Source organism: Notolepis coatsorum (assembly GCF_963971535.1).
Source record: "Notolepis coatsorum genome assembly, chromosome: 20".
NCBI classification, from domain to species: domain Eukaryota; kingdom Metazoa; phylum Chordata; class Actinopteri; order Aulopiformes; family Paralepididae; genus Notolepis; species Notolepis coatsorum.
Window position 1 is genome coordinate 27,387,046 of NC_140184.1, and position 62,298 is coordinate 27,449,343.

Genomic DNA, 62,298 nt, shown 5'->3' on the forward strand with positions numbered 1-62,298 from the left:
AAATGTATAGATGTAGCAGTACTGTCTATCTGTATGTCATGTATGTCATATTATGTCCTGATGAATTGAAAATGGGGGACCCTGATGTAAACAAGAAGAAAGTCTCTCTCTGGGCCCCGTTCCTCGTACCTGGATAACTGAGTTAGCCGGATAACTTTCGGGTAATTCTGACTTAAGCCGGACTTTCCGATTCCCCGTACGTGGATTTTCCAACAGATCCAAAAGTTTGAGCCTGGTCGAAAGCAGAGTTTAAGTTCAAGTTAGCCTGAACCATCGCCACGCCCCCGCAAAAAAGTGACAGCCCGTTTCCTGAAATTATTCCCACAGTCTACGATCTGCATTATACCATTCTGAATTACGTTTTTGTGCTCCATTTTTCCAGAGGGGGCTTTTGAAATGTAAAATAGACCCAAAATGCTGATACTAAATTCACTTTGTCCTAAATAATGCACGTTATATATACCGTGGCGCTCGCTCGGTGCGATGTACACATTATGACGTGGTTATTTTAATTGTAACTGGGATTAAGATGTCTGATGAGATGCGCTGTTTGACGGATTTGAGAAATTGAATGAGCCGTTGACGTCACATTAATGAATGAGGATAAAGAAATAAAACTTCATTCAAAATAAAGAATATTCTAAACACGGGTCTCTCGTTCATTAATGTATAAACAATGAATTTATCCCATCTGGTCCAGTGGCGCAGCGGTAGTGCTCAAGCCTGCCAACCCAGCGACCGGTGTTCAAAACCCCGTGTTTCCAATATAATTTTTTTGAATATAATATTAATGATTATACGCCAAAGTAGCCTGGTTTTAAGTTAAAATATTATAAATCTACATGCATTGAGGATGTCATTCTTTATATAGCTCTCAACGTGCACCAAATTGAATTATTCCTATATTGCAAAAAGAAGGAAAAGACTAGGGTCTCGAACCCCGGTCGTCTGCGTGAAAGTCAAAAGAACAACCCGTTAGACTACATTGGAGATAAGTTAAAGATCGACTATACATCAATCAATGGGTAAGAGAGCCGTATCGTAATTCTGTATAACAGTTTAACTAATTATTTTCGCTAGCAAGATCTCATTTGATTATTCAATCCAGCAGGCAAGTTTAAAGAAATATAATCTGATTGATTGAGGTAATGAGGGACTTAGAATTAGCCTATAGATAACGCATTTAACTTGTCGGCGAGGCGATTGAGCCGTATTGCAATCTGTCAATAAAGTCTTAAATCAATTAATCAATCAATGCCGTTAGAGAATCAGGATCTCTGCCATCGATACGTGCTGGCTTTTCACCTAAAGCGGCCACGCGCACTTAGCCTGAGTCTCAAGTCTGAATCGAGTTAACGAGACTGAATCCACCTTCGAGGAACAGGAAAATCCCGGCTTCGAACATCGGGTTAACTGAATCTGGATAATGACATCTTGATCGACTTAGTTGAACCAGGTACGAGAAACAGGGCCCAGGTCTGCATCCCCTTAACAATTGTGTGTATTGAGCTGTACTGTATTGTACCCATTCTGCAATCTGTTAATAAAGTTTTTCAATCAATCAATCAATCAATCAATCAATCACAGCATATTAGTGTATCAGGATTTAGGATGGTCACCTGTGGAGTACCCCAGGGATCTGTAATAGGACCAAACTTTTTTTTTTTTTTTTTTATCAATTTTTTTTATTATTATTTACATGAAACAAGACAACACAATAACCACAATAACAATACACAGAACTTCACAGAAAATAACAGAAACAATAATAATACAGAAATAACAAATTATAAAGACAAAAAAGAAAAAGAAAACAGAGTTCAACCTTTTAAATTCCAAGGGGTACTATCTAATAAATGGCCTTTCCCAGTATTCAGCACCGTTTCCCGGCCTAAGGTCCTGAGGTAGAAAAACGCCGCTTTTGATTACACGACTAGAAAACAAAACAATGAACCTTCTTGAAAAACAAAAACCTACAGGTGTTCCATAGACTCACAGGAACCGTGTAAAAGTGTCCAAATAGTGAAGAAATAGCTAAATAGCTCCCCCCCAATAAAATCCCAAGTTAAAGTCAAGTGGACAACACAAAAGACAAGACAGACAAGACATTTCCTCCTCCCCCTTCCACGAGACCGCCGGACTCCCCCGAACAAGCACCCCAACCCCGCTCAGCCGCACACGGCGGTCCTGACCTTCTCAGCTGCTGCGAACCACAGGTCAATCCCAGCCTGCCCCACCCCAATCACCCGTGCTGTGGATATCTCAAGATAAATCACATCCAACAGTGTTAGGGACCAGTTAATCACTGTGAGCTTCTCAGGCTCCTTCCATCTCAATGCTATTAGCTTCTTCGCTGCTGTGACGCCCGCTAGAACAACCCTTTTTAGTTGTACGGACGCGGGTAGTGTTGTTATATCGTTCAGGAGTAGCGTAACAGCTGTGAATGGGATAGTTAAGCCACACAGATCTGAAAGTTTGTCCGTTATTGACCTCCAGAAGCGGGCCACTGGTGGGCAATCCCAATACATTTGCATATAAGTGCCAGTGGCCCTTTGAGAGCATAAAGTGCACCGAGAGTCGGTTACCAGTCCCATAGCAAATAGCTTCCTAGGTGTAAGATAGGTCCTATGAATATAATTAAAATTTATTTGCTGGTGATTGGGGTTGCGGGAAGACAATGCCACATTTGCCCAAACATCATCCCAGTCAAACTCGGGGTCCAACTCCGGGATATCCCCACGCCAGATTGTATCCAATGATACATTTTTATACATGGATTGAATTAAGAGCGTATAAAAGTCTGAGACAAACCCTCTGGAGGTCGTCCTGTCCACTATGAGCCTGAGAAAGGGGTGTGGCTGCAAAGCTTGAGCCCACGGCACGCCATGCCCCCTCAGCGCTGACCTTAGTTGAAGGTAAAGAAAGAAAGACTCGCCGGGAAGATCATAAAATTCTTTTAAGTCCTGAAATGCACGAAGGCCGTTCTTATCATAAATATCCTCCAGAGTATGAACTCCCCTCCTTTGCCATTGAGGAATACTAACCGGCTTGCGCCCAACAAGTAGTTGCTGGTTATTAAAAATTGGAGAGTCCAGGTGCCATGGGCATTTAACCGCACACGGTCGAGGACCAAACCTTTTTATACTTTATATTAATGATATGTGCAATGTTGCTGTTAAAGTTTGTTATTTTTGCAGGCGATACAAATGTATATTGCTCAGGAAGTAATTTAAAGGATCTTTTGTTTAATATTGAAAGAGAGCTTGAAATGGTTTGATGTTAATACATTTTCTCTCAATATTAAGAAAACAAAATGTATGGTTTTTGGTAATCGAAAAAGAAATAGAGGGGGATATCGAGTTAAAAATATGTGATGTAAAAATAGAAAGAGTTTCTGAGATAAAATGTCTAGGGGTAGTATATTGACCAGAAATTAACATGGAAACAACATGTTAACTATATTCAAGGGAAAATATCTAAGTCAGTAGCAATATCGTATAAGGATATATTATACTGCAAAGCCTTGTACATCATTTACTGCTCACTTATACTTCCTTACATATCTTACTGTGTGGAAGTATGGGGGTCAATTTAAAAAGACTGTAAATCCAATAGTCTTACTGCAAAAGCGGGCCATTCGGAACCTTTTTAAGGCTGGTTACTATGACCACACAAATCCATTGTTTATAAAGTCTCATGTTATGAAATTTAATGATTTGGTTTATTATAAAATTATGCAAATAATGTACAGAGCTAAAGCAAAGTTACTCCCGGACGGGGTGCAAAGGTTTTTTCAATACATGAAAGAAAATATGATTTGAGAGATATTTGTAAATTTACTGTTCAAAAAGCTAAGAAAGAGATTAAAAGTTCAAGTTCAAGTTCAAGTTCTTTAATAGTTGTCATACAGAAGTACAGAATACTTTCATACAAAATGCTTCTTACTGTTACGCTCCAGAGACTGTGCTAGACAAGATAGTATCAAATAACATAATAACATAATATAGCATGAATTTAGAAGAAGAAAATGAGGTCACAGTTGTTCGGTATAGACATATGTACAATGTTCTGAGTTACCATATAATATACAATACACAACTATGCAGTGTACTAATGTACAGTACTATCTAGTGCAAAGCAGAAATGGGATGAGGTACAATTTTAGGTACAATTTACAGTAAGGTGTACGAGTTGTAGTGCAATCCTTCATCCATAAATATAAAGTGTGGGGAGTGGGTGCTACAGTGTGTTTGTTTAAAGTGGGTGTGTGCTATAAAGTGTGTGTAGTGGGTGCTACAGTGTGTTTGTTTAAAGTGAGTGTGTGCGTGTGGATGTGTGTGCTATGTGTGTTTGGTGGTTGTTGTTGTGTAGTGTTCATTCATTGTTCGTTTAGCAGCCTGATGGCCTGGGGATAGAAGCTACTTCTGAGTCTTTCTGTGCTCGCCTTGAGACTCCTGTATCGCTTGCCTGACGGCAGCAGTTCAAAGAGGCAGTTGTTCGGGTGGCTCGAGTCCTTAATAATTCTCTTAGCCTTCCCCTTGCAACGCTTGTAGTAAATGTTCTGGAGGGTGGGGAGCCCCCCTCCAATTGTGCGTTCGGCTGAACGTGTCACTCTTTGTAGTCTGCTTTGGTCTTTTGCAGTGCTATTCCCAAACCAGGAGGTGATGTTGCCGGTCAAGATGCTCTCTATTGTACATGAGTAGAAGTTCTTAAGGATCTTCTGGCTGACTTGGAACTTCCTTAGGCGCCTGAGGAAGTAGAGGCGTTGTCGTGCCTTCTTCACCACACTGTTAATGTGTATGGTCCATTTCAAGTCCTCGGATATGTGGGCTCCGAGGTACTTGAAGCTGTTGACTCTCTCAACCGGTGCCCCGTCGATGCTGAGGGGGCTGTAGTCCTTGACCCCCGACCTCCTGAAGTCCACAATCATCTCCTTTGTTTTGCTGACGTTCAGGGAGAGGCTGTTTTCCTGGCACCATCCCGCCAGGACCTTGACCTCTTCCAGGTAGGCCCTCTCGTCGTTGGCAGAGATCAGGCCCACCACCACTGTGTCGTCAGCAAATTTGACGATTGTATTGCTACTCCGCTGAGCCACACAGTCGTGTGTGTACAGGGAGTAGAGGAGGGGACTCAGAACACAGCCCTGGGGGGCCCCTATGTTGAGGGTGATGGATGAGGAGGTGCAGTTGCCTGCTCTCACCACCTGGGGTCTGCCAGTCAGGAAGTCCAAGACCCACTGGCAGAGGTCATAGCCCAAGCCCAGGTCCCTGAGCTTGGCTATGAGTATGGAGGGGACTATGGTATTGAATGCCGAGCTGTAGTCGATGAATAGCATTCTCAGATAGTTCCCCTGCCTCTTGTCCAGGTGTGATGCTGCTGTGTGCAGCACATGGGATATGGCGTCCTCCGTGGACCTGTTGGGGCGGTATGCAAATTGCAGGGGGTCCATGTTGATGGGGAGGGAGGAGCAGATGTAGCCCTTTACTAGCTTCTCAAAGCACTTCATGGCTATGGAGGTGAGAGCTACAGGGCGGTAGTCGTTGAGGCAAGCAGGCTTGGATTTTTTGGGTACAGGGATAATAGTGGACTTCTTCAGGCAGGTGGGGATGACAGCCTGTTCTAAGGACAGGTTAAATATGTCAGTGAATACTGGGGCCAGTTGGTCGGCACAGACTTTTAGGACGCGGCCGGGGATGCCGTCCGGACCTGCTGCCTTCCTGATATTCACTTTTTTAAAGGTCCGCCTCACCTCATGCTCTGTTACCCTGAACACTGCGCCTCCATCAGCAGCCGACCCCCCCCCCCCCCATTGCCGAGGCTTGTGAGCTGGTGTTGTTATTACCAGCATCAAACCTCGCATAGAAGGTATTGAGGTCGTTTGCTAAGGAGATGTCACTGTTCAGTTTGAGGGAGGCGCCTTTGTAGTCTGTCATCGTTTTGAGCCCCTGCCACATAGCTCTAGAGTCAGCTTGTTCAAACTGGAGTTCAATTTTATCCCTGTAGCGCCGTTTGGCCTCTGACACTGTCCTCCTTACGTTGTGTTGCGCCACCTTGTGGTCGTTCATGTTGCCTGCCACTAGGCCGTCATTGTATGCTTTGGTGCGCTCTCTCAGAGCTTCACGGACGGATTTGTCTACCCAGGGTTTTTGATTTGGGTAAACTTTCATTTTGGTAGTGGGGATTGTTTCTTTCACCCTAGTACAGACATAGTCCAGCACTGTCTCCGTGTAGGCATTAATGTTATCTGTGTCGCGGAATACAATCCAGTCTGTGTTGTGAAACACTGACCGGATCGTATCCTCTGACGTCACATCCCATTTCTGCACCTCTCGCGAGACTACGGGAGTACTTTTAATTCTTTGTCTGTACTTTGGTGTAAGGAAAATGGATGCGTGATCTGACTTGCCAAAGCCACTATCAGAATGAGCCTTGTAGCCACCTTTAAATTGCGTGTAACAGTGGTGGTGTATTTTGATTATTGGGGTTAACTTGTGGAACAATGCTGATATACAGTTAAGAATGAGTAATTCGCTTTTGGTTTTTAAGAAAATGGTTTGTAAAGCAAATTTTTGAAAACTACAAAGGTGAATAATAGTTTTTTTCTTTTTTCTTTTAGAATACTGTTTGAGTCTTCATTTTGTTAAGAATATAGGACAGGCATGTATAAGCATTATGCTTCAGTCTGTACCTTTTCAGTCACTGTAAAAATCAAATATTGTTAAATGATTGTGCACAGGGGCGGTTCTAGCATCAGACCTTTAGGGGGGCTCAGCCCCTAGAGCAGTAGCATAATTTCACTAAATGCCATGATCAGGCAAGCAGGGATGCATTCTTTTTTTTTTCTTTTTTTTTTTTTAGCTTTTTTTCCCGGCCCTTTTTTGAGGGCACTCCATCCACCCCCCCCCCCCCCCCCCCCTCTTCGGGGGACAACTTTATTATTTATTATACGTTTTAATTATTTACAGTACAAAATTAAATAAAAAGTGTAGTAAAATAAGAAAAATATTAAAAAATATATATTTCATTGCCCTATCGGAGGGGGGGAACTCAGACTAGATATTGACAAACAAATTACAACTAAGGACAATGAAGGACAACAACGAATACACATGACAAGGGAAAGAGGGGGGGGGGGCAGAGAGGGGAGTAAGTAAAGTAGAGGGGGATTGAGAGAAGGGTGGGTTATGGAGTGGATGGCTCACAGGTCAATCTCCTATGATTGGGAGCCTAGATTATCCACAAGCAATTTCCAGATGTTATTAAATTGTGAGACTTCGATGTGATCCACGGTTGAGATTGTTTCCTGTGATATGTAATTTGAGAGAAGGCCTAACCATTGGCCAGTATTCACCTTTTTTCTTGTCTTCCAGTTTAAGAGGATAATTTTCTTGGCAACAGCTAGAGAAACGAGTAGGGGTTTGGTGTTCTGGACTAATAAATTGATATCAGTAGTATCCCCAAGTAGGCAGAGGGAGGGGGAGAGAGGAATGCTGCAGCTCATGACCCGGGATAGTGTATTGATGACGGAATTCCAGAAGTCTAGAAGCAGGGATGCGTTCTTCATGGGACGGGGTTGCACTCTGTGCCAGTGATGCCGGTAACGCGTTACTAAGTAACGCGTTATTGTAATCTGATTACTTTCCCCCGAAAATAGTAATCTAACGCGTTAATCTTTAAAAGCCAGTAATCTGATTGCAGTTACTTGTCCAAGTGGCTGTGCATTACTATTTCGTTACTATCTCATCATAAATTCATAATGCAGGCGGAATGCAGTATTTTATTTCGTTTTCGACAGTCAAAAATACATTTTGAGCTGTTTTTCTTTTGGGAGTGACGTAGTATGGCAGTGAAAGGGTTACACAAGAATGTGTCCCGCGGGCCGCGGCGTGACTGGACACTCTGTCTGTGAGTGACTCTGCCTTGGTCCAATCACATTCCCCATCCACAGTCTGCGAATCAGAGGCAGAGTAGGGCGGGTCTTCACAGCACGTCATGTGACATATGGGCCAATCGTGTGACAGCAGGGCTCCGTCGTCGGAGAATTCCAGTGTGAGTTTCTGTTCAGACTTCCATCCCAAAACGCTCGTCAGTCACTACTTCACGTTCATATGCGGAGGAAACAAAATACTGTCTACCGCTAAAAACAGCACATCCAATTGCATTGAAAGCATCTGGAATCACAACACTAGCCGACGCTTCGACTAGGTACAGGAGAAATCGGAGGCCAGCCAAACAGCAAAAGAGAGAGATAGTTTCTTTCCCTTTTGATTAATGTATATTTGATGGTGGCAGAGCAAAAGCTCTTATTTGCCAGATTTACAGTTAATTTACATGTTAAAGAGAGACGAATTGAAAATGGGGGACCCTGATGTAAACAAGACGAAAGTCTTTCTCTGGTCTGCATTCCCTTAACAATTGTATGTATTGAGCCGTACTGTACTGTACCCATTCTGCAATCTGTTAATAAAGTTTTCATTCATTCATTCATTCAGACTGATTGTATGTTTATAGAGAGACATTTATAAAAACAATTTAATAGTTACAGTTGATATAATTGAATAGTTCAGCCTGCATTTGTTAGATGTGAATGGATACACTGGTTTTGTAAAACCACTGGCTGGCTGCTCTAATGCTGTGAGCATCATAGACTGTTGCTTTACCATACTTGATGGTACAGAAGCTGAAGCACTAGTTTAACAATTTACGTTATGTGCAGAGAAACAAGTTAAAAACAATTTATGCACTTTCAATAAAGCGTTTAAAAAAAACGGTTGGGGGAACGACGACGACTTCGTAACCTAGTTACTTTCAAAGTAACTAAGTTACTCTGATAATCAAGTAATCAGTAAAGTAACTTGGATTACTTTTTAAAGGAGTAATCAATAATCAGTAATCGGATTACTTTTACAAGTAATCTGTGGCATCACTGCTCTGTGCACCCAAAGATTTGAGCAGAAGCGCGTGCACGCTATAAGCACCCACCTGGGCTACTTTGCATATCAATAGCGCCGGTCGTCAGGTGTGTTAAATACGTTCTCAGATACATTCACACAGAACTTGTGAATGAAATGTGTTACATTCCATTCGTAGAGGCAATTAGGCATTGTCTTTAGTCTGTGCTTAAGCGAGGGAACATTTATGCGCATGCGGGGGAGCGCGCGCACGCGCCGGGAGCGCGCGTGCACGTGGCGTCATTAGCGTGCGTGCAATCAGAGTTGATATGAGGAACGCACCTCTGCAGGCAAGGGAGGGTGCGGGGGCGGGGGGGGGGGGGTGGTAAAGGGGCCCCCCGCACAAATCAGTTGTGCAATAGTACATTTTGGTGAGTTGTACAAATCAGTTGTGCAATAGTAAATTTTGGTGAGTTGTTTCTATATAATTTACATTTAGGTAACATTAATGAACAACTATTAAGGAGACAACTACAGTATGTAAGTAGTAAACCTATTATTATAATTTTTTATTCCAGTCGATCATAATGATCATGATCATATTACGGAGCACTCACTGCGTTCGAGAGAGAGGGAGAAAGAGAGACTCACATTTTTGTATATCCCCATATGGGAAAAAGACATTTCCAGTGAGTGAAGGTTTGTTCAAATCATGAGGGAACAAAATACTATTTTGAGGCCACAAAATATAATTTTGAGGCCTCAAATAGATAAATTTTAGGGAACAAAATACTTGAGGTAACTATTTTGAGGCCACAAAATATTTTTCTATTTTGAAGCCACAAAATATAATTTTGAGGCCCAAAATTGTTTAATTTAAGGTAACTAAATACATTTTGAGGTAACAAAAAACTATTTTGAGGCCACGACATATTTTTTTCATTTTGCGTGGCAACAATAAGTCTTTGTAGCAAGCAGATTAGCTGGGCTAGCTAGCTAACATTAGCTGAACTGACATTAGCTTGATAGCTAACTAGCGAATAGCATCAGCTAGCTAACATTAGCTAATGTTCTTTGACACTATTATTACACCCAGGCATGCGTTGCTGATTGGCTGACTGGCTGCACGGTGTTTTAATGATGCCACGTGCACGCACGCTCCCGCGCATGCGCATTCATTTTCCCTCGCATTTGCACAGACTAAAGACAATGCCTAATTGCCTCTACGAATGGAATGTAACACATTTCATTCACAAGTTGTGTGTGAATGTATCTTTGAACACAATTGACGACCTGAGCTATTGTTATGCAAGGTAGCCAGGTGGGTACTTGATGCGAGTTGGCGCATCAGTCGAGTGCAGCGCATTCCTCAGGTTTGGTGTGAACGATGGTCTGACTCAGGCAGAGCACCGTTCACACCAAACCTGTGAATGTGCTTTCCATGAATTGTTATGCTTATGCAAGGTAGCCAGGTACACGTGGCGAGTCGAGTGCAGCGCGTTCTTGCGCGTGCACGTGCTTCTGCTCACAAAAGCTTGGTTGCCCGGCGTGCAACCCCGTCCCATGAGCAACGCACCTCTAATTACACCAACACCATGGAACTAATGACCAATTTGACAACGTTCTCTGTCAGAATAGTCAGTAATTTTATATAGTGCTAGCTAACGTTTCAACATACTAGTCTTGTTGCCCATCAGCACTGGCAAATGCACTATTACTAAACTAGTTACAGTAGGTAGCTAGCTACATCTGCTTCCATGTCTTGTGTTGAATGTCGGACTGGGACTTGACATTACCAACATTGGTGAAATTATAATATATATATATATTTTTATAGTTGACCAATGAGGTCAACAGGCTACTACCGGCAATCCATGTCTGTAATAATGATAATAATAATAAAACAAGAATAAAACATTAAAAAATGTAATTACCGGTAAAAAAAAAAAAAAAAAAAAAAAAATCTTAGGGGGGCTAATATTACAGCCCCCCCTAAAAAGGGTCTAGAACCGCCACTGATTGTGCATATTGTATTGTGTGAGATGACTGAATAAACGACTACTACTACTACTACTACTACTACTACTACTACTACTACTACTACTACTACTACTACTACTACTACTACTACTACTACTACTACTACTACTACTACTACTAATACTACTATATCATGGTTCACAGTGGCAGTTATGTTACACAATGGTAATCACCTGTCAGTACTCCCCTGTTGCATCAACACCATGCTGGTAACATCAGAGGGAGTGTTCCCAGTATGCTGTCTCACATGACATACTGCTATAAAAAGAATCTCTACTGTTTCCCTAACATTAGTAGCTCTAACATGGTTTACATTTACATTGTAAATAAGTGACATAGATAGTAGTATAGACATAGTAGCATAGTAAATAGTAGTATAGACATAATAGCATAGTAGATAGTAGTATAGATAGTACGTAGCGTAGTACATAGTAGTAATATACATAATAGCAAAGTAGATAGTAGTATAAACATAGTAGCATAGTAAATAGTAGTATAGACATAGTAACATAGTAGATACTGTAGTAGTATAGACATAGTAGCATAGTAAATAGTAGTATAGACATAGTAACATAGTAAATAGTAGTATAGACATAGTAACATAGGGCGGCTACGTGGCGCAGTGGGCAAGGCGCTCGCAACGAATGCTGGAGACTAGGCTCGAACAGGATGCCTCCTGTTCGAGCCCCGCTCTCCACATTGCTTTCAGTTTAGCTGGTCGTCCACAGTAATACACATTGGCCGTATTACGGGGAGGGAAACTGAAGGGTGGGGATTGGGCGTTGTGGACAGCGACTCCTACAGGTCGGTTGGTGCGCCTGCGCAGTAGAATCAAGAAGCGACGGGGACGGGGCCCCTCCAAAGCCCAGACCCCCGACGCTGAAAGATCGAGCCGCGCAGGTGAAAAGATGCGACGGCTGTTACCTCGAGTATCGGAGGGGACTCGTGCTATGTATGACTTAGTCCACATTGCAGCCGGCTTGTGGGAGGCAAGAAAAAACGTTCGAAGACAGGGGAGGGTTGAATTGGACGATATGAAAATTGGGATGGGAGAAAAATAGAAAATGGGAGAAAAAGTGGATAAAAAAAAGGACATAGTAACATAGTACATAGTAGTATAGACATAGTAGCATAGATTCATTTTATATAGTACCTCTCATTTAGTAGTATATAGTAAAGTAAAAGTAAAGTATATAGTATACTGTGTGTCTTTAGTGTTTTTAGTGAGAATTATGTGCTATAAGGGTATTTATAAAAAATATATATAATAATAATAATAATAATAATAATAATAATAATAATAATAATAATAATAATAATAATAATAATAATAATAATAATAATAATAATAATAATAATAATAATAATAATAATAATAATAATAATAATAATAATAATAATAATAATAATAATAATAATAATAATAATAATAATAATAATAATAATAATAATAATAATAATAATAATAATAATAATAATAATAATAAAAAGCTTGTGGAAGACCAGTTACATTTACATTGACCTCAGACAAAGAAGAAAAAAACATAACCGGTTCATGATATCAACATGACAATGGTTTGAGTATTAATTATTATTATCTAATCAGTAAGATAGTAAGGTAGGGAAGAGGGAGGTGGGAGAGTTGAGATCAGATAAATCAAGACAGAGTGAATGAAAGAGAGCATGGGCAGCGAGAGAGTGGCTCGGGGCGAAGGGAAGGGAGGATGGGGCGATGGAGAGAGGATGAGAGATGAGCTTTACTTTGCTTGGCGCTGGCTGAGCGGTTAGATAACTGTAGGTCAGAGGCAGCAGTGCCTTATGTGTCTGGAGTCACAGCAGGCTCTGAAATACCACAGGTCAGAGAGACACAGAACGTTCCCAGTACCACCCCTGACCTCAGAGCCACCTCTTCACTCTGTTCCACACCTCCCCTTCTCTTCTCCTCTCCTCTTCTGTCACTGCTCCTCTGTTCCACACCTCCCCTTCTCTTCTCCTCTCCTCTTCTGTCACTGCTCCTCTGTTCCACACCTCCCCTTCTCTTCTCCTCTCCTCTTCTGTCGCTGCTCCTCTGTTCCACACCTCCCCTTCTCTTCTCCTCTTCTGTCACTGTTCCTCTGTTCCACACCTCCCCTTCTCTTCTCTCCTCTTCTGTCGCTGCTCCTCTGTTCCACACCTCCCCTTCTCTTCTCCTCTCCTCTTCTGTCGCTGCTCCTCTGTTCCACACCACACCTCCCCTTCTCTTCTCCTCTCCTCTTCTGTCGCTGCTCCTCTGTTCCACACCTCCCCTTCTCTTCTCCTCTTCTGTCACTGTTCCTCTGTTCCACACCTCCCCTTCTCTTCTCTCCTCTTCTGTCGCTGCTCCTCTGTTCCACACCTCCCCTTCTCTTCTCCTCTCCTCTTCTGTCGCTGCTCCTCTGTTCCACACCACACCTCCCCTTCTCTTCTCCTCTCCTCTTCTGTCGCTGCTCCTCTGTTCCACACCTCCCCTTCTCTTCTCCTCTCCTCTTCTGTCACTGCTCCTCTGTTCCACACCTCCCCTTCTCTTCTCTTCTCCTCTCCTCTTCTGTCGCTGCTCCTGTTCCACACCTCCCCTTCTCTTCTCCTCTTCTGTCACTGTTCCTCTGTTCCACACCTCCCCTTCTCTTCTCTCCCCTTCTGTCGCTGCTCCTCTGTTCCACACCTCCCATTCTCTTCTCCTCTTCTGTCGCTGCTCCTCTGTTCCACACCTCCCCTTCTCTTCTCCTCTCCTGTCACTGCTCCTCTGTTCCACACCTCCCCTTCTCTTCTCCTGTCGCTGCTCCTCTGTTCCACACCTCCCCTTCTCCTCTCCTGTCACTGTTCCTCTGTTCCACACCTCCCCTTCTCTTCTCCTCTTCTGTCGCTGCTCCTCTGTTCCACACCTCCCCTTCTCCTCTCCTGGCACTGTTCCTCTGTTCCACACCTCCCCTCCCCTTCTCCTGTCACTGTTCCTCTGTTCCACACCTCCCCTTCTCTTCTCCTCTTCTGTCGCTGCTCCTCTGTTCCACACCTCCCCTTCTCCTCTCCTGGCACTGTTCCTCTGTTCCACACCTCCCCTTCTCTTCTCCTCTTCTGTCGCTGCTCCTCTGTTCCACACCTCCCCTTCTCTTCTTCTGTCGCTGCTCCTCTGTTCCACACCTCCCCTTCTCCTCTCCTGTCACTGTTCCTCTGTTCCACACCTCCCCTTCTCTTCTCCTGTCGCTGTTCCTCTGTTCCACACCTCCCCATCCCCTTCTCCTGTCGCTGTTCCTCTGTTCCACACCTCCCCTTCTCTTCTCCTGTCGCTGTTCCTCTGTTCCACACCTCCCCTTCTCTTCTCCTGTCGCTGTTCCTCTGTTCCACACCTCCCCTTCGCCTCTCCTGTCACTGTTCCTCTGTTCCACACCTCCCCTCCCCTTCTCCTGTCGCTGCTATCATCTGCTGAACCTTCCCCTCCACTTTCAAACTGTTCAACCGTCTGCTTACTGTCTCCTCTCTTCTTTCCCTCCCTACTGCCTTCCCATATGGAAAAGAGGTAAACAAATCTTACAAGATTGTTGTAAATCCACATTCTTACAAGGTATTCTGAGAAATGGCCATATATGGCTGGGAAAACATATACAGTATATATATGTAACAGTACTACTATAACATATAGATGGCAGGCCGAGAGTGTGTCTAAAGTGAACTTGATTGATCCATGTTGGGAGACTACACAATTCTTTGTGTGTGATATCTAGTTATTATGTTGAGTCAAAATACGTTTGTTGGCCAGCCGTCTGGTGGTCATCGGTGTTCGTAATCTTACATTTAAATTAAATGTTTGCTCATGCATATCTTTGGACACCTCTAGCTGATCAACCAATCAGGATACAGAAACGGGAATCGGGACCCCAACATTGTCAACAAGTTAACGATAGGTTATGACTATAACCAAGTTCTGTTAGTTAGGGGCGATGCTTGGCATCACACTGCACTATCTCACGTACGTGCACGCGCACTGAATAAACCACAAATATACCTCTAATACCAATATTAGTCTGACCACACCCCTCATCAGCTTACCTTCATAAGCAGGTGTGTGGTCACCTGCTCTCCTCCTTCCCAAGCTTTCACCACAAGGTGAGGACAAGGGCTGCAGCGGCCGTCTGATGCCAAGCATCGCCCCTAACTAACAGAACTTGGTTATAGTCATAACCTATCGTTCTGTATCGTTAGTGGCTTAGCTTGGCATCACACTGCACAAGGGAGGCCAAGCGGAGCCACTGGCTGACAAATACACCCCGCTGACAGCCCCCCCACAACCATCAGAACAGGGAGGGCCGAGCCCCCCCGACCCCCCCTAATGGCGGGTAGCCCCCCTATTAGGGACGTCACGGGAAGGCGACGGACCCGACCGTGCGAAGAGGCACTCAAGCACTCAACGCACAGGGTGAGCAGCCGTGGCTTGACCCCACGACTACACACACGCACAACCCGCATGCCACCCGGGAACGAACGGAGAAAAACCACCTCGTTACTGCCCCCAGAATCACGGGGTCAAGGGCCAACCCAACCCCGTGGCAAGGCCGTAGCAGCGGAGCGCGAAGGAAGGCCCAGACCCACCAAGGACTGGGCTCCCTGAAATGGGGGCCCGGAGAAGTCCATGATGCCAGCATCAAGACCCCACCAGGGGGGCACCTAGTGACCCCGCCCCTCACATCGCCAGCGTATTCGGACAAAGGCCCCTCAGCCGAGCGGGCCCTGTCCCCCCCAACAGCACGCCGCCTGGAACACAAGCCCTGCAACAGGCAGACAGCATGGTCATAACATACAAGAGTTAACCAACGGAAACAGGCAGTGCACCGGGGAAGACCAGGCAACAGGTCGTCAACCCAAGCCTGGAAAAAACTGCGGACGAGGCAGGCGCCAGAAAGGACAGCTGAAACAGCCGCCCCGGCGGAAGGGGCGTATGCTGGCGTTGTCGCATAACCAAGCTTTCAACAGCACGTCAGAAGCGGGATCCGTAGACCACACGGCCCCTGACAGCTGCCCACAGAAAAGCCCATACGATCGGCAGACGTCATGAACGTGCAGGGGCACCCTCAACCGGAGAACCGGGAGTTGACACTGCAGCAACACACCAGAGAACCAACCACCCAGGCATTACCCCATGTAATGGTTGGTCCTATAACCCCTCAGGAAAAAACCCCGAAACGCACCTGCGGCACCGCCGCAGCCCGCGTTCCGGTTCCCAACAGGGCTATCCCGGGCCTACAGGTCAACGGGCATCACCCCGGACCGGGCCCGGCGATACGGGGAGCACAGGATCCCAAAGGAGGTTAACCCCACCCAACAGGCTCCTCAGCGCCAAAACGCAAGAGAAGAGCGTAATATGGAAGACCAGCCCCCAGCACCCCGCACTCGGTATTCCCAGGAGGTCACCCAACCAAGTACCAACCAAGACCAACCCGCACAGCAGCCGAGATCCGACGAGATCGGATGCGTACAGGTCGGCACGGCCATAAGCCACTATGACAGTGCAGAATACATCAAACAAGGGGTCCCATAACGCACAACCCTGTGACACCCGGATCGACCTAGCATTTTTCCCCCCTGAAAAAACCCTAAGTCCCTCAGGGTACCAGAACAGCAGATCTGCATCCCCAGCGGACAACGGGTGCACTGATCTGGACCAGCGCGACCAGAACCAGTCCCGTGCCCTAATCACGCCGACCTGCCAACCCCAGGAGAAGGGGCAGATATGCGCGTCTGATCCCAACATAAAAAGAAGGCGCCACCCAGACGTGTCGGTATGAACCGCGTCCGGCGGCCCACCCCTAGGGCGTGAGACCCTTCCCATATGCCCAGACCCATTCCGTCATCATCCCCTGACATGAACGGGAACCCATCGACAACACACAGGATGTCGGAAGAGGAAAAACCCCCATCCCAATTGCTCCATAAAAACGCTGTTTTACCAAAGCAAACGAGGCGCGCCAGTCAGCAACGGCCAAAGCACATCCTGAGCTAGCACTATGTGTGCGTTTGGACATACCCACATCAACAATAGGCCGTTTAGACCACCATATTGAATCCCCAAGACGCCCAGGGAAACGACAAGAGGGGCGAGATGCAATCAACTCCATGAATGAATGAATGAAAAAATATACCCAACAGACTGCAGTACAGGAATACATACAAAAAGATAAGGGGAGGCAGACCTGAGAAGACGTTTAGTCTTGTTCCATCAGGGACCCTCATTTCATATCCATCAAGACACATTCAACTCTTTATAAAATAAAGAAAAGGCATCACATGTATGACCTAACTGCACAGCTGGGAGTAAAAAACCCTGTTTTTCACATGATTTTAATCCAGTCACTCTTTTTAATCAGAGTGTAAGACCAGATTCCCCCAGAAACACCTTCCCACATGAGACCACGGTCAAGAAAAAGATATGTAAACTGTGAGACACGTGACCAACAGACTCAAGTTTGACACAAAAACGAGCGCAGCAGGTTAAGTCCTGCGCTCTAACCTCGACATCTTTACGACACCAGCTCATGGAAGGCGTCGCCATAGCAACAACGCTATAACGGGCGGGGAAAACCCACCGGATCCTGTCATAACAGGAGTCGGTAGAATACCCCTCCCCCCCCCCCCCTCCCCCGTCAAGCACTGGCTTGGCCCTGACTGGCTCAGCAGAAAAAGTCAACAAACCCTCTAAACCAATCAAGTGGGGAAAAAGGAGGGGTTTATCCGATACCCCCTCCCGAAAAACACACCTTCTATCCCTACACACAGAAAACAACCGTAGCCATTTTGAAAACCTCTGGTAGAACAAAATATAGCATAAGCTAATACAATGTTAGCTACCCACAAAGTGTAAAAGGGTTTACAACAAAACACAAGTCGCCTGTGCGTGAATCCCATACCCGCAGCCTATGCTACACATAGGAAGACGTTGAACGAGAGTAATGGCTAGGCCATGAAAAGTGTGTACGAGCATTACTGCAACTAACAACACAGCGTTGTGAACACATATACTTAGTTAAAGCAATGGAATACCACCAGTTCTAATTGCATGTGGAGCATCAAGCTAATAGAACCTATTACCGAGTGTAAGTTGCAGACCTTGCTTAAAAACTCGTAACACAACACAACTCATTCCCCCAACGTAACAGGGTAGATTCATAAAACACAACCCCACCACATGATTTGTATTGAAGAAACACACAGTTTGTTCGGCCAAACACAGTCCCCCTTATGTCAGGGAACTTTTTATTAATAAATAATACGTGTTCAAAGCACAAAATCATAGAGGGGCCGGGGAGGGTGTAGAGGAGGGGACACAGAGGGGGAAAAGTCACTCTCAACGGCGCCTGCCACCTCGCGCCGCTCGAGTCTTGCCACCCCGGGGAGCCCCGGAGGGACGATAGGTAACAGTCTGCTGGACACGACGATCCCTACCGTCTCCTCCGGTCTGGGATGGGCCGGCGGTGGCCGAAGCGCCGCTTCTTCCCCTGGCCCTCTTGGCAGGGCCAGCGGCGGCGGCGGAGGCAGTGGTAGCGGCGACGGAGACAGCTCGACGTCGCGGAATCCTTCTGCCTCCACCGGCAAGGACGGGAGGCGGAAAATGGGGTTGGAGAATGGACCTCTCCTCTGCCATTTCTCTGCATGTTGAGGTCATCAATAGCAGGGCCTTCCCGAACAGGCCAGCGTCGGAGAGGGCGGCCGTCAGAAGAGGGGTTCTCTTCCGTTCCGGCACACGGGCCTGCTCCAGCCAAAGATGACGCTGGCCCAGGGTGGCCAGGGCGCGCACTTTCCCCATGGCTATGGCTAGCACCTGGGAGAGGTGCAGCACAGCTCCCGCAGCCTGGGTGATCTGATCGCACCTCACCTCGTTCAGATCTGCGCCGCCCGTCATTATCCCCGATACAAATCTAGCCAGGTGGGCGATGTTAGAGGCCGCAGCCAGCGACTGTGTACCGGCGATGAATGACTGGTCACCCCAATAAGCCAATCGCCTAGCCGACCTCCCCTGGAGGACCGGCTTGCATAGGGGCTCCCACACCATATCCGGACAGAGGAGCGCGGCCATCGGATTGTCAAGCCGAGGTACGCCCTCCCCCATACCTTTGACCAACCCCGACACCCGCGTAACTGGTACGTAGGCGGGAGTTAGTCCCATGATGTTGGAGACCGCCTGACCCCGACGAACATAGGCCCCCATCGATGGGAAAAATGGGTAGACAACGTCCACCCCTCTCACCGGGGGACGCTGCCAGGGATGGCCTATGAGGTCATCAGGGACAGGTGCAGGCAATGGCTGCGGCAGCGGCACACCGTTTGCAGCGGCGGCTACCGCCATGAGCTCGGGGAACAAGGCCCGCAGTTCCCCCTGCGGACCCTCCTCCACCGACCCCGCATCCCTCGCATACAGCAGGCTGCGACTGGTCAAGGAGCCACAATCCGATGCGGCTGACAGTAGGGCATCCTGTCGATGAGGCCAAGGTGGTTCCCCGACATCCTCGAACAAGGCGCCCCGTGGAGCCATTTCTCCCCCCTCCGGGGTCTCCGGAGGAGGGATACTCCCCTCCACGGGACCATCATACAAGAACCCATCCGCCTCCTCCATGAAGTCTTCAGTTTCCATCAGAAATCCAGAGTCGGACGCGGCCTCGCTGGTCTCCAGCAATTCCCCAAACCCAGGCCGTTCGCGTCTGCACGCCACCATGTTACGACGTGAGCGAGCAGACGCAAAAAGTTTTCGTCGCAAATCCTCTGGCTCTAAGACAATCCCCCGTTCATCAACGGGCGATTCCCCAGAAACAGAGGAACCAGAGTCGAGATCAGGCCATCGCCGGAGCGACGGCACCGAACCCTCGGCTCGTCGGTGAGGAAAACTATCCACCGGCAGTCTCCCGGGCTGGGTCAGCAACCACGAGAGTGGCAACAGCCCAGCACCGGAACGCACGACGGAGGCGGGAATGGAGAATCGGTGGTGAAGAGTAGGTCTAGCGGGTCTACTCTCCGCGGAATACATTATGACCCAAACCTTTTTCTTATACAAACAAGTGAGAGAAGAAAAAGGTTAGGCACAATGTAAACCTAGTCACAACTCTTTTCAACTATCAACGACACGTCAAGTGGGGTACTACCGAGGCACTTCCTTGTGGTGAAAGCGAGAAGGAGGAGAGCAGGTGACCACACACCTGCTTATGAAGGTAAGCTGATGAGGGGTGTGGTCAGACTAATATTGGTATTAGAGGTATATTTGTGGTTTATTCAGTGCGCGTGCACGTACGTGAGATAGTGCAGTGTGATGCCAAGCTAAGCCACTAACGATACAGAACAACGGAGAATGGATCTGACTGGAACGCTAGCTGGATTATACATTGCAACATGAGACAGTAAATACTATTGTAATAAAACGTTCAAAACTATGTTCAATTTGTGTATTGTTTTGTTACTATAAGATTGTATTTCGCACTGTATTAAGCCATACCGACATACAGATGAGCTTGCTAGCCATTAGATTGTTAACGTGATATTAACGTTAGATCTATGACCACAATTTGATTCCAAGTTTTTACATACCTCACTTTGTTGGTCTCTCACGAAAGTCTTTCTCTGGACTGCAAATATACTGTCTCATAAATATACTCTTCCAATATATAAATATACATATAAATATATTGTTTTAGATGCTGTTGTCACTATGAATTACAAATGGGGGACCCTGATGTAAACAAGACAAACGTCTTTCTCTGGTCTGCATCCCATCTGCAATTGTTTGATACTTTTCTGCACTCTTTGTATCATAAACAGTACTGTATTTGCAAATCTGGTATGTCATAATTAAATGTATAGATGTAGCAGTAGGCCTACTGTATCTGTATGTCATGTATGTCATATATGTTATGATGAATTGAAAATGGGGGACCCTGATGTAAACAAGATGAAAGTCTTTCTCTGGTCTGCATCCCCTTAACAATTGTGTGTATTGAGCTGTACTGTATTGTACCCATTCTGCAATCTGTTAATACAGTTTTCAATTAATGTCAGACGTCCTCTCCATAAAAAAACGATTGAATTGCTCAGAATTTTAAATTATGTCCCCAATAGGACATAATAATATTAATATTATTCCCCAGTATGACACAATAAACACAGAATGAATGCCCCCCCCCCCCCCATAAAAACATACTGCCAAATTACCCCCATGGGTGTTGAAGACACTGTACCACCACAAGTCAGGAATTGAGAAAAAGAAAATGCAACTTCAGCCTCACGCTGCTCCAACTTTCTTCCAGCATCGTGATATTGTAATATTCTTACATCCACTTGGACCATGAACAAACAAAAAAGGTGTTGAGAAAGACAGCGAACACTACAGAAAGGAGGAACTTGGGGATTGAATGGAGAAATTAAGTAAGAGATGTAAAGATTGTGCATTACAATTGATGATTAATCAACAATAATGGAAAACCAAACTATTCTTGCTCTTTACCATTTTTTGTTTTTCTTCCCTTCCACCCTCATCTCCAAAACAGTTGGCGTGAACAAGTTGGCAGCTTATATTCTTTCAAGACATGTCAATACCTACTCAGCTTTCTGTGTGTGCTGAAGCTGTGAGGATTGGTTCATTCCCCGCCACATGCTCCGCTCCTTTAAGGTACTGTGTTGATTGATGCATTCCGCGCCACACGCTCCGCTCCTTTAAGGTGTTGATTGGTGCATTCCCCGCCACACGCTTTTGGAGCAAGTATCAATTCCAGCGCGCACCTGTCATAGTTTTTGATTTGCGCCCCAGAGGCTTTTTATACTGGGACTTCCCTTCAATCGATGTCGGGTCGTTTTGGAATACAACTGCTTTTGCCTGCTTTTTCCCCGTTGCTGTGCCTCGTCTTCTTTCCCTCCAGGACTTTCTGTGGAGATCCACTGATGAGAACCTTGTTCCCCGTTTGGAGCTGCGCCTCGTTTACCCGCTTTACGCGTTTGCGCTTGGGTGAGTTGGAACCAAACCCCTCTGGATTATTCTGTCTGTGTGTGTGACGAACACCGAAGATTATCATTTTTGCTTGCACTGGACTCAGTTGAAGTGTGTGTTTTGAAGAGACACTGAAGATATCATTTCTGTTTGCACTAAACTCAGCTAACTTGTGTGTTGTGGAGAACACTGAAGATTGTTACTGTTCATTGGTTCTGGACACAGCTAAGGGAGGAGGGAACCACACTGCCTCTGTGTTTCGTTGGACTGTTATTGATATCTCTCTCTCTCTCCGTTTTCCACCTCGAGTTAAAGCTGGGAGTATCTGCAGAGCCGCTACAACGTTAAATACCGATTCCCCACTGCTATCACCAGGAGGATCTGCAGAGCCGCAGAGAACTCTGCCGATGGCAAGTTTCAAGTTTCTTTAATAGTTGTCATACAGAAGTACAGAATACTTTTGTACAAAATGCTTCTTACTGTTGCGCTCCAGAGACTGTGCATGACAAGATAAGTATGAAATAAAAACATAGTAAAAATTAGAAGTAAAAAAAGAGGTCACAGTGTTCAGTTTAGACATATGTACAATGTTCGTAGACGTAGTTACCATACAATATTTCAGTCTCCCTTGTTGTTTCATAATTGTTACTTTACCCCTTTTGTGACTCTGTAAATAAATACGCCATAGTATTTGGCTAACTCTGAACTTCCTGTCTGTGCCGTGCGATTGAGGTCGGTTCAAACCCTAACAGAAGCTAAAAGTGTAAAGTTACTACAAATTGGACCATGAATAGGTTCAACCTATTAGTGACAACACACAAGCAACTCAGACTTCAGGGAAGTATAGAGAAGCTCTGCCTCTCCGGGGGAAGAATGTTCTGCACAAATAGCAATCTGTATCGTCATGCCTCCAAGAGGAATCAACCATAATAAACACTGTTGAGTGGTGAAGATCTTTAAGTTTAAAATCCTTTTTCTGTACGAGTAATGTGGCCCAACCTCCCCAGCCGGATCCTTGCCTCCCTCTGTCTCTCTCCCCCTCCTCTCATCCCACCTCTCACCCCTCCTTTCCCATCCCCTCATCTGACTAACAGCATCAGTTTCCACTTTCAGTCCTGCCAGAACTGGCAGCATGGCAAGAATAGCTTTCCTAAAAGAAACATATGACATATCAGGGTGGCATGAACCATCCAGACAGAAGACGATGTTGGGTGCAGACTGACGGACTGATGCAGAGACTGCCTGACTGACTGACTGACTTCTTCAACCATTATCTGAAATAAATTAAAGAAATTAAAAATAAAAATAAATCTAACCCGAACTAACCTTACTGTCATGCACTTGTCCTAATAAACTAACCTACACTGTAACACTCAACACTCTGATGAACATTGCTCAGCTGATAGAGTTGTACCCTTCCTGATGACTTGTCGTACAGAACTTGTAAGTCGCTTTGGATAAAAGCGTGAGCTAAATGACTACATGTAAATGTAAATGTAAAAAAGACCCACTGGAGACCACTGCCCCATACCTACTATATTGTAACATTTATCGCTGATATAGGGTACAAAATCCTCTTTGTGGGTGCTACTATGAAGCAGCCAACCTTTCTCCAGACTGGGGGAGCTGTACCAAAGAGGGTGACCTTGCTTGTTTGTTTTTATCTGTTTTAGGAAAGGCTCTAATGTAATCTGTGTGCAGAACAGCTCACCGCTGAAGGTAACTTGTTGTTTGCAGATTAAGCCTGTTCCTTTCACAGAACAGTCTGACCTAAATCGTTACGGCCAGGGGGGAGAACTGTGGTTGTGTGTGTGAACATGTCTGGGAAATGCTGTTGCTAAGACCTTCACCATGGTCTTTGGGTCAGTTGTGTGTGTGTGTGTGTGTGTGTGTGTGTGTGTGTGTGTGTGTGTGTGTGTGTGTGTGTGTGTGTGTGTGTGTGTGTGTGTGTGTGTGTGTGTGTGTGTGTGTGTGTGTGTGTGTGTGTGTGTGTGTGTGTGTGTGTGTGTGTGTGTGTGTGTGTGTGTGTGTGTGTGTGTGTGTGTGTGTGTGTGCAAGAATGCTGGTGAGTGAACATATTGTATTTCTATTTTATTTATTAGCTTGTTATATAAGCACCAGCAGGGGAGAGGACATACTGAGAGGGGCGTAAAGAGCAAGGAGCTCATGAAATACTGTCAGCGTAGCCTACATTGAAAGAGAAATAGGAAATTACATAATAGTATGTGCCCGTTGGACCAGGGACGATTGCCTGACCCCTGAAGTGCTGGTTGCAGTGCCGCGTTCAAAATGTGTCTGGACTGGAGCATGTGCCCGTGCGTAATGTGTGCCCATTTCGGAACAGGAAGTGTTGTCACCGCAGTATTGCTGCTTGCAGTGTTCTCGGAAACCGCACATCCAAACAACTTCAAGGTTCAACATAGCACTTACTTGGGTGCCCAGCAATACACCCACAAAGTGTGAAGTTGTTCAGGATATGCGAAGGAAAGACAGGAGCATTATGTCTGTGCTTATATTATACATAAGCGCTGCCCACAGCCTTTGAGCTCATTTTGAGAACAAAACTGTATGAAATATCAAAAAGTGTTTTCAGCTTGATCCAGAAATGATGTGTACCTAATTTTGTGATGATTGCTTTTTTTAGTAGTAGTGGGAAGAAAAATATTTGGACATAATTCTAATTGGCAAAAGATCTAGACACAATTGAGCGTAGCTTACATGGATAGATTCATAGTGCCATCATCTGGACAAATGGCACCAAAGTCGCACACTATGCACTCCCCTGGGTCCTCCTCAGCAATATACCTATATGTGCAGTGTGAAGTTGATGAATGGTTCGAGCTGCTGATATGTGCACCACAGACACGCAGAGAGTCCTTCCTTTATAGTTAGACGAGTGCAAAACAAGTGTGTGCCCAGGTGGAATGCGGGTCTGTTGGAACTGACCAACTGCTTGGACCCTGGAAGTGCTCCCCTGAAACACAGTTCCCTGTTCCCACCCCCTAGGAAAAACAACCTTTTCCTTAAGTTACATGCCGAAACATAAAGCTTGCACCACCATCTGCTCAAATGGCACCACGTTTCGACACTGCACTCACCTATGGTTCACCTGCCAAGTGTGACGTCGAATGGTTCTCGAGAAATGCGTAAAGTTCATTGTCATAGCGCCACCAAATGGCACATAATTTGACACTGCACTCACTTGGGTCCTCAGCTATACACAAGTGTGAAGTCAATCGGATGATTGAGATAATGTGTAAAGTTCATTGTTATAGTGCCAGCATCCGGCAGTATGGCACCAAAGACACTGGGTCCTCAGCAAGACACCCACCAAGTGTCACGTTGATCAGATGAGCCACAGACACACAGACCTGGGGGAGTCATGTTGATCAGATGAGCCACAGACACACAGACCTGGGGGAGTCACGTTGATCAGACGAGCCACAGACACACAGACCTGGGGGAGTCACGTTGATCAGACGAGCCACAGACACACAGACCTGGGGGAGTCACATGATCAGATGAGCCACAGACAGACAGACCTGGGGGAGTCACGTTGATCAGATGAGCCACAGACACACAGACCTGGGGGAGTCACGTGACAGTCCTCCTAAAACCCCGTCTGGCTCAGGAACAGGTTCACCTCTGGTCTCTATTAACCCCTTCACTGCCACACGACAGGTTAACCCTTTACTATCACACAACCGACGGTCTAAAAGATCATATTTCTGCTTGTCTGCAATTTATATCAGTGAGGGTTTCTTAATTCGCTGCTGTCGGGACAAAACCTCATAACTCCAAAAACCCAACTTTTCAGGAGATGAAAAAAACTAACACAGATTTGAGGGTGAATAGAGTTAGGAGGTTTAGACAGATGATCGGTTTAATGCTTTTCCATTGTTTAAACTTTGTAAAACCCACACACACATATGGAGGATGATCTACGGAGTTGATTTATATAATAAAAAAAAAATTCAAAAAATGGAGTTATGAGGTTTTGCCCCGACAGCAGCGTTATGAGGCATAAAACCAATCCACAGGGGGTGGATTTGGGGAGGAAAGGTTTGAAGGACACTGGAATATTAGTCAGAATTGGGAGGTATTTTCAACATATAAAGAACTAAACTGCCTGTGGAGAAACTATTTGGATAGGAAAAATGTATGGTTGCAATTGTGAAAAGGCATGGGGCTGCTGAATGGGCATGGTGAGCCCACATTATAATAGAAGATTGATAATATAAAAATGGTGTAGATGCCTGAATACTGAGTAACACCGGTAACACAGACTACCACGGCAAGCCTACCCACACGTGGAATGTCCTGCGATGTACCTCAAATACATTAGTATCCTTTGGCCAATTTAAATAGTTAATGACGATTCCGAACCATTTCACCCCAGTCTGCAGTTGCTTTTAATTGTTTCATTGGTTGACTTTGGTTGTTTTTTATTTTAGTTTTATTATGTGCTGTATTTTCCCCGACATCATTGAAAATAATAGCTTGGTCTCAATAGTCTTCTCGAGATAAAATAAAGGATTGAATGAATGAGTGAAAAAAATATATAATCATTTGAGTTATCGTGTTCACATGAAGGACTTGCCGACGGTCGGGGGTGAATACAGAATATCCCTGACGCCGCTGTTTCGGGGATATAATAAAACACTGGCCATCTACACTATACCTGGACATGCTGCCTGTATTATGGTGCGTGACCCTCACCCTAGGAGATGTTAATTCTATTGTCAAGACTGAGCCAAATAATCCAAGCATAACAACTACGGTTGTAACTATAGAATGAACATTTAGCAATCATCATTAACCCTTTCACTACCACACAGTGTGGTTGTGAAAGGGTTAACCCTTTATCGTGTGGTCAGTGAAAGGGTAAACCCTTTGGTAGTGTGGTAGTGAAAGAGTTAAGGAAGGATCATGATTACGTCCTGATTGAGCAACAATAAGCGGTAAAACACTCAGATACACACCCAAGCGTCTGTGTGTGTGTGTGACCCACACACATGCAGGACGACAACCTGTGGGACGGACAACACTGCAGTCCCTCAGAGATGAGGCCGAAATCCAGAGCTGTGCCTCCCACTGTTAGACCAACAGCTTTCTGTTGGTCTAACAGTGGGAGGCACAGCAATATTATTCTCCCCCTGGAATTACCTGGCTGTACGACACACCAGTCACTCCTAAACGACTCTGTGCTGCAGTACAGTACCTGCTGCACAGCTCTGAAGGCAAACAGAGCCTTTGACACCCTGTCTGAGTCCAGAGAGGAGAGGAAGCACGTGGAACCAAGCAGTGGCTGGCAGGACAGAGCTGCAGTAAGAGAGAGGCAGAGAATGAAATGCTGCAGCCCTCCCCTGTCTGAGCCCCCCCCCCCCCCCCCTGACTGTCTGTAGCAGTGCTCCCCCTCCTTACATAACCCACTGCAGATGAAACAGCACACAACCCCCAACACCTCTGCTCTCAAGACAACACTCATACACCCATGTTGCGCAAACAAACACAAGCAGTATTAATCATGCATAACTTGTGGTATTTATAGCATTCCATGTGAACAGCTATAATGGGAGGTATGGTTTCCAGTCACTGTTCTGGGACTCATTACGCCCATTACACTCGGCACGGGGACACACACTGCTCTCTCCAACAGAGTCAAGTGTGATCAATATTTGTGAAAGGTCTATTGTTAATAATCTATGCTGGCATTAGAGCCCACTTATGAGGTGGTGTGTATATGAGGTACAGAAAGGCTGTTGTCAGGGGGTTAGAGAACACTGGCATTTTATGTAACTCCACTCAATCACTTACTGGGCCTTACTGTGTCTCCCTGGTACAGTACTCTGATTGGCTACAGCCAGTTCTGTCTGGCTAGGGTTGGCGGAGAAGCTGGAACCAAAGGCCACTACTCTATCTACCTCTGGGAGCCTCATAAAATATGCAAGTGTGAAACCGTGCGTCATTGTGGCTGGCGAGGCCGAATCAGTAACCAGGACAGCAGTTCTGTCCATTGTCCCCCCGAGTCAGGTGGATCGAACAGGCCCTACTGTCTATTACCATATCTCTGCCCCCCCCCCCCCCCCCCTTCTCATCGCAGGTAGATTTAATCAGGATCTACAGTACCACCGCTTTCTCACTTTTTTTTTTATCCCCCCTGCCTCTCTCTCCATACTCTAGGTGAGTTTAGCCACCTCCGGTGTCAAGGCCGTCTGGCTGGCCTCTAGCCATGCTCTCCAAAGATATTCCTCGAAGTGTGCATCTGTCCGCCGCCAAGGATGGATACACACACACAGTGACAGGAAACACTTAGGCCAATCCAACATTCTGCTAGCCATGCAACGTTGAGAGTAAACAAACATTGTATAGTAATTAGAACATATAGGACTGGGCGATAGGTACAAATGATCATATCATGATTGTTTCAAATGGTATGGTATTTAGTTGCCAAGTACATGTGATGACAATTCTTTTTTACATCATTATCTTGTAATACAACAGTCATCCTGCCATTTCGTTCAAAATGGTCCATTTTCTTTAAAGGGATATTTCACTTCAGTAGAACCCGTCAGGTTTCAGCAATCTTGCCTGTAAAGCCGTCTACCAGTGAGCTAGCGACCACTGCTGTCCCTGTTGTCTTCTGTCAACACCACCACCAGTCCTCCCAGGCGTCAGGCTCCTCATTCACTTTGGACATCTGGTCTAAACATCACACTTCTGAGTTAAACAAACTACTGTTGTGTAACTTAGATCAATAAAAAAACAGACTATTCTGAGTCAAAGGTCCATGCTTTGGCATTTGATGTGCGTTTACAGATTTATTACCTTTGAAAAATAAAAGCAGATCCGGTCAATTTGTTGTAGGTTTTGAGTGTGCCGTGTAACTTTGCCTTGCATAGAATGTTAGGGTGTGGTTACCATGGTTACCGCACGACTCATAGCAATGATAGCATGCAGAGATAATGTGAGACCTGGTGGTAACTATGGTTATGTAAGATAACCATGCCTTTATGTCTCACCTGTAAGCTGTACAGAGCATAACACACACACACCAACAGTGATTAGAAAATGTACAAAACAAAATGTGGCTAAGCCACGTAGACAGAGCACTGATAATACAGTGGAATGATATTTATATTAATAAAAGAAAACGTTTAAAAAGCTATTCGTCATCATCTTCGTCCTCCTCTTCATCGCTTATGACGTATTTCTTCGCCTTCTTGGTAGAAGGCTCCTCCTCTTCACCCTCAGCCTTCCTCTTTCCTGAGCTCTCTCCCTCCTGCAGAGAGGGAGAGAAAAAGATAAATTCGATTAAGATTGAGGGAGGTGTCGACAGTGAAGAACAGTGTGATTGATAGAAATAAATGCCAAATTCTTACCCCTCATGTTTTAAAAGATTGTTACTTGGAAAATGTACGCATTTTTCTATAATAAATAAATAATCATTTCTATTTTAGGTTAGGGTGGGGTGTGAGGTCTCAGGCGTTGCAGCTGGGCCAAGTGACACCAACTGGGGATAAATACCAGGCTGACAGCAGCAGACATTCATTACTACTTCTCTGTTCCATCGGTTTGTTTTGTTCCTGTTCGACTTGTTGAAATGCCACACAAGCATCTCTCTCACCATCACCAGTCATCATCAGAGCAGTAGCCAAGAAAGGGGAATTGTATGTTCTCTACAAGGAGTTCCTCTTCAGTTCACAAGAGCGGGTTCCCGGGTTGTGAAAAGGTAGGCCCCTCCCCCCTCCAGCCACAGTAAATATCCTGCATCACAGTGCCTCCCGTCTATCCAGAATGGTACTACACCCACCTCGTCGCTGTCCAGTTTCTTGGCCTTCATCAGCCTCTGGGCCTTGTCGTCGTCCGAGCCTTCATCGCTGTCGGAGGAGTAGATCCTCGCTCGCTCCTCTGGAAGGGAGGGAGAGGGAGAGAGACGGTTGAGGACAAAAGAGAGGAAGTCAATCACACCTCATGGACATCATGACAATTCTACTGACTTGAGAAATAAACGACAAGGGATGGGAAACAAAACAATATCAACAGTTATCCTGAGGAAGGGTGCCATGATAATGATTTTGAGCTTATTTCTCATATAAATAATGAAGTTGTCTCTAAAACCGGAGGACGTTTTTGCGGGTGGCAAGAGTTATTTAGGCTCATGTTTGGGATATGCATGTAAAAATAGATATTGTAAATAGGGCTGTCAAAATGAATGCATTAATCACATGACCCCCTTTGACCACCAGACACCACCCCAATTTCAAAAGCAAGCGTTTACCTTCCCGATCCCTCAGACATGCAAAATATGACATTAACCCTTTCAATACCACAGTACAGAAGGTTAACCTTTCACTACAGACAGTTAACCCTTTCACTACCACACTACAGACGGTTAACTGTGTGGTAGTGAAACGTTAACGTTCTGTAGTGTGGTAGTGAAAGGGTTAACCGTCTGTATTGTGGTAGTGAAAGGGTTAACCGTCTGTATTGTGGTAGTGAAAAGGGTTAAACATTGACATTAATAATATGACGTTAAAATGTTGAATTGTTTCGACAGCCCGATTCAAACTCTTAATTTAAAACCACAATGAAACGCATTGTTCCATTTTTCAGACGCAGAAATGATCAATTACAGCGAAGGTTAACACATTATCAGTGTTATCAATGGAAAATTGTAGGATTAGATTTGTGGCTATAATGGCACAGCCCTAGACAGAGTGTTTAGGTATCAGTCAGTGAATCATCATCATCTCCTCCTCCTCCTCCTCACCACGTAGGCCTCCTCCCTTGTATTTGCTCTTAATGGCTGCCAGGCTGATGGTCTCATCTCCCTCGTCGTCGTCATCGTAGCGGTCGGGCTCCAGGTAGCTGCTGCTCAGCCCTCTCTGGTGTTGCTTCTCCCTCATCCTCCTCTGCTGCCCCTCCCTGCGGATGGAGGCCCGCAGGCGCTCCTCCTCTTTCTACGACCACACCCGGGGGAGGGAGGGAGAGAAGAGGGAGAGAGAGAAAGAAAGAGAAGCGATCATTTAGCCTCCTGCTGGCTTCATGTGTCTGAGTCTGAGTTCAACCAAACATTTTGACATTCATTCAATGTTCTCCATGGTCCAAAAACCTATGTATTTGCGTAAAGTTGGTTGATTGTGCAATTAATACTATAATTAATTAACACTGGTCCTTGTATTAATCACCAGCCTATTTTACTCATTCAATTGTTGCAGTAGCAATGGCACAATTATGGAGAAGTGTCAGGTAGCTTATTATGTTCTTCCAAAACAGCAGCCGGATGGTCGATTTTGTTGATGTTTTAATGTCTGAAAATTAGAAGCGGGGACATAGCATGCACTATGTTGAGACTTAAAAACACAGAAATACAATACTATCAGAAGCCAAAGGAATCACTCAAATGTTTACATTAGGTTAGGTTGGTATTCAAAAGGCGTTTAACTTTGGGCGATTTCCTTTTTCTTTAACCTTGAAGTTGAGGGGGAAAGATTTTCTACTGAAGTATACCACTGAGAAGATATGCAAGCTCTCCAAAGTAATATTTGCATCTACAAAATAGTGATTGTAAATTCCAAATCAGTCAGTCAGTTATGGGGCTTTTCCAAGGCATTATGCTGGCATATTCCATGTTGTGAACTGGTGCCAGAGAGCTGATCGTGTCTCAGACCAACGGTTGTCCGCTTTCCTCCTTTACTCCTCCTACGCCTCGTCTCACAGCTCTGTTGTGTAATGGAGAAGCATACAGGTAACACGCACAGTACAGGATGGGTAGGCTTGCCGCCCTGTACCGTGCTGGTCATTGTAGAAGCGCCATTATTATGTAAGGGAGAACCGAAGACAGTGAGGGGTTCATTACACAGTTTAAATAGAGCAGAAGAGTCTCCGTGTGAGTCCATTATGATCATTTAACAAACACCTCGCAGTTGCACCGTGGTCACATTCTTGGGATTAAAATGTGACTTGAGCTTGGGATAGCTTTCAGCAAGGTAGTCCCTTTCCAGCTGCTGTAGCAACTTTCTCTCTTCAGTACTTGGCAACGAGCACCTGCCAATTCAGCCGAGCAACGTGCCGTGGCCCAGCTCTGTGCCGTGGCCCAGCTCTCGACACAGAACATGTTGGCAAGTCGTATGCCCAATCGTCACATGTCCTCCTCACAACAGAAAGATAGGATTTGAGTTTAAAATCTTCTAAATGCCTCTTTAATGTTAGTCAGCCAGAAATACTGCATCTACAAACATAAGCTGCTTTGTTAGTTCCATCTTAGAATCAATTTCCATATGTAGACTTACCCATTTAGTTCACATAGATTTTTTTGTTGCCAATATTGTGGCAGGTCAGTTTTTGCATATAGTCCCGTCTCAAATAATTATACTGTAACATCAGGACTAAACATTGTTATTTTCGAGAACTTCGATATAATAAAGGTCGTTTTAAAACCCAGCTATTCACACCATTACATGTCATCATGGCTGAAATCTGACACCTTGCTAACACTGAAACGTAGAATAGTAGTCAGTTTAGCTGGAGCTATCAAATGACCAAAATAAATAAATAAAACACAAAACTGGATGGGCAATAAGTCATGATGATAAAGAGACAACGTTTCGAGTACATTATTTTGTCCGGATGCATTAGCGGGGTGAAACAGGGATTACAGCCAGTACGGGGGAGGACCTACTTCCAACTAACGATTGCCTTACATCAACAAATAACACAACGCAGACATGGCCAGGAGAAGCGATGAAGGCTAATAACGATCAACGAGGAAGCTGTAAATACCCTAATCTAACAGTCATCTCACAAATATCTTTTGTGTTTGAAAAATCATCTCTGTGCAGTGAGTGCACGTCAACCTTGCCGCTGTGGGCCACTGCGATTGAATACATGCAGCAGAAATGCACACATACAGCCGAATCTCTAGTAGTGGGGGGGCGTTACTGTGGAGTGTGGAGTCATCACTGACATGGCACAAGTAAGGGTACATATCTTCACCAGATCAGCTGACCGCAGAGTATAGTGAAACTATAAACAGTGCTATCAGCAGGGGGTGGGTTTACATTACAGATAGAGATCAGACTCATCTAAACTACAGACTTCTACCAAGACACTAGGGGTGGACGGTATGGTCTAAAATTTATATCACGGTATAATTTGAAGCATAGACGGTAAAACGGTATATATCACGGTATCAGAGTTTTTCCGTTAGAATAATTTTTTTTGCCCGATAGGCAGGCTATATAAAGAATGACATCCTCAAGGCATGTAGATTTATAATATTTTAACTTAAAACTAGGCTACTTTTGCGTATAAAGTCATTATATTCCAAATAAAATAAGTCCCGAGTCGAGACTCCGTGCTGCTCCCATTGCAAACAGCGAGGCTGGATGCTGGATTTTGCTAGAAGCATATGTAGCTGCAGAGCCGCAGAACCATGGGCGCTTTCAGGAGCCATTGGCAATTCAGCCGTTGGGTGGGGGGGGGGCGCTGTTGAGCGGGCCTGTGACCAGACCTAAAAGCGCCCATGGTTCTGCGGCTCTGCAGCTACATGCTATTCGCAACTCCACTGCTGCAGCCGTCCTCCCGCTGCAGCCGTCGTTATCATAACACTACACACATATCATAATGTTTACAGCAAACTGTAGTTGATCACCAGGTATGTTTTATTAACGTAGAATAATTCATATAAGAAAAACGATAGGGAAATCCCTTACCTTTCTCCACTGGTTAAAAATGCCAGGAACTGAAATTGAAACTTGCTGTGCGCCGCGGTGATATGTGTTTATTATGAAATGACAATTACGTGTTGACACGCCCACTGCGCGAAGCCTCCTAAATAACTTTTTCCAGTTTGCACATATCTATTATCTATGACTAATTCTATCTATTTTTAGGGGCAAATGCGATTGAAATAGTCGCGCTGTGGTTACATGACGTCATTGCTCTTTTAGAGCTGCTCTACCGGTTACACGGTATAGTCAAAATCCATACCGTAGAGCAAATTCATACCGTTTATACCGTATACCGTTTATACCGTCCACCCCTACAAGACACCATGTGCACTCATTATATAACCCTAATCTGGCTGTTCCTTTATGAAAGTCTGCATGTTGGTGACCTATTCAGATGGTTATGAAACGCACTCAGAGGGGAAGGGAGACGGTCAGATGACTTGGCATCACTAAGTGCCAAAAGATGGTGTTACCTTGATCATTTCATTGCGCTGGGACTCGGGGTCCCGTCCTGCCATGGGAAGGATCCTGATCTTCTGGGTCTTGGAACAGCGGTCGGCCAGAGACAAGGTCATCTTCCTGTGGGTGGCGCTGTCTGTGGAGTGGGGCCTGGCAAGACGAGACAGAACACAGACACGCATAAGACTTCAACCCGGACCATCAACAAATCAATCTTAACTATATTCATAGGACATACTTGACTCCTATAAGACTGAACAGAATGGTCTTAAACAAGACTCCAAATGCTCCTTATGTACAAATGGGGACGAGGGTACATTTATGCACATGTACTGGGACTGCCCACCAGTTAAGATATTCTGGAAAGAAGTGACCCAGCAATTATCAAATCTCTTAACTCTGAATATACCTGTACACACCTCTGTATTACTGTTGAATGATGTTTTTGAGTGTGCAGTACCTATACAGCTAAAGAGCTTAGTTTTATCTGGTATCACAGCGGCTAAAAAGCTGATAGCATCACGATGGTTTCAACCGGAAAAAATGTCCCTGAAGGTCTGGATTCTTACATATCTCGATGTGATTTATCTAGAAATATCTACAGCAAGAATTTTGAGTCTCAGTGAATCCAAAATTACAATGTGGTTAGAAGTGGTGGAGAGAATAAAAGCTAGCAGCCTAGCATATAATTGTAGTGCCTGGTTAGGAGCGAATGATAATGGATGGATTATCCCAGGGGGGGTCCGGGGGGGGGGGGGGGAGCGAGCGAGCGAGAGCATATGTGTGTAGGGTATTAGATAGCAGGTATTAGGTGTATATCTTGTAAGACATTTATTTAAATAGTGATTTCATTGGATGTGCACTGTTAATTAATGCTTGTATATCTAATTTTATGTTGTCATGTTTGTTTATGTGTTTGTTTAAAAAATAATAAAAAAATTAAATACAAACAAAACAAAAAAAAGACTTCAACAGCCAGGCACTTAGGACTATGGTGTACTTGATCTTGCTTTATACAAACCAAAACTAGGGATGCACTGATTTTGGCCAATACCAACATTTCTGTTATGTCCGATAACCAATGTCGATATAATCTGACTGTATAAATAAAACCCATTTCTACGATAATCACATTTTGTACACACTATTTTTGTACAAAAAATACATTAACCAAACACACTATGCATGGCCAAAAAGAAAAAGAGAACCCCCCCCCCCCCCCCCACACACACAAACACAATGGTAGCTAGACAGAAATAATCATAAGCTGTTGACAATGGCCCAGTTTTTCTCATCGAACCGATATTCGCCATTACTAGCTGCTTACTCTTGAGGCCATTTCCTATAAACTGTTGATTTGTTCTCAGTGCTCCTCATCTGCACTACACTACAATAGTGATACTAGATACTAGTCCACAGTGCTCCTCATCTGAACTACACTATGATAGTGAATGATACTAGATACTAGGGTTGGGTACCGTTCACATTTGAACAGATACCGGTACCTGTGAATCGATACCGGTACCCCACGGTACCTTTTTTCTGTACTTTAGTCTCAAATTTTTGTATCTACCTACCTCAGTTGTAGAAAATGTGTCCAAACTTCAAGTTATTTATTATCATTATTATTTATTTAGAACAATTTGTTAATATATTGCAGCGAGCGTCGTCTGCATCTAGCTTTGTAAAGTGTAACCACACTTGCGACCCTTTTTCCGGCTTGCCATTGCCCCGACTGCTTTGTTGTTGAATCAAGTCAAATCCTAGGTAAGCGTGTATTGTGTGCGTGAACGTTGATGTGAATGTGCTGCACACTTCATAGGTTTCGTGGTAAACGAAACGTTGACGTCATCGGACTAGTGTTGTCAAAAATATCTAAGTATCGATACATATCGATACTGAATATTTAAAACGGCTTCGATACTAATTTCCCGAAATACAGATACTTTCTGCAGTATCGGTACCAGCTGGCGAGTGTTCTACAGCAAGTTGTTGACACGCTGTTCAGAGCACGCTTGCCCCTCCGCCTCCTCCGAGTCCAGCCCTCCCCCTCACAGAGCCGTCTTCAGACATTTTAGCTGAAGATGGCAAATGCAGAGCCTCCGCAACTTGTGCTTGTGGATAAAGAAAACAGCAGAAGTGCTGTTTGGAGGTACTTCGGGTTTGAAGTAAACAACGAAGGACAAGCTAAAAATGCCCCAATGCTATTTGCAAGCGGTGTTACAGAGCAGTGCCAGCGCGGATCTCCATAAAGAAATGAAAGAGGTTTGTGACAGCTGCTCTTTCAACGTCACTGTGACTGAAGCATTAAACCATTAACTCTAGTTTAATACATGATACGTTGTCTACTGATGGCGCATAATATCAACAGCTGATTCGTTGTAACGTTACAGCTATCAGCTAACGTTAGCTACTGAATGAGTTAAAAGTACCGGATTTGCTACCCATCCCTACTAGTAGATACTAGATACTAGTTCTCAGTGCTCCTCATCTGAACTACACTATGATAGTGATACTAGATACTAGTCCTCAGTGCTCCTCATCTGAACTACACTATGAGTATGATAGTGATACTAGAGTCTGAGCTCATTTTACGGCTGCAGTTGTTGCATGTCTTTCTGGACATGAGCGACTACTAATTACAGAATATGTAAACATGGTCACATTGACAAACTCTGGTGTGAGAAAGCAAACACTTCACCAAATGACCACTGTTCGCTGTGGTCAACATGTCATGCAGTCATGGAAGAGTCCATGTGGTACCTGGCGTGCAGTGTTTTTCTTTTGTTGTTGTTTTTTGAAAATAAAGAAAACATGTTTCCCATGTCTCACCATGTCACAGGGGGTATTATCCTCGTCTGATCTACCGTAAGTAGTGATGCACCGATGTGAAAATTGTGGCCGATACAGATAACCAATATTAATATTGCTGTTCTGGCCGATACCGATATTTACCGATGTCGATATCTCTGTATAGAAAACACTTTATGATAATCAAATAAAGAGCAATTTTCCAAAACGCATTTTCTTTTTACTTTTGTAACTTATTTTCAGAAATGAGTGATATTTTGAAACTATTTAAGGCCAAAACATGTAAAAAAAAAATGAACATCGGCCCCATCTTGATATCGGACCGATACCGTTGTGAAAAAAAACGGCCATATCGGCCGATATTATATCGGCGGCCGATATATCGTGCATCACTAACCGTAAGTCATCGCTGGTCTATTCACATGTGGATCTATGTACATAAGGGCTATGTCATAGCATGCAGATCCATTTGACCCCTACACAAACACAAACGACTGCCAGAACTCAACGTTTCAGTGGGCCTTAACACATTCGGGGCCATTGGGATCCGTCTAATCTCACTCTATAAAGCCAGCTTATCATAACAACCTTTCATTGTGCGTGAGGCTGTTTGTAGAGCTAAATCTATACTTTATATTATTGCCATCTGTCCATTGTCATTGTCAATCGACACTATAAAACGTCCCTTCAATAAATAATTTTTTCATCAACACGTTCCCATTTTATAGTGTCGTGAATATGAACGTTATAGCAGAATGTTCTGTGGTATTTCCTGGAAGGCGAGTTACAAGACGCTAAGCTAATAACGTTAAATCGAAATAGACAAGCTAGAGCTAAAACTCAAAATGCATATTATCGGTATCATGGTCCACCATGACTGCATGAAAGGGGGGGGGGGCGGGGCCCGGGGATGTCGTTTCTGATTACTGATTACCAATAACGGCATTAGCCTCAGTAGCCTCATTCGCTGACCGGGTGGATGGCTATCAAAGCAAGGCCCGACCAAGCTGAAATTGACGACAAATCGCTCTTACCTGTGGCCGGTTGGACTGCAAAAAGGATTTCACAGTTATCGATCGCCATCTGGTAGATCCATATGTCCATTGGCTGATGCTATATTCCTTTACTGCATACTGAATTCAGCGTCCCAAAAACGATTCCAGGCGATCGGCTACACGCATAGCTTTAGGCTAACAAAAAAGTCCTTTTTCCGAATTCCAAGAGTAGGGTAAATCTGCAGTGCCGCTCGGTGACATTGAGTAGAATATTACAATGGAATAAAAGCCAAAACAACCTTGAGGTTGGCCCTCAAGCGTTGGATCCGAAACACGTATAATGACTATTTTGGTAGTCGACTAATCTGCCGATTATTTTTTCGATTAGTCGACTAATCGAAAACCAATGTAAACAACAACAAAAAAAAAAAAAAAAAAAGGATATATATATATATATATATATATATATATATATATATATATATATATATTTTTTTTTTAACTACCTATCTTTGTGAAAGTGGCTTCTCAGCTCTGGTCCAGCTGAAGACAGAGCAGAGGAACAGATTGGACATTGAGCATGACCTCAGAGTTGCTTGTCTACCATCACCCCAGACTTTGAGACTCTTGTCAGGACCAAACAACATCATAACATGATGATCCCATAGCAAATTAAAATAATGACTCATGAAACATTTGAATTTGGATCTTGCAACTTTAAATGAAATGTATTTGAAATGTTGAAGTCAAGAACAATACAGTCAGTCAGTGCATTGAGTCAAGTGCAATTGGAATGAAGTGCGTTTGTTTTGATTAAAGTCTCCTCCCGTTTTGTCAGTACTGTGCTACGACTGACAGCGTGTGGTTTAGGAACAGGGCGTTTTACACAAATCCAGCGCCCCCTTTCTTGGCTGTGACGTGGCCACGCAAGTTAACGTTAACAACAAAGATGGCCGCGTCGGTACTCGGAGTTTCAGAGTAAAAAGATCGCTTGCTATTTGTAATAAATGCAATGCAGACGTTCCACAAGACAGACAGACCGGCGCATGCAGTTCAGCGTCGGGAGCATTTAGCCTGCTGGCTACCTAGCTCCACTTCAACCAGCATCGGGAGCTCCAGCAGCTTGTCGATGTGCTAATAGCCTCAGCAAGCTGCTGGATCTCCCGATGCTGGTTGAAGTGGAGCTAGGTAGCCAGCAGGCTAAATGCTCCCGATGACATCAACAAGCTGCTGGAGCCAGCTAACGTTAGCTTGACTGGTTGCTAACTAATGAAGCTACTCGTCCCGGGAGATAACGGCGCTGGTTGTTGGCTAACTAATGTAGCTACTCGTCCCGTGAGATAACGGCGCTGCCTGGCTGGTTGTTGGCTAACTAATGTAGCTACTCGTCCCGTGAGATAACAGCGCTGCCTGGCTGGTTGTTGGCTAACTAATGTAGCTACTCGTCCCGTGAGATAACGGCGCTGCCTGGCTGGTTGTTGGCTAACTAATGTAGCTACATTTGCGCATTGCAGTTACTTATTATTAAGTGTTATTGTTTTTAATGACTAATCGACGCAACAATATCTCGTCGACGATTTTTCATAATCGACAACGTCGATTATGTCGACTAATCGTTGCAGCCCATTGTGGTTGGCCCCCGAATGTGTTAAAGGTCAACCTCCACGTTGTATTTTTGTTCAATAAACAATGTGGACTAGGCCAACAGTGGCTTTCATGAAGAAGGGGGGAAAAAAAGTATTGAAATTGACCCAGTTTTAGCGTTTTTATCAAACATTTTGTCTGCCCAACACAATCACCACGCACGTGCATATTTTAATCAATTGTTCATAACGTGCGTGTGTAATCGTCACAACAGGTGCAGGACAACAGGGGGCTCACCAGGGGGCGCTGAGAGTCACACAGCTAGTGGCAGGCAGAGAGCCTTGCTACCATAGATATATGCTTGCTACTACTAGCCGAATGGAAATGTATCTGTTTCACCTCACTATTGCTCCGTGATTATAGCCATCCATCCATCTCTAAAGCTAACTACTATTTGTAAAAGCCACAACCACGTTACCATATTTGTAATAATGTAAATCATTGTGTCGTTGTACACATATTGTGTTTATAACGTTAGTAGATAACATAGCTTAGCTTGGTAGCTATTGTGCTAACAACATATCCCGACATCCGGCTCGCTGGCCGGCATGAACGGCCGACCCAAAATGGTTCTCTCCTCTCTGTACACCCCGTCCCCACGGATGCCCTGCCGGGGGGCCCATGGACGCGACGGCGGCGGCAGCCGTAGGGTGGTCGAGCCCGTAAAGGCTAGTGTTACACGATAGCTATGAGCTAATTAGCGCTGCGGGCTCCGGCGCCCTGCGGCCGCCGCTGTTGTCGAGTCCACAAGCTCCTCCGCGGGGACGGGGGCACACAAAGAGGAGAGAACCACCCGCAGGGACGGCGGGCTATTATAGGCTAACGTCAGTGAGTGTAGTGGTCCCGACTGCGTGTAGCAGGGACGGCGGAGATATAGGCTAACTGTGATGCACCGAGTGAGCCACCATTGATCTAGTACTATGACCCGGACGGACATAAGGCATACGTTTCCTGAAGTGACGTCACGGCCGTGCTAGGTGCTAGCGTCTGATAAGCTTTTAGATTCGGCTCATTAATATGCACCTGTTGACCTGTTGTGACGTCGGCGTTTGATAAGCTTTTTTGATTCGCGCGTGCATGTTATTCGTGCGTGGACCTTTTTAACTCTTTCAGAGTGGCATTTCCGGTGTCAAATGGAAAAAAATAAATAATGAAATTATATACCAATGATGTAAACTACCCATAATTGATCAGTAGGGTTTAACCTAGAGGTTGGGCTTTAAGGCATTACAATTCAGCACCACTTCAACCTCTCCCAGAAGTGTTTTTGTTTTGATATGGGTTTCCCCAACATCCCAACGCTAGAGCGGACTCAGCCCACCTAATTCTCAATAAATAAAAAAAACACTAAACTAATCTTATCGTAACACTATCAAAACAAGTGGTGGGGCATTGTCCACACAGCCAGGAGGGCCGTTATGGGGCAAAGCAGCTTTGGCCGGTGACCTCCAGGTCCCGTGCGGTCCTACCAAGACAGAACATCCAGGTAGCCTGGGGAGTAAGAGGCTTACACCGCTCTGATGGAAGAACCCTGGCCAACTAGGACCATTCTGAGACTTGCAGCATAGAGTACATTTCTGACTGAGGCTCAGATGAAGGGCGCCATTGTTATTGTTTGATATCAGAGGCAGCTCTCAGACCTGCAGCTTGGGAATCAGACGTCAGCAGAGATCTAGACAGAGTGGCTAATAGTGGAGATTACGTTCGTCATTGCCTTACGTCGGTCTGTCTACGTCTGAGACCTTGGTCTTAAAAGGGCACTTCACAGATGTTCATCCTTAATCCTATCGTTCTGTTGTGAGGAGGATGTGATAACTCGGTCTGTCTACGTCCAAGACCTTTGTCTTAAAAGGGCACTTCACAGATGTTCATCCTTAATCCTATCGTTCTGTTGCGAGGAGGATGTGATAACTCAAGGGCTCAGCCGCATCGGCACCCTGAGAAATTCCTTTTAGTTCTGGAGCCTCTGAACCTTGGTGCTCTCTGGCGAACCAGCCCGCGTTTACACCCATTTAAGTAGAACCAACGTTCCACCGTTTCCGTCATCAGCGGGGGGCGTTACTCAGGCGGAGGTAAACATAATGCGTGGAGAAAGGCTTAGCACGCCTCAACGTGCGAGCACACACACAAAAGCACACACGCACTGTATACGTTAGAAATTAATCGTTCCAGCAAAGTAGGCTTCTATTATTCGAATTACTTGTTTTAATGGGTATCATAGTAGTAAGTCCTACTGTAGAACATGACATATTAGCATGATATCTGATTTATTAATGCCAATACTGGACGACAAGCACAATTGGCACTTGACAAGTGTAAACTATGGATTAGTCACTCACCGTTAACGTCGGACCATTTAGCTCAAATGATTAGTGCGGCTGCCTGTGGAGCCTATGGTCCCAGGTTCAAATCTCTCGGTTACAAAATGTTGTGCTGTATAATGATGACAATACATTTTAATCAAATCTCATTTTGAGATCGCTACGCTGCCTATGGACACGACAGTGGCAGAATGTGCAAAACAGCTTCAGAGGTGTGGCATTGCACCATGCTGATCCACTCAACAGGTAGCGATTTCAAAATGAGATTCGATTAAAAATTGTCATACAGCACAAGTACAATACACCATCCAACTAGAGTGGATAAATGAATTAATGTTTAAAAAAAATAAAACTTTTGTAACCGAAATATTTTAACCCGAGACCATAGGATCCACAGGCAGCCACACTAATCATTTGAGCTAAACGGTCCGACGTTAACACTTGAGGCCAAACCCGAGATAGTCCGGGTTAACTCACCATGCTCTGGGCGCCAAACCCGAGAAATCTCGGGTTTTAATAGATATTTCTATTATTATCTATATCCATTCATTTTTCATCCATCCAGCCTGACGTTATCATTGGGAATGGGTCTGAGCTCGCAAAGGGCAAATACCGCCGCCTATAGTCTGCCGGATGGTATTGCACATCATTGGAATCCCTCTGGCTGGGGCTGTGCATCAATCTAAGAAGTCCGGTCCAGGTTTTCCTTCTCGGGCATGCAGTATCATTATAACAGATGGACTGGGGACACTCAGAGCAGTGTGGATTATGTGTTTTGGATATATAACGTTGGATCAATAAACACGATCAATATTTGGAATGGGTCCTATCCTACATTAGATAAAGCACTGGCACCGAAGGGCCATCAGCAGAGGGCGCTGTTGGCCCCCAATGAGTTAACTGTGAGTGACTAATCCATAGTTTACACTTGTCAAGTGCCAATTGCGCTTGTCGTCCAGTATTCGCATTAATAAATCAGATGTCATGCTAATATGTCATGTTCTACAGTAGGACTTACTACTATGATACCCATTAAAACAAGTAATTTGAATAATAGAAGCCTACTTTGCTGGAACGATTAATTTCAAACGTATACAGTGCGTGTGTGTGCGCTCGCACGTTGAGGCTCGCTAAGCCTTTCTCCGCGCATTTTTTTCTCTTTTTTTGATCTGTTAACCCCTCCATTTTCCTCCGATTTTCTCCCATCCCAATGTTAGTCGTTATGCCAATTCCCAATCCCCTTCCAGGTCGCTGCGCACTTACCCCCCACAGTCGGTCTGGGAGAGTGGAGGCTATCACGTGCTTCCTCCGACACACGTCCAGCCAATCAACCGCTTCTTTTCACCTGGCAGCGCGGATTGTCATTGAGAGGGCGTAGCGTGTGGAAGGATCACACTATCCCACTCAAGTCCTATCCGCACTTAGCAGGCGCCCCGACCGAACTGTAGGAGTCGCTGTTTACAACGACCCGGACCCACCCCGCCAGCTTCTCCCACCCTCTAATACTGCCAATTGTATTAGTGTGAACGGCCAGCCAAGCTGGTGACAACCCCGGAGCTGTGAGCTGGATTCGAACAGGCGAATCTAGCCGCTCCGGGGTTTGGTGACGAACGCAATCTCTGTTACGCCACCTGACCGCCCCCTTCTCCACGCATTTCTGAAGCATTTCTTTATCCACTATGGTTGGATGGTGTATTGTACTTGTGCTGTATTATAACAATACATTTTAATCTAAACTCGTTTTGAGATCAGTCGCAAATCGCTTCCTGTTGAATGGATCGATTGAGTGCAATGCCGACTCTCTACTTTCCCCCGTTTACGCTAGTCTTCACAGCCTAGAATATGACACGCCCACTGATTATGTCACGGTTCGCAAGGAAAAACCAACTATTTTTCGGTTCCAGCTGAGCACCAATTGTTCATGTTCCAAACCAATTAATCCCGGTGTGAACGTGCCGGCCGGTTCGAGATTACGTTCGGGAACCGGCTCCAGTGCGGAGACCGGCCGGTGTGAAAGGCTCATCGGTGACATCACCTGGAGGAATTTCTCAGGGTGCCGACACGGCTGAGCTCTCGAGATACGGAACACGTTGGTGAGTTACGAGTCAGATTATGTCCTCCTCACAACAGAACCATAGGATTAATCTTGAAAATCTGTGAAGTGCTCCTTTAATAACATCCTGTTCCAAAAACAGAAGAAGTGTCTTAATGAGCTACTTGAAAGAAAGAAAGTGTCTTAATGAGCTACCTGAAAGAAATAGAAAGTGTCTTAATGAATTACCTGAAGGTGAGTTTGGTTTTGAACACAGCCTGGCCCTGCAGTCCAGTACCCTGTCGGATGAACAGATGGTTGTGGTCTCCCTGGAGAGGAGCTTTATATACATCAAACACCTCATTCCCCAGGTGGAGGGACATGCTGTGGAAAAATTATTCCTACCGTTACAGAATTATAAAGTAGCTTTCTAATTTAAGTTTCACTACTGAATTACATCTAATTTATTATAAACACTGTGCCTTGTAATAACTACAACAAAGCAAACTAAAATGGAATAACTGATTACCGCTTCATAAAGAATGATCAAACACAATAACCTGGCATCGTGCATGTACTCAACATCCTACTATAATACTACAGACCTGCCGTCAGACCAACTCAACATCCTACTATAATACTACAGACCTGCCATCAGACCAACTCAACATCCTACTATAATACTACAGACCTGCCGTCAGACCAACTCAACATCCTACGATAATACTACAGACCTGCCGTCAGAGCAACTCAACATCCTACTATAATACTACAGAACTGCCTTCAGACCAACTCAACATCCTACTATAATACTACAGACCTGCCATCAGACCAACTCAACATCCTACTATAATACTACAGACCTGCCGTCAGACCAACTCAACATCCTACTATAATACTACAGACCTGCCATCAGACCAACTCAACATCCTACTATAATACTACAGACCTGCCGTCAGACCAACTCAACATCCTACTATAATACTACAGACCTGCCGTCAGACCAACTCAACATCCTACTATAATACTACAGACCTGCCATCAGACCAATTCAACATCCTACTATAATACTACAGACCTGCCATCAGACCAACTCAACATCCTACTATAATACTACAGACCTGCCATCAGACCAACTCAACATCCTACTATAATACTACAGACCTGCCATCAGACCAACTCAACATCCTACTATAATACTACAGACCTGCCGTCAGACCAACTCAACACATCCTACTATAATACTACAGACCTGCCGTCAGACCAACTCAACACATCCTACTATAATACTACAGACCTGCCGTCAGACCAACTCAACACATCCTACTATAATACTACAGACCTGCCGTCAGACCATTTGACGATGCGTGCGTTACTCTCCCGCGTCTCGTTACCCTCCTCATCTCGCTTCGCTCGCCACCGAATGGTATTCTCCACCTGCCAGGAGAGAGCAAGTCATTCTCCCTCTCTCTCACAAAACTGTATATATATATATATATATATATATATATATATATATATATATATATATAATCAGGTAAGTAATTCACCGTGTACGTTTACCAGATGTAATAACATACCAAAATCACCATTTCATTTTTTATATATATAAAGAATAGTTGAGAACAAAGTGTCACGCTGTACAACCCATTTTAGAACACATTTCACATAGACAAACTTGTGCATGACACATGAACGTATATGCACGTGCACATGGTCCCCCTCTCGTTCAGTTCAATTCAAAATGCTTTATTGGCATGACTGCATTGATTCATAACAATGTTGCCAAAGCAGGTAACTGTGAAATAGTAGTAAAAACGGTAGTCATATATTAAATACATTTTAAATGGAACAGGTAGATGGAGATAGAGAGAGATACCACTGAACTACCAATACATTTGTAGTCAGTCAATGTAGCACCAATAACCTTTGTGGCAAATAATAATGTTAATATGTATAGTGTTGTTTTGAGTCACCAAATGTTTTGAGATCCAGATCCAGTTAAAGGTCCCATGTCTTATAAATAGCCTTCTCCAGTGTTTAGCATCGTTTTCTAGCAATGTGGGGTTGTATCAATGGGGTCCGTCTCTAATTCTCATTTTGGCTCATCAGTCCAGTCTCGAGTTCACGAGATCCTCCCTCACTGAACTAAGCCATTCTGATTTGACTGTTTTGCTGACGTGAATAAGGCACTGTTGTAGTCACCGCCCACAATCAACAATTCGGTCAACAACAGAGCGAGTGGAAATACTGACACTTCCTCAAACAGGTTGACGTGTGCGGGTGCCGACAGAGAGAATCAACAATTCGCTCAACAACGGAGCAGTGGGAATAATGCGGAAGCGGTCTCCCTGTCCCTCCCTCTCTCCCCCCACGGCCCACCTGCATTTTACACACAATCGCAGTCGCTCACACAATGCACACACGCGCACAGAGCGATGTATCCTCTCTCTCTCTCCACCTGCATTTTACACACAATCGCAGTCGCTAACACAGTGTACACGCGCGCACGGAGCGATGTATCCTCTCTCTCTACCTGCATTTTACACACAATCGCAGTCGCTCACACAGTGCACACGCGCGCACGGAGCGATGTATCCTCTCTCTCTCTCTCCACCTGCATTTTACACACAATCGCAGTCGCTCACACAGTGCACCCGCCGCGATGTATCCTCTCTCTGTCGTTCTCTCTCTCTCGCATACATGTATCACGCTGTGTGGGTGACTGTCACTCAAAGCGCTTATGGGCAGAGCCCAGCCCAAAACAGCTAGAAATCTTGAAGTGGAAAAATGCTGCTTTAGAGTACTTGATTAGAAATACAAAACAATGCATTTTTTTTAAAGAAAACCTTACAGACTTTTTTCTAGAGTTGTAGTTATTATATACTGACCACTAGATGCCTCCTACTTTAACAAAAAACAGTCAAGACAGATCCAGACATCTCATCATGTTCATCCACTTTCTTGCTTCCTTCACACAATGTTGAAAGGTAGAATATGAAATTGAATAAATCACACAAGATATCTGAATATCAAAGATGATTAGGTATTCATGAACAATTTAAAGTGGTCTACAAATCTGATCCTGGCGATCAGAAAAAGTTATTAGTATTACATTTTGAAAAGTTCCAGTTAAACACATTTTCCAGTGTTATTACATTTTTAAGTCCTTCTAAAAAGGAAAGTCCCGGGGCTAGATCCACAAAGAATGGATTGCACGGAGCAAGTTGCACCCTTACTGGGGGACCATTTTCATTCAATCAATCAATCTGCACGGTGATTGATTGAATGAAAATTTTATTAACAGATTGCAGAATGGGTACAATACAGTTCGGCTCAATACACACAATTGTTAAGGGGATGCAGACCAGAGAAAGACTTTCGTCTGGTTTACATCAGGGTCCCCCATTTTCAATTCATAATGAATTGTTAGTAAGGGTGCAACTTGCTCCGTGCAATCCATTCTTTGTGGATCTAGTCCCCGGTGTTACAGGGTGCATTTACTTTTGTTTACTATAGAGATGGATTAAAGGTCCCCTATTTTTCACTATTTGGGCAATTTTACACAATTCCTGAGAGTCTATGGAACACATCTGTAAGATTTTTCTCAATAAAATGTATAGTTTTGCATTTTTAATCAAGTACTTGGTGCACCACTTTCTCCCCTTCCAAAGTCCAAGCTGTTTTTGGCTAGGCTCCGCCGATACTCACAATGCGCTTTGAGTGATAGTCACCCACTACCTCTAGGTCACAACGCTACTTGTGTTTTTACTACTTGTGTACAACGGCACAGGAAGTCCTTCATTCGGACAGCCATCAGACTTTGTAACGCATCACTGAGCACAGGGTGACAGTACAGTCTGGCATAATCTTCCTGGACCTTTACTTTTAAATCGCCACTTTACAATTTGACACTTATTACTGTACATTTTACTGTAACATACCAGAATGTATATCCCGGACCGTATTTTGTTCTTTATTCTTATTTCTGACTTTTGTTTTTGACTACCTAAATGTTTACCGTTTACTGTGAGCGATCTGTAGTGCTGAATTTCCCTCTGGATAAATAAAGGATTTCTATTCAATTCTATATTTCATCAAAATAAAGTATCAGAGGTCATTTGTAACATAATGATACCTTAATTTAACAGTGGCTTTGTGGCTGCATTGCAACATTATGTGGGACTTGCATCGTACAGCAGCAGGTGGTCATTTGTATCAGTTCTATTCAAACAAAGCCAGTGACATCAGACATAGACATCCTACTTTTAAACTGCAAGGCGATAAGAGAAAGATGCCCTTCTTTTCTTCCCGATGTTGGATTCGTTTGAACTCGGTTTGGGGAATAGGTGACACACACACAGATAGAATTACATACCTTAAGTTTGAGCCTGGTGCGTCCCTCTTCATCCAACATCTCCTCGTCCTCAAACTCATCCTCGTAGTACTGTGGGTCAAAGGGCCTGTGATGGAGAACATTGAAATCCATACAAGGGAGAGAGAAAGACGGATATTATTTTATTTATTTATTTTTTTGGTATTTTTTTCCCCCTCCTTTTTCCTCTGTTTTTCTCCCATCCCAATGTTAGTCGTTATGCCAATTCCCAATCCCCTTCCTGGTCGCTGCGCACCTACCCCCCACAGTCGGTCTGGGAGAGTGGAGGCTATCACGTGCTTCCTCCGACAAGGTGTAGCCAATCAACCACTTCTTTTCATCTGGCAGTGCGGACTCTCACTGAGAGGGTGTAACGTGTGGAAGGATCACACTACCCCCCTTATATCCTATCCTCACTGAGCAGGCGCCCCGACCGAACTGTAGGAGTCGCTGTTTACAACGAGCAGGACCCACCCATCAGCTTTCCCACCCCCAACACTGCCAATTGTGTTAGTATGAATGACCAGCCAAGCTGATAGCAATGTGGAGAGCTGGGCTCGAACCCAGCGTCTCCTGCATTGGTGGTGAGCGCCTTGCCCACTACACCACCTAGCCGCTCCATTATTTGATTTATTTATAGAAAAACGAGGGCCGTCAAAGTTAGCGTGTTAACGCAAAGATGTATTAATGCCACAATTTTGATGCATAACGTACATTTAAATATATATATATATATTTTTTTTGTCTGTAAAAAGGTTGGAAATTAACATTAGACATTTGCATGAAGCAAGCCGCTCCAATGTTGCGAAGAGTATTAAGTGTTAGCTCGACTCTGACCTGGGCTCTACGGAGAGGAAGTTGGGCAGCTTCACAAAGTATAGGTCTGATCCCAGGTCAGTGCTGACTTTGGGGATCTCCACCTCTATACGGGTCTCCGTGACGGGCTCCTCCTCTGCATGATCCCGCTCCATACCCTCCTCAGTGTCCTGACAGACACACACACACACACACACAAAGGTTGAGACAAGAGCGAGAGTCAGTGTGCATCAATGAGACATAATAATTAGTTACAGGGATCAAATAGTGGGAGGGAGGGAGAGAGAGCGAGAGCGAGAGAGAGAAATCTCTACCAGGGGCTGTCCTGGAGTAGGGGGCTTCTCAGCATCACTGTCAGAGGAGATGTCATCAGCTTCTCCAAACAGATCGTCTGCTGCCGGCTTCTTGCCTGTGGAGGAGATATTTGCATTAAAAAAGGACCATACCAGTGTCATTTTGACTTCTTATTAGAGTCTTATTTTGTGTGAATTAAATCTATCCTTTACTTGAATTAAAGACATTTGAAAAAAATGTAATCAAGGAATAACAACATTTCTCTCAAAACATGCATGTCACAACCATTAGCACCCTGGGACATTTGTGTGAACGAAATCTAGCAGATATTATTCTGTTTAAGATTGTACTTTTCAGGTTTTCAGAGTCTTTGAGAAACTATTAAGTGGCAAATCATGATTGGTCTCGCCTGCAAACAAAGTAGAGACCAATTCACCTCAGTACATTTGAATGGGTCTTAATCTAGAAAACAGACCGTCTCTGCAGCAGATAACTAGCCCAGGGACCGCTCAGCAACATCCTAGTGACCAGCACTGGTCCCCAGACTTCAGTTTGGGAAACACTGCTATATTCCACCAGCAAGATTCGTTTTACATTTAAAAAGTTGTTTTCAATGCCGTGGCTTTCTACCTTTCTTTCCTCCAACATCACTGTCAGAATCTGAATCGGAGGCAGGCTTCTTCTTCTTCTTTGTTTTTTTTTTCTGTCTGATGAAGTCATCTTCACTGTCACTACCCTTAGCAGACTCTGAAACAGACAGACAAAACAAACAGTATTAATCATACAGTATGATATAAAACCAACCATGACATGTAAGAATAGAGGCACAGGAGAGTTTTAAATTAGGGCCTAAAAACCATAAGACCTGTAGTTCTAACAGTAGGGCAGGCGGGTTTTAGGGACCGAAACCCACGAGACCTGCAGTTCTAACAGTAGGGCAGACGGGTTTAAAGATCTGGAAATACTGTGTGGCTGGTGGGTGGGTTGAATTTTCTAAAATCAGAAATGTTCAGTTATGACTTATGAGTGAGACTCCCATCTATGACTTCATGCGCAGTACACCAAGATTTAGTACAGCAGAAAATGACAACATTTGGAAGCAATTGCATCTTCTACTATTTACATAAATTGGGTAAGTCTTAATACAGGATTAAAACAATTGTCATCATTAGTACAATAATAAATACTTTTCGGAACTTGAGCAAAGTCAATAAGCCGGGAGTTACCCGACTTGTTCCTGTTTGCCGGGCCCTCGTCAGCAGAATTCTCCCGTTCCTCATTCGAGTGATGACGTTTCTCCTCGTCCTCCGACTGGTCGCTCTTAACCCCTGCTCCCCACTTCTCCTCATCCGATTGGTTCTCCCGGCCAGAGGCCTCCCCATCGGAGTGAGGCGTGCCCAGTCCTGACTGGGGAGTTCCAGGGGCACTGCGTATACTGGTAAAAAGAATAAATCAAATAACAGAGAGCTGAGTGCATACTGGGACATGACAGGAGCTTAGTAACATATTCAAAAAAAGATTCTAGTCTGTATAAAGAAAACAAAGTATCTGACAAGAATGTAGGCTACCAGTAATACTAACACTTTGAAAAGCATGTTGGTCTCTGTAAAAGGTGCTACCTAAATCATTGCAGATGAATACACAGCAGCAGAATGAGGTGGCCTACCTTCTGTCTGAACGGATACTCCCTCCCCCAGAGTGGGGACTGCCTGCCCCGGAACGAGGACTCCTATGCCCGGAACGAGGGCTCCCTCCCCCAGAGTGGGGACTGCCTGCCCCGGAACGAGGACTCCTATGCCCGGAACGAGGGCTCCCTCCCCCAGAGTGGGGACTGCCTGCCCCGGAACGAGGACTCCTATGCCCGGAACGAGGGCTCCCTCCCTCAGAGTGGGGACTGCCTGCCCCCGAGCGAGGACTCGTACGCCCGGAACGAGGGCTCCCTCCCCCAGAGTGAGGACTCCCTCCTCCAGAATGAGGGCTCCCTACCACAGAACGAGGGCTCCCTCCTCCAGAACGAGGGCTCCCTCCTCCAGAACGAGGGCTCCCTTGTCCAGAACGAGGGCTCCCTTGTCCAGAATGAGGGCTCCCTCCTCCAGAATGAGGGCTGCCTACCACAGAACGAGGGCTCCCTCCTCCAGAATGAGGGCTGCCTATCACAGAACGAGGGCTCCCTCCTCCAGAACGAGGGCTGCCTCCTCCAGAACGAGGGCTCCCTCCTCCAGAACGAGGGCTGCCTCCTCCAGAACGAGGGCTGCCTCCTCCAGAACGAGGACTGCCTCCTCCAGAACGAGGACTGCCTCCTCCAGAACGAGGGCTCCCTTGTCCAGAATGAGGGCTCCCTCCCCCAGAAACCACACTGCCAACTGGACTTCCAGCATCTGAGCGATGCCCCCGGTCCTCTTCATCCTCATGGCCACGTTCTGAGCCACTGTGCTGCTCTGCATCCGATTGGTTGATGCCCTCCTGCTCCGAATGCATGCTGGCATCCGATTGGTTTCCCGAGCGTTCAGACGGGTTATCACTGCCGCTGTGCTGGCTATGTCGCTCATCTTCACTGTCGTCTCCAAACAGCTCCTGGGTGTTGGAAGGTCAACATGGGTTAATAGCTTCTCCTTACACTCCAATGCATTTTGAGACACAGTTCAACATGTGTAAATGCAGATTAGACATGTTTGTATATCCCGAATGAGAGATTATCTCACAGCATCTGTTGAGAGATTGACTCAACTCATCATATGAGTGGATGATTTTGTAGATAGAAGGATAGTAGCTGGTATATCAAACCTCTACTGTGCTCAACCGCATAGTATGAGGGTGGGTGAAAATACCATGGACCAGAAAACAAATGCTCGCCAATCGGGCACAATGTGATGTAAAGACTTTATTATTACACTACCTTGGTGCTCAGTTGCAATATCCAGTTGATCGTTTGTAAAGTACAATGTTTATATGCCAGCATTGTTTGCATGTGGCTTTTCCCCAAACGGAGATATGCAATCTTACACTAATTGCATTTGCAGGTGACTCACCATGCAGAAATTAGGGCTGCACGATTTTGGGAAATAATCTAATTGCGATTTTTCTGACAGATATTGCGATTGCGATTAAATTTGCAATTATAATGTTTTTTTTTACAGCCCCACAGAGGTTTATTGTAAAATGCGGCTTGCAGCTGGCCTACGCGGTGGGTCGTTTCAGGACACCGAGCCTGAAAATGTTTCTTTTTACCTGGGAATCATACCGGCGGTACCCAACGGTACCTTTTTTTCCTGTACTTTACTATCCCTCTGAAGTCTAAACTTCACAACACACAATCTAAAACCCCTTACCTCCCTCTCCCAAACCGATCTTGTATCTCAATGGGACTTCCTGGTTAAATAAATTTTAAAATTTTAAAATTTAAAAAAATCGATTAATCGTGCAGCCCTACCAACCGGTAACTTAAATTAGGGAAACCCATAGTAACCCTAATTTTTTACATGACCGTTGAGTGAGTGTCGACTGAATAGCAAATGTAGCCCACCAATATATAGTGTAATAACAAAGCCAACAAAGTAAGTTCACGTCATTACATTAAGTATTTCTTTTCTGGCCTATGGTATTTTCATATGAGGTAGGGTCTACCAGCTAGAAGGACAGGTGATTGATTGATTGAAAACGTTATTAACACTTTGGCTGCCATGGGTTAAATTCATGATATACCATAGATTGCCAGCTCTATTTGTCTATGGAGAAAGTCCCCTTCTTTGCAGGGCTATAACTTTTTAAATTCTATTGCTACATTGCCATTATTAGGGCCCATTCAAAGTCCTATATGTATTGTTCATTGTGTAGCAACGTTAAACTTTTTCATTCACATATTCATAGTAAAGTATGGTCTAATGTATAAGTATGTTTTCATCTCTTTCTGCAGCTTTCTCCAGAACGTGATATATAGCCCCAAATGCATTATATTGATGATGAAATACAGTTTGATGGCAATCAGCGCGATATAAAAAATTACAACTAGACGTACTTCTAGAAGTTACTACACGTCATCTGATGTTGACCGGATGGGCGAGGGGGCGTTTATAATTCCGTGGGCAGCGTTATACCAATCATCTAATGTGGGTCAAATGTTGATAATAGCAGTTAGTATCGAAGACGGTAACGTTACACGCTGAAACTCACCCCAGTCTCCGCGCGCCGTTGGGCGATCATCGTAGAGTAGAAATCTTATCATTATGGGATATATTTTTACCCGGTCCATCTCCAGCTTGTATAATGGTATATACGTCCAAATCATGTTGTTTATCGAGTTATTGCCAATCGATCACTGTGTAGCGTGACGAGCCAGAGTCCCATGACCTATAGCGAGCGCCCGGAAGTACTACGGACGTCTAGCACAACCTCTATGGCACATCCTGTTTGGCGATTGCGCCGATCGGCCACTAGATGGCGCTCCTGAACCGCCAGAGAGCTCAGTGGGTCCTGCTGGTGGATCTCAGGTCAGCGGAGGGGACATATGAATCCGATCGCAGATTTTTGAAATATTGATATAACGACGACGTAACGCGTCCTCCGGCAACTTTAGCATGGCCAGCAAAGACGTCTAAAGACGGTTCCCGGCACCCAAAGTGTTTAACAGATTGCAGAATGGGTACAGTACAGTACATGCAGACCAGAGAAAGACTTTCGTCTTGTTTACATCAGCGTCCCCCATTTTCAATTCATCACAAGTGTTGGGGGGGGTATGAAAACAAAACACCTAGCAGTACAGCAGTGTTGCACATTAAGTTGGAATGATGTTACCGGGATACTGGAGCAACAATACACACCTTGTTAATGCTGGGCTTCGCTGCATCACCCTGTCCCTCCTCTCCATCGTCGCCCCGCTCCCTCTCACTCTCACTGCCGCTGCCAGAGACGTTACTGCCGGACCGGGCGGACCGGGCGGACTTGGCGGACCTGGTGGACCGGGGTCTCTCGTGCTCCGAGTCCGAACCGGAGCCAGATCCAGACTCTACCGCTGAAAACCGGACAACGTTCACACTTCAGAGATGAAACCAAACGTTTCATCCTCATTCTGACCTCCGACAAGTCCAAGATCTCAAATAAAGGGGTTATAGCATGTGGGTTAAGTGATCATTATATGATATTCTGTACCCGAAAAAAACTAAAACAAAAGGCTGGCTGCCACAAAACAGTCACATCTAGAGACCTCAAAACCTACTCTAGCGAGGCCTTCAACCTTGAACTGGAGAGTCTGGACTGGTCAGATGAACTCAATGGTACACTGGTTGACGAAACATGGCTTGGTTTCAAAACCAAATTCTCAGCAATACTAAACGACATGGCCCCCCTAAGAACCACCAGGGTAAAAAATCGCGCTGAGCCGTGGATGCACTCCGAAATACTGGCCGCTATGAAAACCAGAGACAAAAAATGCTCTGAGTTTCGTAAAAGTCAGTCAAAGCTTACTAAAAGCACGAGCAGTGAACTCCAAGCCCACGTGACTGAACTCAAACTAGAAAGAAACAGACTAAGAAACGACGTAAACTCCATGATCAAAACTGCAAAAAAGAATTTCATCAATGACAAAACTGAGGAAAACAAAAACAAACCACGTGAACTTTGGAAATTACTCAATAATCAACTAGGATGCAGTAAAAAACTTAAAACCAGATTCTCAAACATAAACATAAAAACTGACAACACGCTCATCACAGACAAGCTGGATGTAGCCAATTACTTAAACATTTTCTTCACAAACATAGCCACAACACTGGTAAACAAACTACCCTCCCACTCAGGGCTTTATGGGGTAGAACACATAGTAGCTTTCTACAAAAACCTAGGGGTCCGCAAGGACGACTTCAAGCTGGAAATGGTAACAACAGATGAGGTACTCAATAAACTGAGCGCCCTCCAACCTAACAAGGCCACTGGCCATGACAACATCCCCTCCAAATTCCTCAGAGACTCAGCAGCCGCCATCACACCAATCATCACACACATAATAAACCTCTCCATAAAACAGGGACACGTCCCCAAGGACTTCAAAATTGCGAGGGTGACCCCTCTGCACAAAAAGGGCAGCAAATTAGACCCAGGCAACTACCGCCCTGTTTCTATTCTCACCTCCATCTCGAAAGTCATGGAAAAAATAGTCTACGAACAGGTCGAAAAGTACCTAGCGGAAAAAAATCTAATCTACGAATTCCAATCTGGCTTCAGAACATCCCACTCCACTGACACATGCCTTCTCTATTTGAATGACCACATCAAACAAGAGGTGGACGCAGGCAAATACTGCGGCATGGTCATGCTGGACCTACAAAAGGCCTTTGACACGGTCAATCACTCCATTCTGATTGACAAGCTAAAAGCAATTGGTTTTGATAGTCTATCAGTGAGCTGGATGCAATCCTACCTTGAGGGGAGGGAACAGATGGTGGAGGTAAACGGTACCCTATCCCCCCCCCTCACAGTGAGCTGTGGTGTTCCACAAGGAAGCATACTAGGACCGCTACTGTTCCTAATTTATGCAAATGACATGTCGTCAGCCTGTGACTGCAACTTGTTCCTGTTTGCGGACGACTCAGCCCTGCTGGTCTCTGACAAGAACAAGTTACAGGTTGAAAAAACCCTCAGCTCGGAACTAGGCAGAATCTGCATATGGCTCGCTGATAACAAACTATCATTACACATGGGCAAAACAGAGTCCATTCTCTTCGGTTCAAATAACAAACTCAGCAAGACCGACGGCTTCTCAGTTACAGTGGGTGACAATATTGTCACAAGGAAAGATGAAATTACCTACCTGGGGTCCATCCTAGAGGCTAATCTCTCCTGTGACAAAATGGCATCCAATGTAATAAAAAAAGTCAACCAACGAACTCGATTCTTGTACCGGATCTCCTCTCTGGTAAACAAGAACACCCTGAAGACTCTGGCAGGAGCACTCATTCAGGGGTACTACGACTATGCTTGCACCTCATGGTACCAAAGCACCTCAAAGGCGCTAAAAACAAAATTACAAACATCTCAAAACAAACTGGTCAGACTACTGCTTGACCTTACTCCTAGAACCCACCTCACCCCTGCCCACTTCGACAACCTAGGATGGCTTAGAGTAGACGACAGAGTACAACAACTTGCAATGGGCCTGGTCTACAAGATACACTACACGACCAAGGTACCCATGTACATGTCAAAATACTTCCCAAAGGTCAGTGAATACCACGATCACAACACCAGAGGGAGCTCCACAAATCATGTCAAACCCAGATTCGGCTCAAATAAGGGACTAAACACGTTTCGCAATTATGCCACATCAATGTGGAACGCCCTACCCAAAGCTGTAAAGGAATGTGGATCACTACCCACTTTCAAAACCTCTCTCAAGGGACACCTACGGGAGACTGCAATTCAACACTGGCCCCTGTAAATATCCTAACCCAATCATTCCAACCCCCTCCAATGTACAGTCATTTACCTAGTGTGGTTTTGTCAATAGTTCAATGTACAATTGTGTTTGTTTGTACAGTGTCTCCTCCCCCCCCCCCTCAATGTACAGTGTTACTTGTTTATACAGTGTGCCCCCCGCCCCCCCCCCCCCCCAACCACCTCCAATGTAAATTACCCAGTATGGTTGTCAATATCCCAATGTACCCAACCCCCCCCACCCAACCTCCAATGTACAGTTTCTACGTCAAATGTATATACTCCCTTTTCTTGACTCCTTCTGTATCACAAACAGTACTGTATTTGCAAATCTGGTATGTCATAAATGTATAGATGTAGCAGTACTGACTATCTGTATGTCAGACCCTGATGGAAACAAGACAAACGTCTTTCTCAGGTCTGCATCCCCTTAACAATTGTATGTATTGAGCCGTACTGTATTGTACCCATTCTGCAATCTGTTAAATAAAGTTTTCATTCATTCATTCATTCATGTATGTCATATATGTCTATATGAATTGAAAATGGGGGACCCTGATGGAAACAAGACAAACGTCTTTCTCAGGTCTGCATCCCCTTAACAATTGTATGTATTGAGCCGTACTGTATTGTACCCATTCTGCAATCTGTTAAATAAAGTTTTCATTCATTCATTCATTCATTCACGTACAATCGGACAGCAGGCTACTCGGCTAAACACTCATCACACGCAAGGCAGGCGGAACTGGCTTGCGCTAGTAACGTTAAGCTATTTCGTGCAGACACGCTCATTGGTCGTCATAAATGTGGTTAATTACGTTAACTCGTAATCAAACGTCCAAATTAGTTAGTTAACGTTCGCTGTTTATAATTACCTCGTTGTTCATTATCGCTGTCCCCATCGCTCCCGAACAATTCATCCATGTCCGCCATTTCTTTTGATTCCTGATGAACACGTGACCTACCGGAAACTATACCCATTGCAGGGTTTTGTTTCCGAGTTCAACCCTTCCCCAAAGTCGGTGCTACGCCGGATGCATGAAGTCATCAGCGTTTGGGGGTCGTCGTCAGATTTAGGCAAAGCCGCAAGTCGTCATAATTTAAAGTGGTTGTTTATAAATTATCCATAACCTTAACCAACACCCACTACCTAATAATTAAAAATAAAATGCAAACATTTACTTCCGGGCCGTCCGATCTAGCATAATACTATATGCACCAACCATTGTATCAGAGATTGTGTCTGTACTTATCATTTTTAGCCACGTGGTGGCTACATATGTCAAGATAAAACGGGCAAGTGGTAAATAAATACACACATGCATTCATTTCTAATGCATAAGTAACAAACGCTAATTTTGTTTTATTGAACATCACAATATATAGAATTACAGCACCCAGATAAGTATGTACATCCAGCAGTAAACATCACTATAATCCAACAAGTCCTCCATAATTACAGATAAGTACACAAACACATGATAAATAAATAATAGTTAAAACACATTGATTGATTGCAAATTGTATGAACAGATTGCAGAATTGGTACAATACAGTACACCTCAATACACAATTGTTAAGGGGATGCAAATCAGAGAAAGACTTTCGTCTTGTTTACATCAGGGTCCCCCATTTTCAATTCATCATATACACACGCCGCTAAGAAAACATACACACAGGGGTTTACATTCATTTAGGCATTCAAGTAGATTTCAAAAGACTATACATTTTATATTAAAATGGCATGGAATGGATGGAATTTATTTGTGAAACTTCAAAAGAGCTTAAATGTCATCATCACATACACTCAATGTGATTATTTACATGTGTATTTTACAACTATGCATTTATTTGGTAAAGAAAATTAATTCTGACAATGGATAATTTTATTTAATGTTTTACTCAACACCCCTTTCCTAAAGGGACATTTTAATTCAAATAAACTTAAACATGGAATGAGTCTTCTGAAGGCTTAAGAATTCTTGGTGCTTGGTGTTTAGCTTGGCAGTTGCTTATACAGTCGTCAGCCAAGCTCTTGTATGGCCTACGCTATGTGGTATAGGCCAGTGCTTCTGTTTGGCATGGGACAATAGCACCCCTACACAAACCACCACAAAGAGCTACTCAGTAGGCTAGCTGGTATTGACAGGAGAGCGGAAAGACATGTCTCACTGACTGACTGTCAAAGTCTCTTCTCGAGTGAAAAGTATGTTCTGTGCCATGTTAATTTTTTATTTACTCATCATAAGCAATCTGGACAATCGCAGCAGCGGCATAGAGGTAGTGATGTGTGACCCTGATATGTGTTTCAGTAATAATTTGACATGTGAATAGCTATAGAGAGGTAGTGACCCTGCTATGGGTAAGTTAACTTGCTTTTCAATTAACTTTTTTGACTTTCAAAATGATCTTTTAACTTTTTACATACATCCGATGTGTAATTCATGGTACACCTCAAACAGGATCAAAAAGTATTTCTCTCGCCATTGACTACTGCAGACTGTTTCAGAAATAGGGTCCCCATGGCAAAGGGACAGAGAGGGACTTCGCCTCTCTATAGCCTAAGCCCCAGTCTGTGATTTTATTGACCATATCAATGTATATACTCACATACATTCCTGAAGAGTTTATAGAAAATCTGCTGAATCTTTCTTAACCCATTGTAAATTGTAATATATATCTGTTTTACTCCTGTGTTTACAAACATTAATAACATAACCTTTTACAGGTTACAACAAATACAATAAAAAATTCATATGACCTGTTGTCTAGTGTTAGTCCTCATATCAAGGGGCTCAGTCAGAGAATGAAAACATGTCTCCATTATTATTTATTATTCTTGCTGATGGGGCTGTTTACGTTTGGATCACTAATGGGACCTTTAACTATATCCAGATAAAATGGTGGTTAACCCAACCCAAGTCTATCAGAATCAGAATCAGAAAGGTCTTTATTGCCAAGTAGTTTTCACATACAAGGAATTTGATTTGGATGTTTTTGGTGAGACATTGACGGACAGACAATTGGGTAGAATATAAAAATAAAAAGGTGGAATAAAAATAAAATGGAATATAAACTAAATGAACATTAACACAGAAGCACAATAGAATAGAATTATAATTTTTTTTTATAAAAATAGGAATAGGCCAGGGCTGTACAACTGTGCACACGGTGTGGTCAAGTATATACACTAATTAGAATAAAAATACAAACAAACAAACAAACAAACAAACAAACAAACAAACAAACAAACAAACAACAAGTATGAAGAGTTGTGGTTGTATACAAATAATACAGTCGTCTTATCTGCCATCCCATTGGTTCAGCAGGACGGGCATGCCTGCCGTATGTAATGTTGATTGATTGAATTGATTGATTGAAAACTTTATTAACAGATTGCAGAATGCACAATACAGTACGGCTCAATACACACAATTGTTAAGGGGATGCAGACCAGAGAAAGACTTTCGTCTTGTTTACATCAATTTTCAATTCATAAGTGAATTGCCCTTGATCCAATACCATGTGCCTGGGACAAAAATATGACACTTGCATCTCCCCCTCACCACCTCAAATCATATATGGACAATTACGGGGCTCGGGCAGAGACCTTTCAAAAGGAGACTAACTAAGTTGTTTTCACTGCCTGAGTTACACATGGCAAAGTCCCGCCCAATTAGAAGACCTGAACGATTCGATGTTCATCTCATTGGTGCAGCCAATGATACTCTGCAGCTTGTAATGCAACATTTTCCGTCCTAAGAGCATCTTTCCGTCAGGGACAGTTGGTTATTCCCCCTGGTGGCGGCCATGTCAGCAAGTAGTGTTGCACATGGGCTGGGTCAGACATGTTCACTGACCTGTGCATTAAGCACCACAAATGTAGTCAAGGTCTACAGAGTTTAACCCTTTCACTGCCACACAACAAAGGGTTAACCCTTTCACTACCACACTACAGAAGGTTAACTAATGTGCCCTTCTACCCTAACCTTGCAGCTGATCCCGCCCTTGACCTCTACATAGACACCATGTGCAGGGAACTGTCTGCCTTTGGTGTCTCAGTAAGGTAGTATGATAGAAAAGGACAATTAGATTTTGATTGGGCTGAGGTCTGGGCAAACGTTCGGCTATCGTCACGTAACCCGGATCATCAACAGATTAATCTTAATTTTAGGACTTACCTAACTCCTATTCGATTGAACCGTATGGGGCTTAAACAAGACTCTCGATGTTCCTTATGTACAAACGGTGATGATGGTACATTTATGCATATGTATTGGGAATGTCCGCCTGTTAAGATATTTTGGGAAGAAATAACCACACTATTATCAGGATTTTTGTATTTGACAATACCTGTTTCCATGGTGCCAGTTACCCAGGTGGGGTATCTCCCAGGCCTTTCTGTGTGGAGTTTGCATGTTCTCCCCGTGCTCGCAAGGGTTTCCCCCCCGATAAGATAAACCCAATGGAAAAACATGCACAACAACAAGATCGCTAACGCTGTGGCGTCCTTGACGAAGACGGACAGGAGCACTTGGATTGGTCCCCTGGCGCAGCTCACGTTGTGCCTGTCTGCTCCCGGCTGCCCTTGGGGGGAAGGACGACGGGATGGGTTAATCGCAGATACGGATTGCATGCATGCATCGCATGTGTGCCAATTGATGACCTCGGAGCAGGTCCTAAATTACTTACTGTAATGCCTTCTGTATTGCTTCTGAATGATGTCTCTCAGGTATCACACTCTGTACACATAAAGAGGCTAATCTTGTCCGGTACTACGGCTGCCAAAAAGCTAATAGCATCACGCTGGATTCAACCTGATAAAATGTGCCGGAGGGTATGGATTCTTACATATCTTGATGTGATTTACCTGGAGATATCTACTGCACGAATTCTAGGTATTAATGAAGCCAGCATAGAAATCTGGTTAGGGGTGGTGGAGAGGGTAAAACATTATATGAACTATTAATCCTTGGTATCAAACGGAATAATGGATGTATTCAAGGGGGGTCCGTGGGGGGGGGGGGGGGGGGGGGAACGAGTAAGAGCATGTATGTGTTTTATAGTGGATTTCTACTGTAAAGGTTTGTATGTCATGTCAAAAAGAAATTAAAATAAAAAAAACATTTGTTCACAAAAAAAAAGAAAAGGACAATTACTTTTGACTTTGAATAAAATGGCAAGAGTGTATGCTTCCTCTGACCCTGGTGATTGTTGTTAGGTATTCAAAACGATCGTGTTGGACTTGGAGCACCTATAGTTCTTAAGGCTTCTGTATTACATACCAGCTATCTTGTTACAGGGTATGTATTGTGTGACTAAAGAGAGTACATGACATTCTATCTCCACGAGTAATGTGTGACACAGCAGTAGAAAGGTCAGGCTAACTCCTCCAGGTGAGCTGCCCTTGAACTTTGTGGTCCTGTGCTGTCTTCATTATGAAACATTTGTTTTAGAGGATGGTCTGAACAGCCCATCATATGAGACA

The 62,298-nt window shown here is 44.5% G+C and overlaps 1 protein-coding gene across 1 annotated transcript; it reads right to left on the bottom strand.

The window, feature by feature from the left end:
- Positions 1 to 28,341: 28,341 nt before the first annotated feature.
- Positions 28,342 to 57,771, bottom strand: leo1 (LEO1 homolog, Paf1/RNA polymerase II complex component). The gene is made up of 14 exons (XM_084337392.1): positions 57,686 to 57,771; positions 54,203 to 54,393; positions 51,052 to 51,959; positions 50,612 to 50,820; positions 50,016 to 50,132; positions 49,406 to 49,500; positions 49,113 to 49,261; positions 48,279 to 48,363; positions 45,243 to 45,337; positions 44,150 to 44,284; positions 34,112 to 34,247; positions 30,677 to 30,866; positions 29,717 to 29,814; positions 28,342 to 29,185 (listed from the first exon to the last, which is right to left on the bottom strand). The coding sequence occupies exons 1-14, from the start codon at positions 57,741 to 57,743 to the stop codon at positions 29,069 to 29,071; spliced, it is 2,583 nt and encodes an 860-aa protein (XP_084193518.1). The 5' UTR covers positions 57,744 to 57,771; the 3' UTR covers positions 28,342 to 29,068.
- Between the last annotated feature and the right edge of the window lie 4,527 nt (positions 57,772 to 62,298).

Bases quoted from the DNA above. Each gene is read 5' to 3' on its own strand.
- leo1 (XM_084337392.1), bottom strand. From the start codon at position 57,743: ATGGCGGACATGGATGAATTGTTCGGGAGCGATGGGGACAGCGATAAT. The intron at 50,821-51,051 runs GTAGGCCACCTC...TCTTTTTACCAG, and splicing joins AGTATCCGTTCAGACAGAAG to TATACGCAGTGCCCCTGGAA. The intron at 29,815-30,676 runs GTGAGGAGGAGG...CCTCCCTTCCAG, and splicing joins CAAGGGAGGAGGCCTACGTG to AGGAGCGAGCGAGGATCTAC.